The sequence below is a fragment of the Trachypithecus francoisi genome, unplaced genomic scaffold, assembly GCF_009764315.1.
Source record: "Trachypithecus francoisi isolate TF-2019V2 unplaced genomic scaffold, Tfra_2.0 Lachesis_group20, whole genome shotgun sequence".
NCBI classification, from domain to species: Eukaryota; Metazoa; Chordata; class Mammalia; order Primates; family Cercopithecidae; genus Trachypithecus; species Trachypithecus francoisi.
In genome coordinates, this window is record NW_022681466.1 from 13,898,074 (window position 1) to 13,963,125 (window position 65,052).

A 65,052-nucleotide genomic window follows, 5' to 3' on the forward strand; every position below is an offset into this window, starting at 1 on the left:
AGGCCGTGCCTGGAACCCAGTGTTGAGAATCCCAGGAGTGGACACATGCAGGTGCCTGGGACTGACAGGTCCTCAGAGGACGTCGGGCTGGGCTCCATCCGTCCAGGTGGCCTCCAACGTCCCACAGCGTGATTAAAAACACAGAGCTGTGTCTCACCCCAGAAATAGGAGTCGGCGGGAAACCAGAGGTGCTGCCCCCTCGCACTTCAGCCAGACCTGGCCACGGGAGCCAAACTTCCTCCCAGGGGCTGGGAGCCAGGCCGGGGCTGGGGCTAGGGCCTGATGGGGAGGAGCTGTCTCCGTCCCCAGGCTCTTCTCCCCGGTCCTCCCTCCGCCTTGCCCTGGCCTCTAGTGTGCAGCCATCTGCATGCCAGGCCGCACAGCTGGGGACCAGGAGCCTTCTCCCTGGCACGCCGCTAAGAGGCAGTCCTGGGGGGGTGTGGATTCAGGGGTGGAGGGAGAGGCCCAACGAGAGGCAGGAGCCAGTGTACCCACCTCACCACTCTTTAGTAGAGACGGGGTTTCGCCATGTTAGCCAGGCTGGTCTTGAACTCCTGACCTCAAGTGATCCTCCCGCCTCGGCCTCCCACAGTGCTGAGATTACAGGTGTGAGCCACTGCGCCCAGCCTGGCCATCAGTTTAATGCCAGGGCAAAGGGGGAGGAGGAGACCTAGCCTCAGCCCAGGAGAAGGCCCACGGGAGCCGGCACAGCGACGCCAAGAGCCTCCTTGGTGAGGACACTGGGACCCAGGCCCTCGGGATGCTGGCCGCTGACAGGGCCACGCCTGGCGTGTGGGGCCGTGGTGCCCATGGTGATTCGTGAGCCAGGAGCACTGGGGGTACACGCAGGGCTGTGAGAACGGCTGATGTTCACCTCCACCTGAATCCAGCAGAGCCCCACCCACCCCAAAGCACACCATTGCTGCCTCCAGAGCCGCCGCTCACGACCCTTCTCTAAAGCTGCCGCGACTCGCTGATGCCGAGACCCCGAACGGAAGCTGCTGGTCCCACGTTTGTCCCCATTTACAGCTGATGCTTTAGCCAGTCTTTGATGGGCCGGGGGTTGCTCAGCTGGGACGAGGCCACACAGGTGGATGAGTCCTGTCCGTTCACAGATGGGGACTCGTGCCCCCTCCTGCTGAGTCCCTCTCCGAGGGAGGGGCTGGCCTCCAGCTCAGGCTCCCAGGCCTACAGCCCAAGCACACACGATGCTGGAGAAGTGAAGAGCTGGTTCCCTCCATTTACTCATGGAGGAAAAGATGAACACATCAGCAAATCAAAATCAGAGAATTCCTAAGGCACTCTGTGCAATGGGAACGGGTGGACGTGGGGTGGGCGCACGACGGGCGTGGCCCAGGAGTGCCGCCCGTGGCGTGGCTGCCTCCACACGGGCCCTCCTGAAGTTATCTTGGTCCGGCTGCCGGCTACGGGAACGCTGGGTCCTGGATGCCGTGGTCGGGGTTGCAGCTGAAGGCGATGGTGATGGCATAGCGGGTGCCCCAGTGGACCTTCTCCACTCGGTGCAGGTTCTCGGACCCCGAGGTGAAGAAGGAGACGCGGCCTGGGAGAGGAGAAGACAGAGAAGTGACCACAGGGCCACACCCACACCCACGGCCTTCAGCGGGTCTGCGGTCAGCCCCAAAGAGCAACCAACCAACACGACCCACCAGGCAGGCTGGAGAAATCGCCCCTCTGGGAGCTGCTTCTGCAGGAAGCAGGAGGCGCTGGAGAAACACACCCAGCAATGCTCAGGGCACCTGTGGCGGAGGAGCGGCCCCCACGGGGCCAGCAGGGACGCTCTGTGGTGGGCAGGACAGAGGAAGGAGCAGAAGATGAGGCCACCACTGGCTCCGGGCGCCCCAGGCCATTTGGTCTCCTCAGCTCTCATGGGCCTTCCAGGTCTGACACTTCAGGATCTTATTTCTACTCACAGGTTGAGAACAAAAGCCAAGCCCTGGGGGTGTTCTAACAAAGAATCAGGAAAGACAAGTCAAGATAAAACATCCAACTTGCGAACACCTCTCTGGCTCCCTTCAAGGGGTGATAGAGAAGACGCCTGAACCGGCAGCTTCCACAGCAGCAACCAGGGCCCAGGGCCCCGACAGGTGCTGGAGGCGAGATGCCAGTTCATCTTCCTTAATACCGGAGGGGCACTGCCTACCCCACGGTAGAGTTTTTGCCATAAGCGTTCACCGCTGGTGAATGCTTTTTCCCCCCCAAAAAAAGAAGAAGAACTGCGGACACACTGATCTGTGTGACCTCACTCGAGGTTACAGAAGAGACAATTATATAATTATTTTTTCTTTGAGATGGAGTCTCGCTTTGTCGCCCAGGCTGGAGTGCAGTGGCCAGATCTCAGCTCACTGCAAGCTCCGCCTCCCGGGTTTACGCCATTCTCCTGCCTCAGCCTCCCGAGTAGCTGGGACTACAGGCGCCGCCACCTCGCCCGGCTGTTTTTTTGTATTTTTAGTAGAGACGGGGTTTCACCGTGTTAGCCAGGATGGTCTCCATCTCCCAACCCCATGATCCGCCCGTCTCGGCCTCCCAAAGTGCTGGGATTACAGGCGTGAGCCACCGCGCCTGGCTGACAATTATATAATTATTACCTAAATATCCCTCCATATACATAGGTGTATATGTGTACAACATCAAATCACAGGTAAACACATAGATATACACAATTAGACAGAGGCACATGCAGGAGGCAGGTTGTTTTAATTATCTGGAAGAAGATGGTGATACAAAATGTTCAACTCAAGTATTTATCATGCTTAAAATGACTAAGAACAAAAAATGCTAAAAAGTTGTGTAATTTCGAGTCCCAGGAGGCTTCAGCTGCTTGACTTCTCAAGAAAACGTCTGTCTTGCGCCTGTGAGCTTTTCATTTTCCACAAAACTGCCGTGACTGGGACTTCTGGGGTGAGGGCAGACAGGCTGGGCTCCTGCTTACAGAGGCTGGACGTCCAAACCCTTCCCCTAATGCAGAGATGACTCAGAACAACTGACATGAAGGCAGAGCGAGGCCAGGATGCAGTCAGGCCAAACGCCCCCAGTCCACGCCAGGGGAAACTGCGCCCAGGGCTGTGGCACACATGGCCTGAAGCCGGCTGCAGGGAGTGGGCTTGGCCAGCCGCTGGCTGCAGCAGGAACTGTTCAGCCTGTGGCCGGGGAGCAGCTGAGGGAGGCAGGATGGCAGGAAGTGGCCGGGCAGCTCAGGCCACCTGCCACAGGTAGTCGTGGAAGAGAGAGTCCCTCAAACTGAGCTTGCAAACTAAAGTCCTAAGCTAACCTGAGAAAGGCAAGTACAAATAACAGGAATCTCAAAATAAACAAGCTGGAGATCTCAAAAAAGATAAAAGAAAGAAGTCCTGACTGTCACATGGTCCCTGGTCTGACTGAGCAGCCAGGCAGGAGGAACACGCATGCTGAGAGGCCATGCCATAGGTGAGGGCAGTGCCCTGGGGACGGGTGAGGCAGCGGTGGGTGGATGGCGCTGGCAAAGTCCAGAGGGCTCCCAGGCCTGTGCGAGTTTCAGCTGCATCTGGGGTCAGGGCCGTGGGCTCTACCTGAGGAGGCCCCTAACAGTGGCTCCCCCTCCCCCACACCCTCCCACCCCAGGACCTGGGCTTGCGTCACCCACAAGTTCAAGGAGCAGACAACTGTCCGCTCGGCAAATGCTCCCTGGCACTGCTGTGTCTGCACCGGGCTGGGCATGGCTGGGGCTCTGGGACTCTGGGACTGCAAGGTCCAGCGTGATGGGCTCTGAAGCCAGCACCGCAGAGACACCCGGTGAGGTTTCCAGCCACCAGCAAGGAGGGCACTTGGTCACCGACACTGGGCTGGGGCCTTGTCTAATCTTAGATCCCGAATCCTTTTGAGAAGGGTACAGAGGTGAACGCACTCCAGAAGGGAGGGAGGGGGACCCTGAGCGCTAAGGTGACACACACCAGGGAGGGAGGGGACGGCGCCCGCCAAAGTGATGGGCACCAGAGAGGGAGAGGGACAGCGCCCGTCAAGGGGACACACACCAGGGAGGGAGGGCACGGCACCTGTCAAGGTGATGGGCACCAGGGCATGGAGGGGAGCTCTGCCCCTGACTGACGGTGACCTCAGACACGTGGCCCTGTAGACACGGTCCTCCTGGGTGCTGGGACTGGCGCTGGACCTGGGAATCACTCAGCACCGGCCTGACACACAGCAGGTGCTCTGTGAATGCAGGCTCACTCCCAGGGACATGCCCCTCACATCTGTGGTGCTTGCCTGAGCCAGGGGCCCCACGCCCAGGCCCCGCCCACGCCTCCTACCGGCTCTCGGCTCCACCGTCTTGTTGGCGCCCTTCTCCATGAACACAAACCGCCCTCCGCCAAAGTCCTCCAGGTAGTCGGAGAGGTACAGCAGCGAGGTGTAGTCGAAGGAGCCATAGGTCACCTGAGGGCAGAGTCGGGAGGAGGGGGCAGAATGGGCTCTCAGCATGCGGCCAGGGCAGGTGCTGCTTCTCTCTCTTATTTTTTATTTATTTATTTTTTGAGACACAGTCTCGTTCAATTGCCCAGGCTGGAGTGCAGTGGCGCGATCTCGGCTCACTGCAACCTCCACCTCCCAGGTTCAAGCAATTCTCCTGCCTCAGCTTCCCGAGTAGCTGGGACTACAGGCGCCCACCACCACACCCAGCTAATTTTGTATTTTTAGTAGAGACAGGGTTTCACCTTGTTGGTCAGGCTGGTCTCGAATTCTTGACCTCAGGTGATCCACCTGCCTTGGCCTCCCAAAGTGCTGGGATTACGGGCATGAGCCACTGCACACGACCTCATTTTTTTTTTTTTTTTTTTTTTTTTAAATAGACAGGGTCTCACTTCTTTTACAGACAGCATCACTCAGGCTATAGTGCAGTCACAGCACTGTCATCGCTTACCATAACCCTGAACTCCTGGCTTTAAACAATCCTCCTGCCCCAGCATCCTGGGTAGCCAGGACCACAGGCGCACGCCACTACACCCAGTTAATTTTTTCAACTCACCTACCTTGGCCTCCTGGGTGCTGGGATTAGAGGCATGAGCCACTATGCCTGGCTAATTTTTGTATTTTTTGTAGAAGTTAGGGGTCTCACTATAATGCCCAGGCTGGTCTCAAACTCTGGACCCCAAGTGGTCCTCCCGCCTCAGCCTCCCGGGTGCTGGGATTACAGGCGTGAGTCACCAACATCTGTGCTTCTTATTTTCCAGAAGGTAAATTCACAACACGTGTCGGCCCCATTAATGAGGCCATTCGTTCCTTTGCAACTTTAAAACCCCTCTGTGGAGTTTCTAGCCTCATGCATTCTTGCCCAGGATTTCCCGTAAGCTCAAATGTTGGAGCAGCCGTGTTCCAGCAAAGGCTGCAGGCAGCAGGCCAGCCAGCAGGGTGCACACGCTGGGCTGGTCCCCTGGTGCCGGCCTCGCTGTCCACATGCGGGAACCGGAGGCAGTGGTGGACAGGCTTTTCTCCTTTCTTCAGAAGTGGAGCAATCCCAAACTTTTAAAAACTTGTAATAAAATGCAGAACCTAAGATTTACCAGCTTAACTGTTTCTTCACTGTTTTGAAGCACAGTTCAGTGACGTTAAGCACATTCCCAGCGCTACACAGCCACCGCACCATCCTCTCCAGAACGTCTCATCCTCCCAGGCCGAAGCTCTGTCCCCAGGAAGCACTGACTCCCCACGCCCCCAGGCCTGCCCTCTCCATTCTGCTTTCTGTCTCTGTGAACTTGGCAACTCTAGGGTCCCCACAGACGTGGGATCAGGCAGGATCTGTCCCTCCGTGACTGGCTCACTTCACTCAGGGGTCGCAGCACTCAGCTTCGGTTCCAGAACCCAGCTGGGGCCATGCCCTGGGGATGAAGGGTGCTGAGGACCACACCCTGAGGGTGAAAGGGGCAGCCGCCAGGAGACCGGCTGCAAAGGGGAGGGCGCGTCTCACCCAGCTCAGCTGTCGTGAGCACATCCAGAGTGTGGCGGGAAAGAGACACTCTGGGGAGGGAAGGGGGATGCGGCTGCCCCAGCACGGAACGGGGCTCCCACGGTGCGGGTGCTGAGCTGGGCACACCACACACAACAGAGCCTCGTGTGCAGTGGAGACAGCCCAGGCTGGAAGGCAGACTCCGGACCCTCCCCCGGGCAAGGTGGCCTCCTCTGAGTCCTCCTGGGAAGGAGAGCAGGATGGCGCTGAGGCCTGATCCCCAGTCCGACCTGCCAGTATCCACCTCACATAATCCGCTGCAAGGATGCCCAGTCTCAGGTGGTACCCTGGGGAGGTGGGTCAAGCTCCCTCTCCCCGCCCACCCAGCTGCCAGGAGGCCCCTTGGGCTCAGCTCCCGTGGACTTTGCCCCTCCAGGCCTCATGGCTGCCCCCCGGAGTCTCCCCTTAAAAGCTTCCCAAACACAAGTCCGTGCCAGGCTCTGATTCTAGGGAGACCAGAGTAAGACAGACGTCGTGAGCAAAGCCACGTGCAGACCGCACCTGCCATCTATAAGAAGGAAACCACACCAGGGGCCATCTGACAGACACAGCTGCCTTATGGTATGCAATCGGAAGGAAGAACAACTGCCAAAACTGTTTGAAATGTGATTCTTTACAACGCACAGAATGTGGTATTCTTATGCATTCATTTTTATACACATACAGAAATTCAAAAAGGAGCTCTAAGATCTCAGGACTGTGGTTACCTGTAGGTGAGGGGGTTACTGGTTCGCCTTTATATATATTTTACTTTTAAATCTTGTAGGCTGCATCACTTATTCAAATATTCAAATTTTGACACATGATTTATTCAAAACTAAATTTAAAATAAAGTACACTGGCCAGAAGTCATAGCAAAATAGCTCTTCACAGAACCACAGAAATCACCCAGGTTTCTAAACAGTTCTGTTTCACTGAAGTAAAATCTCTGCTAATTAGAAAAACGCTAATCTTCAGACGCTACTTTGGTTTCCTGAGACAGAATTCAGTCGCCGGCCATGGAAGGAGCCGGGAGTGACAGGACCAGGGCGAATCTGCTGTCTGTGCTGGTGGAAGGCCAGTGAGTGCCGCACAGTTGTGAAAAAGGAAGTGGTTAAAGTGATTAGAGCAAAGCAGTGGTGCCGGCTGCTCCCAACACTGCAGCCCGAGAGGGAGAGAGGAGGATTGAAGGCAATCCCAGGCCTTCGGGTTCCTTCACTGTTCTTGTTCCCTTGGGTTTACCTTTTTTTTTCTGAGACGGAGTCTCCCTCTGCCACCTGGACAGGAGTGCTGTGGCGCGATCTCAGCTCACTGTAGCCTCCACCTCCTGGGTTCAAACAATTCACCTGCCTCAGCCTCCTGGGTAGCTGGGACTACAGGCACCCACCAATACGTCCGGCTAATTTTTTGTACTTTACTTAGTGGAGACGGGGTTTCACCATGTTAGCCAGGATGGTCTCGATCTCCTGACCTCGTGATCCGCCCACTTCGGCCTCCCAAAGTGTTGGGATTACAGGCGTTAGCCACCATCCCTGGCCCTGGGTTTACCATTTTAATGCCAAGTAGCAGAGTGCCAAGATGGCAGATGCTGACTGCAGATTATAACTGCAATCTCTCTCTCCTGATTACAACTGAAACTGCACAGAGTGCATTTTGGGAGGCCGAGGTGGGCGGGTCATCTGAGGTCAGGAGTTCGAGATCAGCCTGGCCAACATGGTGAAAAACCATCTCTATTAAAAATACAAAAATTAGCCGGGTATGGTGGTGTGCCTGTAATCCCAGTTACTCGGGAGGCTGAGGCAGGAGAATGGCTTGAACCCGGGAGGCAGAGGTTGCCATGAGCTGAGATCGTGCCACGGCACTTCAACCTGGGTGGCAGAGGGAGACTCTGTCTCAAAAAAGAAGAAAAAAGAAGAAAGAAAAAAAAAAAAGAAAAAAAAGGCTGCACTTGAAGAAGAATTTAGTAACAAATGTCACATGGCACAGAAAGCTGGCCGTCTATCTTACTGTCACAGCGGGCACAGCGGGGGAGTGAGAGTTTGATCTTCCCAGCCACGTGCTTTCTGGCTTTAACCTTGCATTTGAGCTTCAGCTCCGGGGCTGACACAGTGCCACTCAACCACTTCCATCCAGGCTGACTGTATAAAGGGAACTCACAGCTTCTACACCATAAAAATCAACCTTAAAGAATGTAATACCATTCTTTTTATTAGCTGTAATACCATTCTTTTTATTAGCTATTATACCATTCTTTTTATTAGCTGTGCTTTACTTTTATCTTCTAAAATCTTTTATTAAGGGCCAGGTGCGGTGGCTCACACCTGTAATCCCAGCACTTTGAGAGGCTGAGGCAGGTGGATTGCTTGAGGTCAGGAGTTTGAGGCCAGCCTGGCCAACATGTCGAAACCCCGTCTCTAATAAAAATACAAAAATTAGCTGGGCGTGGTGGTACACGCCCTGTAATCCCAGCTACTTGGGAGGCTGAGGCAGGAGAACTGCTTGAACCCAGGAGGCGGAGGTTGCAGTGAGCCAAGATCGAGCCACTGCACTCCAGCCTGGATGACAGTACGAGACTGTCTCAAAGAAAAAAAAAAAAAAGAAAGAAAAGAAAAGTCCGGGCACGGTGGCTCACGCTTGTAATCCCAGCACTTTGGGAGGCCAAGGAGGGAAGATCACCTGAGGTCAGGAGTTTAAGACCAGCCTGACCAACAATGAAACCCCGCCTCTACTAAAAATACAAAAATTAGCCGAGCGTGGTGGTGCGCACCTGTAATAATCTCAGCTACTTGGGAGGCTAAGACAGGAGAATCACTTGAACCCAGGAGGCAGAGGTTGCAGTGAGCCAAAATCGCACCATTGTACTCCAGCCTGGGCAACAAGAGCAAAACTCCATCAATAGGGGAGGGGAGGGGAGGGGAGGGGAGGGGAGGGGAGGGGAGGGGAGAGAGGGGAGGGGAGGGGAGGGAGAGGGGAGGGGAGGGGAGGGGAGGGGAGGGGAGGGGAGGGGAGGGGAGGAATGGGATGGGCAATGGCTCTCGCCTATAATCCCAGCACCTTGGGAGGCTGAGGCGGGAGGATTGCTTCAGCCCATGAGGTCAAAGCCAGCCTGGGCAGCATAGTGAGACCCTGTGTCTACAAAAAATTAGAAAAATGAGCCAGGCATCAGGGCACGCACCTATGGTCCCAGCTATAGTCTTAGTCCCAGGCTGAGGCAGCAGGAGGGCTTGAGCCTGGGAGGTCAAAGTTGCAGTGAGCCATGACTGCACACCTGCACTCCAGCCTGGGTGACAGAGTGAAGCCCTAACTCAAAAGAAATAAAAGAAAGAAAGGTAGAAAGTGGTAGAAGGAAGCTCCCAGAGACAACACAGAGACCTGGGCCATGGAGAGCATGAGTGGCTGAGTGGAGGCCATCTGCTGGAATAGGCTGAGCATAAGTCTGTGAATAATAACAATGGGGTAACCACAGGCCGTGTGGGCCGGGTTCTCCACTTCTTGTCATCATCAAATGAGAAATTTTATTTCTCCAACTCCATCAGTGAGATTGCGGGTGTGCCCTGAACCCTCAGAGAGGAAGACATCTAAATGCTTACACCCACCGGGCATGGTGACTCACACCTGTAATCCTAGCACTTTGGGGGCCCAAGGAAGGAGGATTGCCTGAGCTCAGGATTTCAAGACCAGCCTCGCTAACATGGCGTAAACCCGTCTCTACTAAAAATACAAAAATTAGCCGGGTCTGGTGGGGCGTGCCTGTAATCCCAGCGACTTGCGAGGCTGAGGCAGGAGAATCCCCTGAACCCAGGAGGCCGAGGTTGCAGTGAGCCGAGATTGCGCCACTGCACTCCAGCCTGGGCGACAGCGCAAGACTCTGTCTCAACCAATCAATCCTAACACTGTGCACACAGCCGGCGGATGCTGCAAAAGGCAGCCCTGTGGTAGACCCCGGATGCAGGAGAACGGGCCTCACCTCGTCCACGTGCGTGCTCACCCTGCCCACGTGCGCGCTCGCCCTGCCCACGCACACCACCCTGTCCGTGGGCTCGCTCACCTTGTCCACGTGCGCGTGCCAGTACTCGTCATGCGCCGTCCGCGCCTCCGTGCTGTTTATGCGGGAGAAGAAGGTGGGCTTGGTCAGATGCAGCGAGGACGCGCTAATGCCAAAAGCCTCGGCGATGGTGAGCTGGACCTTCTGCCGCACCTCCCTGCAGAGGACATGACAGCCGTCAGCGCAGCCCCAGGCAGGAGGGGACGCCCGTGGGTCCCAACCCGTGGGCGGCAGGAAGAGGAACCAGCCCGCGCGCGCTCTGGACCCACGGGGCGGGGGCTCCCAAGCACACCGGGAACAGATACCGGCTCTGCCTGAGAAGGACGCAGCCCACAGCCCAGGCGCAGAACAGCCAGAGGCAGGCGCAAGACCACAGCAGCAGGACTGTGGGAAAGGAGAAGGGCGCCTGTGGGACCCACGCTGGGGAGGCTGGTGTAGAGTCAGGCCCCAGATGCCAGAGCCCCCGGGCTGCATTTGCAGGGCCTGGAGCCCAGCCTTCTATTCAGCAAGGCAGAGGCTGCTGTCCCCCGACGTGGGTGTGTGGAGTGCGTGGACATGGCGTGGGGAGTGGGCGGGGAGCCTGCTAAATGTGGATGGGGTGTCTGTACTGGGGACAAGGGGACTCTCGCTCCGAAGACGCCACGTGCCAGGCCAGAGTGGCTCTGAAATGGATATCTGGGTGGGCATGGGCCCATGCGGGGCACGAGGGGGCACTCGTGTGTCCTGGGATGGTTGCGTGACACTTGGCTCCTCTGTCCTCATCTCAACCTGGGCTCCTCCAGCAGAATTTTTTTTTTTTTTTTTTTGAGATGAGGCTTGTTCTGTCACCCAGGCTGGAGTGAAGTGGTGCAATCTTGGCTCACTGCAACCTCCACCTCTGGGGTTCAAGCAGTTGTCCTGCCTCAGTCTCCCAGGAAGCTGAGATTACAGGCACCCGCCACCACACCCAACCAATTTTTGTACTTTTAGTAGAGATGGGGTTTCACCATGTTGGCCACGCTAGTCTCGAACTCCTGACCTCAGGTGATCCTCCCGCCTCACCTCCCAAAGTGCTGGGATTACAGGCACGAGCCACCGCCCCCAGCCTCATCTGGCAGAATTTTTAAAACTGGTCTGATTTTACGCAGCATAAAATAAGAGGTCCTGACTAGGATGCAGCCGCAGGATTCCAGATCTGTTTCACTGACCTAGGTGCATCCTGGCCACGCTGGGCCTGCCCCGGCCTTCGCTCCATGATACCTCACCTCTGCGGGCCTGGCCCTGGCCCCTGGGCCTCTCTGTGGGGCCACCCCAGACTGGTCAGGTCCATCACACCCCTCAGCCCCAGGCCACCCTGCCTGCAAACCCCCACACACCTCACTCCTCCTTACCGGTATAACTGGAAGTCCTCCTCTGAGAAGATGTTCTGTATTTTATCCCCAAAGTATCTGTGAAAAAAGGAGTATTCACAAAGGTCACACTTCATTAATCTGTTGTTCATCTCCTTTCAGTTCAGCCATTCCTCAGGTCCCTGAAAATCAACTCATAGCAATTCCGTTTCCACAATGATAACTGCTATAAAGAAGGCGCCAGGTGCGATGGCTCCTGCCTGTAATCCCAGCACTTTGGGAGGCCAAGGCAGGTGGATCACCTGAGGTCAGGAATTCGAGACCATACTGGCCAACATGGCGCAACCCCATCTCTACTACAAATACAAAAAGTAGCTGGGCATGGTGGTATGCACCTGTAATCCCAGCTACTCAGGAGGCTGAGATGGGAAAATTGCTTGAACCCAGGAGGCCAAGGATGCAGTGAGTCGAGATTGTGCCACTGCACTCCGGCCTAGGCGACAGTGCGAGACTCCATCTCAAAATTATAATAATAATAATAATGAAAACAAAGAAGGAGCCAGCTGGGAGTGGGACCTGGGGCTAATGCGTGAGGCTGACACGGATCCAGGCGGGGAGCGTCTCTTTGCTCTCCCGGGCCCTCATGGAGCATCAGAGGCCCCATCGGATTCTTGGAGCTACTCCTGGGAGCCTCCCACCTCTGCTGCCTCTTGCTCCCATCCCTTCTGTCCCTCGGCCCACAAAAAACACCAGATTCCCCTAAAGCTTCATGAACAAGCCCCCTGCCCACAGGCTGTAGAGGGCCCACACCTCCCAGCTCCTGCGTCCCAGTGAGCCACGAGGGACCCAGCCAACATCACAGCCACTGAGGCCCTGAGGCTGCACCAAGCCAGATCCTCCCTCACGTGGACACGTGGACACACCTCATGTGTCCCCATGTCCGCGTGTCCACGTATCCACATGTCACGGCTAGGAGGCACGGAGCCGCTCACTCAGCTTTCAGAGCCAGCACTGAGGTCATGCTGCAGCGCTCACCTGTACAGGTTCACAAAGTGCTTCCCGACAGACAGGGCCCCTGAGTGCAAGTCCAGAATGGATGCCTGGAAAAGACATTGTGGAGTAAAGCGTGCGGCCGCAGCAATGGCCAACGGCTGTTAAAATCCACAGATGGTAAATGCGAGTTACCAAGGTCTGTCCTGCACACACCTCAGGTTTTGTTTGTTTGTTTGTTTGTTTGTTTTTGTAAAAAGGATCTTACTCTGTTGCCTAGGATACGGTGCAGTGGCAAAATCTCAGCTCATTGCAGCCTCAATATCCCAGGCTCCAGGCCAAGCAATCCTCCCACCCTCTGCCTCCCAAGTAACTGGAACTAAAGGCGCTCGCCACCACACCCGGCTAATTTTTCTTTTTTCAGTAGAGATAGGGTCTCACTATATTACCCAGACTGGTCTCAAACTCCTGGGCTCAAGTGATCCTCCCACCACAGTGTCCCAAAGTACTGGGATTACAGGCATGAGCCACTGCACCCAGTCTCAACCCAGGACTTTCTTAAAATCCTTCCAGACCTGCCAGGTGCAGCGGCTCACACCTGTAATCTCAGCACTTTGGGAGGCTAAGTCAGGTGGATTGCTAGAGGCTAGGAGTTCAAAACCAGCCTGGCTAACATGGTGAAACCCCATCTCGACTAAAAACACAAAATTAACCAGGCGTGGTGGTGGGCTGTAATCCCAGCTGTAACTGGGAAAGCCACAGAGACAGCCTCCCAAGTAGCTGTAATCCCAGCTACTTGGGAGGCTGAGGCAGGAGAATCGCTTGAATCTGGGAGGCAGAGGTTGCAGCAAGCCAAGATCGCACCATTGCACTCCAGCCTGGGCTACAACAGCGAAACTCCATCTCAAAAAAAACAAAAATATTCTGGGACCAAACACTTTTGTTCCCTGTGACCTAAAGAATAAAAACCAGGGGACGGGCATGGTGGCATGTGTGGGCTGTTTTCAGTCTGGCGCCGTCTCTGTGCAGCTCCATGCCAGTCACAATCACGTGTCCCTGTAGGCAAGTGTTGACTTCTCTCGAGTAAACGCCTCACAGCGGTGCTCCCACCTTGGCCCCCTGGGTGGCTGGCACCACAGCACGGACCATGCCAGGCCTGAGTCATCACTTCGTAAGGCACTGAAGTGTTTCTTGCCTGACCATCCACCTCTTAGTCCTTCCCCACATCCTCGGAGGAAGAGGCTTCCAGCCCACGTCAGTCACCCCACATATGACCCCAGAGGAGCCCCACTGCTGCCCCTTCCTCATCGTCATGGCCACTGGTCCTGTGGCACCAACCTAGCGTGGGCCTGTTGAACGGTAACTGAACCCAACGCAGCGGCCCAGCCAGCTCTGTGCAGGACAACTTCCCATGTGAACGACAAACCCACCGACTCGCAGAACTGTAACAGATAGCCCCCGAACCGAACCAAACCAAACTGAAATAAAACAAGGAACTCAGGCAGGGTATGGCGGCTCACGCCTGTAATCCCAGCACTCTGGGGGACCAAGGCAGGTGGGTCACCTGAGGTCTGGAGTTCGAGACCAGCCTAACATGGTGAAACCTTGTCTCTACTTAAAATGCAAAAATTAGCTGGGTATCGTGGCACATGCCTGTAATCCCAGCTACTCAGGAGGCTGAGGCAGGAGAATCACTGGAACCCAGGAGTCGGAGGTTGCAGTGAGCGGAGATTGCCCCACTGCACTCCAGCCTGGGCGACAGAGCGAGACTCCGTCTCAAAAAAAAGAACTTAATTTTCAGAACCCAAGAGAAAAGAGTTTGCAGAAAAAAGTCACACAGACCATCACAGAAATACTTTGAAATTCTTAGAGTCTATAAATTAATTTCTTAGAAGTTTCACAGATGCAGACTCAGGTCTATTCAGTGATTACAATTCGAAGTGATCACCCAATACACAGAGAGAAACAGATCTTCAGACAATTCCACACACCAAGCAAGAAAATAACCCTGAGGAAACCGCATGGGAATTTGTGCTAACACCAGCTGCGCTGGGGACTGACTCCCAGTCACTGCCCGTCAGGAGGGTGAGGCCACGGCGGGTGGTGACTCCGTGATCCCTGTGGCTGCGGTAACACAAACCAGGGCTTTAAAACAACACGAGTTTATTCTCTCACAGTTCTGGAGCCCAGAAGTCCAAAATCGAGGTGTGGGCAGGGTCCTGCTCCCTCCCAGGGCTCCAGGGGAGGTCCCGCCCGCCTCTTCCCATAGCCACACCACTCCCATCTCTGCCTCCGTCTTCACAGGACCTTTTCCTCCTCCCTCTCAAATCTCCCCTGCCTCTGTCTCCTATGGGCACTTGCCATTGGATTTAGGCCCCTAAATCCGGGCTGATCTCATCTTGAGAGCCTTAAGTTAATTACATCTGCAAAGGTCCCTTTTACAAATCAGATCATGTCCACGGGCTCCAGGTGAACACCTTCTCCGAGGCCATCAGCCGACACCCTGCAGCGTCACACAGGGGACAACAGACCCACAGGGCGTCCATGGAGGCATCCAGTCAGAGGTTGCAGGATGCGTTGCAGCATGTCTGTCCCACGGAGGCTCTGCTGTTTCCCGGCAGCTCCACGGGCTCTCCTGCATCCAGCGCACACGGCCATCTCCTCGCTGGGCTCCCACCCCTCTCCCTTGCCGGCTCCCTGCTTCCGACCCCCTCTATTCCCCCAACATGAACTGGAGCCAGGCAGGCTGTGACATGCCATGAAGAGATGGCCACGCACATCTAAGGACACACTCTCCCCAATGAGGGTCCGCTGCACAGATTTCAGTCAGGCGCGGCTGCTGTGGCGGGTGCTGAGGAACACCACGGCAGGCCCCAACCACATTTGGGAGCATGCAGGGAACCCCGCACGTCTGTGCCTTCCCCTTCCCATCCAAGTGAGAGCAAAGTTAAAGGGTGAAATAAAGGGGGCAGGAACTACATTCAACTCACGCCTCCGTCAGATCCTCCCAGGGAGAGCCCCTTCTCGGCTATGCTGTAGGGAGAAAATAATTCACAATTTAGTTACTGGAATTGTCTATAATGTATCATCTAGGCAAAACGTCAATCAGCACAATTAATGCAATGTTAGTGGGTCCTGCGTGTTTCATGTTTATGATGTAAACAAATGTTTAGACCAAACGACTCAACTTTCAAAGTTCAGTGCATAAGCGACAATACTGCCATTGCTGTCCTGCCAATATTTGACTCAGCTTAGAAACGACTGGGCTTCAGCACTTGGGGAGGCCCAGGTGGGTAGATCACGAGGTCAGGAGTTCGAGACCAGCCTGGCCAACACGGTGAAACCCCGTCTCAACTAAAAATACAAAAATTAGCTGGTTGTGATGGCAGGTACCTATAATCCCAGCTACTCTGGAGGCTGAGCCAGGAGAATCGCTTGAACCCGGGAGGCAGAGGTTACAGTGAGCCACGATCATGCCACTGCACTCCAGCCTGGACAACAAAGCAAGACTCAGTCAAGAAAGAGAGGAGAGAGAGAGAGAGAGAGAGAGAGAGAGAGACAGAGAGAGAGATGGAGGGAGGGAGGAGGGAGGGAGGGAGGGAGGGAAGACATGAATGGCTGGGCTTAATTGCTCATCTTCAATATCAGAAGCCACCTGGGCCAAGCTAAGGAGCCTTGGGAGCATCTAGGGGAGGGCCCGCTGCTCCCCATCTCTCCTGGGACCTCAGGCAGGCGGGGGAAGCTTTGAGATTCACCAGCTCAGGAGATAGGGGCCCTGCCCATGGTGGGAGAAAGATACGTATGCACCAGCTGTGCTGGACCAGAGAGGACCGCCCCGAGCTGCCACAGGTGCTGGGAGCCGCCTGTGGACACCAAGCGGGGACACGCCGGTGCCTCAGTGAGACGCAGTAACCCCCCGTGGAGCTAGGCAGCATCCTCAGGGCAGCCTCCCTGGGGAGAATCTCAGGGCAGGACACGTGGCCCAGGGCTGCACACGCTGAGCATCTCAACAAGTGGTTGGAAAATCCAAACTCCACTCAGGCTGGAGTGCAGTGGTGCACTCTAGGTTCACTGCAGCCCCGACCTCTCGACCTCCCAACCTCCTGGGTTCAAGTGATTCTCCCACCTCTGCCTCCTGAGCTGGGGGTACAGGCGTGCACCACCGCACCTGGCTCATTTTTTATTTTGTAGAGATGGGGTCTCACTGTGTTTCCCAGTCTGGTCTTGAACTCCTGGCCTCAAGCGATCCTCCTGCCTGGGCTCCCAATGTGCTGGGATTGAGGATGAGCCACTGCTCCAGGCCATTCCAACTATTTTTAATGTCGATAAATTATTAATGATCGCAAGAAAAAATTCTGCTTGGTGCTGGTATTCAAAAAAGAGTTTTGCAAAACTGGGATGTTAGAGAGAGATCTCGACAGATCTTAAAACTTTCTTTTAAGATCTCAGTAAGAAAAGTCCAGCACCAGTGGCCTGAGTGGCGTCCTGTGCTGCCACAAGTCACAGCCAGGTGGGCTGAAGGGCTCCTTGGAGGCAGTCTCAGGGCAGACACTGAGTGGTCATTGGGCAGTGTCCTGGAGGCTCCATGGGGAGCATGGGGCACTCAGCAGCAGCCCCCAGAGGCGGCCACGACCCCTGCAGAGGAGCCCGGGCCTCCAGGTACTCTCTCAGCTACTGTTTCGCTGAGGGCCATGGTCTCCTCTTCTGAAATCGGAAAATATGAGCTTGGCCCTTGAAAGCACATAATTCTTTTTTTTTTGAGACAGAGTTTCACTCTGTTACCCAGGCTGGAGTGCAATGGCACGATCTCGGCTCACTGCAACCTCCAACTCCCAGGTTCAAGCGATTCTCCTGTCTCAGCCTCCTGAGTAGCTGGGATTACAAATGCATGCCATCACGCCTGGCTAATTTTTTGTATTTTAGTAGAGACGGGGTTTGGCCATGAGCCCAGGCTGGTCTCAAACTCCTGAGCTCAGGCAATCCACCCGCCTTGGTCTCCCCAAGTGCTAGGATTACAGGCATGAGCCACTGCGCCCAGCCCAGAAATTCTTATAAAATTATAATATAATCTTTTTTTTTTTTTTTTTGAGATGGAGTCTTGCTCTGTCGCCCAGGGTGGAGTGCAGTGGTGCGATCTCGGCTCACTGCAACCTCTGTATCCTGGGTTCCAGCAATTCTCCTGCCTCAGCCTCCCAGGTAGCTGGGACTACAGGTGCTCGCCACCACGCCCAGCTAATTTTTTGTATTTTAGTAGAGACAGGATTTCACCGTGTTGCCCAGGCTGGTCTCGAACTCCTGAACTTAGGCAATCCGCCCGCCTCCGTCTCCCAAAGTGCCAGGATTACAGGCATGAGCCACCGAGCCCAGCAATAAAATCTTTAAAACCACTTTATTACTAATAATGCTCTGCTTCCCACCCTGGCCCCACTCCGCATGTGTTTGTTTAAATCCCACCGTGCTCAAGGACGGGCGGTTACCTGCGAATCTGTTCCGCTTCCTCCCTGGTGATGACGACATCGGTGACACCTCTGCCGCATTTCCTGGGGGTGCAGCCTGGGAGGGGACAGCCAGGGTGAGACGCAGTTTCCAAGGCCACCGGTGCATGCCCTTCCAGGGGATCGGGGCCAGAGCTGGCTAATACGCCTGGTCAAATGTGAATTTCAGACACACAACTGCAGCTCTCCAGAGTGCATGCGCTTTGTGCAGTGCGTCTGGAGTTCATGTCTCACTGGGCGTCCTTGGCTTCCAGTGGCTCCAACTGGAGATTTAATCCAGAAGCACCAGTTGCTGCCCCAAACCTTGGGAAAGCCACAGAAGCCCCAGACATGGAGTCGACAGCATTCCTGAACCATCACTGACTGCAGGTCCAGACACCCACAGGCACCGTCAGAAAACCCTCCTGAGACCACCAGAGCGGAAAACCCTCCTGAGACCACCAGAGCAGAGCTTGTGGGTCTGGTCCCAGTCCTTCCCCAGGGCATAGGGAACTGTTCCCCACATCCCCGTCTCTCCCCGTACCTCAGTGACCTGCGGAGGCTGAGAGGGAAGAGGAAGCAGCAGCTCAAATGGGGGTCAGGGTGGTCGGAGGCAGGGACAGGGACAGGGTCGTTGGGACAGGAGCAAGATGGTTGGGGCAGAAGCAGGGTTGCCGGGGCAGGGGCAGAGACAGGGTCATTTGGGGCAGGGGCAGGGTCGTTGGGGCAGGATCAGAGTGGACAGGAAAGAGTCAGGGTCATTGGTGCAGGGGCAGGGTGGATGGGGCAGGGTGGTCAGGCAGGGTTAGGGTGTTTGGGGCGGGTGGTCGGGGCAGGGGCAGGGTCGTTGGGACAGGGACAGGGTGGTTGAGGCAGCATCGCCCAGATGCACAAGGTACAGCAGAGTGTCAGAGAGGGGCCCAGCCATCCGCTCCTGTGGTTTGGTACGAAGTGCAGCTGGCTTTGTGCGCTGGGCGGGCCGCAGGCCATGCCTGACTATGAGACGGCAGCCCACAAGCACTAGGACATGGGCCAACCGGGACTCCACAATTTGCTTTTCCTCCCTCTCCCTACGTCCTGCCTAGAAAGCCAACCCACGGCCGGGCGCTGTGGCTCAAGCCTGTAATCCCAGCACTTTGGGAGGCCGAGACGGGCGGATCATGAGGTCAGGAGATTGAGACCATCCTGGCTAACACGGTGAAACCCCGTCTCTACTTAAAAAAAATACAAAAAACTAGCCAGGCGACGAGGCGGGCGCCTGTAGTCCCAGCTACTCGGGAGGCTGAGGCAGGAGAATGGCGTAAACCCGGGAGGCGGAGCTTGCAGTGAGCTGAGATCCGGCCACTGCACTCCAGCCTGGGTGGCAGAGCAAGACTCCGTCTCAAACAAAAAAAAAAAAAAGAAAGAAAGCCAACCCTAAGCCCGGACGTGAAGCCTCCCCCTCGGGACCATGGGAATAAAAGCCTCGAACTCAGTGCTGAGCGCCAGCATCAGGGGCTTGGACCCAGGCATCACATGGCACCGTGATGACCTTGTTCCAGGAGATAAACAAAGCTCCACTTGGCTGAATATCAGGGAAGGGGGGCTGTAGTTACATGTGGTTAAATGATCTATTGGACATAGGCGTTTTATTTCAAAAACAGAAAGTCATTTTATGCTTTTTTATAAGGTTTCCCCCACTAAACATGAGGACACAGGAAAGCGGAAAGCAAACGGCAAATGCAATGAGAGCCACACAGGCCTGTGGCGCAGCCTCTGTACTAGCAACGAGAATCACTAGAGGGAAGAGAGGGTCCCCTGTGACACAGGAGCGACTCGACAGGAAGGAGAAGGGACAGCAAACAGCAGACAACATTGCCCCATGACACATATGGCAGCCAAAGCAGAGATACTGCTGGGTCCACACTCTGGAGATTCTGATGCACCTTTCCATAACTGGTGGGTGAAGGGGACAGAAACTGGTGACGAGAATTTGTGCACATGAGCGTGGGTCAGGAGAAATACTCACAAAGTTGTAAAAAATGACCAAAAAGCTCATGCATTTAGAAATTTTTTAAATTTCCAAGTACCTCATGAGTTAAAAAACAATAATAATGAAAATTAGAGGCCGGGGCAGTGGCTCATGCCTGTAACCCCAGCGCCTTGGGAGGCCGAGGTGGGTGGATCACCTGAGGTCAGGAGTTCGAGATCTGCCTGGGCAACATGGGTGAAACCCCGTTTCTATTAAAGTTACAAAAATTAGCCAGACATGGTGGCAGGCGCCTGTAGTCCCAGCTACTCAGGGGGCTGAGGCAGGAGAATAACTTGAATCCAAGAGGCTTAGCGGAGGTTGCAGTGAGCCAAGACCACGCCACTGCACTCCAGCCTGGGCAACAGAGGGAGTGACACTCCGTCCACAAAAAAAAAAAAAAAAAGAAAGAAAAAGAAAATACATCAAACCATTTGTTTTATTGTAAAATACATACAACACAGAATTTACCATTTTAACCAAGCTTTTTTTTTTTTTTTTGAGACAGAGTCTCACTCTGTCGCCCAGTGCAGTGGCCCGATCTCAGCTCACTGCAAGCTCCGCCTCCCGGGTTCACGCCATTCTCCTGCCTCAGCCTCCTGAGTAGCTGGGACTATAGGCACCTGCCACCACGCCTGGCTAATGTTTTGTATTTTTAGTAGAGACGGGATTTCACCGTGTTAGCCAGGATGGTCTCGATCTCCTGACCTCGTGATCCGCCCGTCTCGGCCTCCCAAAGTGCTGGGATTACAGGCTTGAGCCACCGCGCCCGGCCACCAAGCTTTTTAAAAAGTGTGCAGTGTGGTGGCATCAGGCACAATTGACCTCCAGAACTTTTCCGCCTCCAGGTGAAATCCCAAACCCATTAAACATGGACTTCCCATCCCCCCTCCCTCATTCCAACATTTTTCTTTTTTGGCAGGGGTCAGGATCTCGCTCTGACACTCAGGCTGGAGTGCAGTGGTGCACTCTAGGTTCACTGCAGCCCCGACCTCTCGACCTCCCAACCTCCTGGGTTCAAGTGATTCTCCCACCTCTGCCTCCTGAGCTGGGGGTACAGGCGTGCACCACCGCACCTGGCTCATTTTTTATTTTGTAGAGATGGGGTCTCACTGTGTTTCCCAGTCTGGTCTTGAACTCCTGGCCTCAAGCGATCCTCCTGCCTGGGCCTCCCAATGTGCTGGGATTGAGGATGAGCCACTGCTCCAGGCCATTCCAACTATTTTTAATGTCGATAAATTATTAATGATCGCAAGAAAAAATTCTGCTTGGTGCTGGTATTCAAAAAAGAGTTTTGCAAAACTGGGATGTTAGAGAGAGAACTGCTAAGAAAGAGAGAGCACTCACAACAACCCACAACAGAAACACCTTCATTTTCCTGACCCCGAGGCGGTCCCGTCCCTCCCTGCGGCACAGCTGGGACCACGTTCACGTGCGTCACAACGGCGCCCCTTTGTGGAAGAACTTGGCAATCTTTTCTTGGTTAAAGTGCAAAGCATTGAATTGAATTTTTTAAAACCTGAATTCTGCCTCAAAAACCCAGTCGCGCATCTTGGATTTTTAAAACTAAGATTTTTAAAATATCCAGATGGCATGGAATGCTCAAGAAAACAGAAGTGACAGGAGGCCTACAGGCAGCGGGGTCTGCAGTGGCCGGCCAGGTCAGCCCTGCTCCAGGGCCATGCGCTCTCCAGGGTGCTGAACCCCGGCCCTGCCAACCGCAGCGCTGCTCCAGGCTCTGGGCTGCCCTGGAACCACCACCACCCCATATCAGGCCCAGGCAGAACAGGAGCGGGGGAGAGGAGCTGGGGCCCAGGACAACAGAAGGGTTGCCGGTCGCTCCTTGTTACATTTTCCCCAACATTCTCCGACTGTACCACATTCTCCAGTCAAAAAACCTTTCTGGTTTTGACTTTCTCATCCCTATCTTTCTAAGGCAAACCATCTCCTCCGCTGGACTGCACAGCTTACTAAAACGTTGACCGTGGCCGGGCAGTGATGGGCAGGGCCTGAAACACCTGCACTCCCAGCCAGCTGTGGACTAGCCAGCCCGCAGGAGGGGAGAGGTCGTCTGCTACCCCCAAGCATATCACATCCAACCCAATTCCCACCTCTTCGTCTCAGCCAATGTCCTTTAACCACATTGAGTCTTATTTTAATGCGTTACTTTCCTGAACTACCGCAGAGCCTGTGGCACTGTACCTTCAAACCTACGGTGACTGTCGTAGTCCTCAGAGCAGGGTACCTCGATGAATCTCCCCACCACGACCTCGCCACGGTGGGCCAGGACTTCTGCGACCCCGTCTTCGGCCCCTAAGCTGCTCCAGAGCAGAAGTGCGGTGAGCACAAGGCCGGCCCCCAGGCCCGCAGTCCTTAGCCACGGCCTCTGCCAAAGCCTCTGCACCTCCCGTGGGGCTCGGTCCTTCTTGGTGCTGAGAACAGAAAACAGGCCATGTCACCCAAATGCAGAGTGAGGCCAGAGAAAATGCTCCCCAATCATCAAAGTGCATACACCATGACCCGGCCTTCACTCACACCTCACCCCTGAAATGAGGGCTTCCTGCCTGGGGCCAGCACTGTCCACTCAGGAGACATGGACTCTTCCCTCCCTTTCCCTTCAGGGGTCTCCAATACACACTAGCTGCCTCCTGAGCCAGGAAGTTTGAGAAACACTGCAATAGAGACCCATGGGTTTTAAGCAGAAGAAAAAAAAAAAAAAGGCCAGACATGCTCCTTATAAAGGACACTTGAGGTGGGCGCAGTGGCTCCTCACGCCTGTAATCCCAGCACTTTGGGAGGCCAAGGTGGGCAGATCACCTGAGGTCAGGAGTTCAAGACCAGCCTGACCAACATGGTGAAACCCTGTCTCTACTAAATACAAAAAAAAAAAAAAAAATTAACCAGGCATGGTGGAACATGCCTGTAGTCCCAGCGACTCGGGAGGCTGAAGCAGGAGAATCATTTGAACCCGGGAGGCAGAGGTTGCAGTGACCCAAGATTGTTCCATTGCACTCCAGCCTGGACAATGAGAGCAAAACTCCATCTAAATAAATAAATAAATGCCACTTTAATGTGAGACGTTTCACAACAAAATAAGGATGTTTAAAAGGGTTTGCTTAGCAAAATGGGACAGGATGGGGTGCCCTGTGGTGCAGCTGTTCTAGGACAGGCTGGTAGTGATGGGGGCCTCCACGCAAGGGTGAACCCTAAGGACGGGGGCCACTGCAGGAAGGCTGTTTCCAGAGTGGGGCAGAGGTGAGCCCCCTACAGCTCAGGTATTCCATCAGGGCTGCACTCACTCCCCTCCTGTAAAATAAGCTTCACGTCTGCTCCAAGGAGCAGGTGTTGGGTCTGTCCCACCGCTGAGAAGAGAAGGGCTTTGGACATACGTATTTCCAAAACTTGAATAAAGGCTAACTTAAAGTATATTAGGACAATATTTCTTTTATTTATTTATTTTTATTTATTCATTTTTTTGAGACAGAGTTTCACTCTTGTTGCCCAGGCTGGAGTGCAATGGCACCATCTCGGCTCACTGCAACCTCTGCCTCCCAGGCTCAAGCAATCCTCCTGCCTCAGCCTCCTAAGTAGCTGGGATTACAGGTGTGCACTACCACGCACAGCTTTTTTTTTGGTATTTTTAGTAGTAGAGACAGGGTTTCACCATGTTGGTCAGGCTGATCTCGAACTCCTGACCTCAAGTAATCTGACTGCCTCAGCCTCCCAAGGTGCTGCAATTACAGGCAAGAGCCACCACGGCCAGCCTCAAAAGTCTATATTTCTATATTAACCATTCAGTGCTGACAAAAACTGTTACTCAGTATTTCAGAAAATGTACAAGTGAACTGGAAATTTTTTTTTTTTTTGAGAGGGAGTCTGGCTCTGTCACCTGGGCTGGAGTGCAGTGGCCGGATCTCAGCTCACTGCAAGCTCCGCCTCCCGGGTTTACGCCATTCTCCTGCCTCAGCCTCCCGAGTAGCTGGGACTACAGGCGCCCGCCACCTCGCCTGGCTAGTTTTTTGTATATATATATTTTTAGTAGAAACGGGGTTTCACCATGTTACCAGGATGGTCTCATCTCCTGAGCCCGTGATCCGCCCGTCTTGGCCTCCCAAAGTGCTGGGACTACAGGCTTGAGCCACCGCGCCCGGCCGTGAACTGGAAATTTTTTAAATGTTTTAAATAACTTCTCATATTATTATTGAAGAAAATAGGTAGGTGTATTTTATACTTGAAATATTCTTTTGGAGAGATTTGGTTTTTGGGAAAAGGTAGAATACTTATAAATCATTGCTAGGTCATTCATTTATGCTTAATAAAATTATAGCTGCATGCTAGTCTGATAGTAGTGGGTTCCCAGAACTTAATAACCTTAGTGTCACCAACGTTGGTACATAACCTCCCACTGCTAAACTTGACTGGCTTTAAAAAAAAAATTATAGCTGTGGCCAGGTGCAGTGGCTCATGCCTGTAATCCCAGCACTTTGGGAGGCCGAGGTGGATTGCTTGAGGTTGGGAATTCGAGACCAGCCTGGCCAACATGGTGAAACCCCGTCTCTACTAAAAATACAAAAATTAGCCGGGTGTGGTGGCAGGCGCCTGAAATCCCAGCTACTTGGGAGGCTGAGGCAGGAGAATCTCTTGAATCCGGGAGATGGAGGTTGCAGTGAGCCACGATTGTGCCTCTGCACTCCAGCTTGGGCAACAGAGCCAGACTCTTTCTCAAAAAAAAAAAAAGAAAAAGAAAAAGAAAAAAAAATTATAGCTGTGAACTAGCATAAGGCATTTAGTATTAAGGAAGGAGACCACTACTCCTCCTGCTGCCCTCCTCCCCCAACCTTGCCTAGTTCACAAGACAGGAGGAAAGAGAGAAAGAAACAAAAGTAAGATAAATAGCCAGACAACCTTGGCACCACCACCTGGTCCTAGGAGTTAAACAAAGTAATAATAATAACATCAACCCCTGGCCTAAACTACTTGTGTTACCTGTAAATTCCAGACACAGTAAGAAAAAAGCATAGTAAAACTTTCTGTTCTGTTAGCTGATGCATGTAGCCCCCAGTCACGTTTCCCACGCTTGCTCGATTTATCACGACCCTTTCACGTGGACCCCTTAAAGCTGTAAGCCTTTAAAAAGGCCAAGTATTTCTTTTTCGGGGAGCTCGGCTCTTAAGACGCAAGTCTGCCAACGCTCCCGGCCGAATAAAAAACCTCTTCCTTCTTTAATCCGGTGTCTGAGGAGTTTTGTCTACAGCTGGTCCTGCTACAATATCCTATCTAGAAGACTCCAAAAGCAGCTGAGATGAAGAGGGGATAAAAATCTCAAGAACAAACTATGAGGTTTAAGAGTTATTGTAGCTATCCAAACCTGAGGTGTCCTCCTGATATTCCTTAACTGACGGCTTCAGTGTGCAACTCGTCAATAGAGGGGAATTGGGCACTCTCGAAAATAGCAAAATATTAATATTAAGCAAGCAAGAAGCTGTATTCTGCACGCTAGAAGATCCTTCACTAATACCTGCAAACCAATGATCACATGTAACATTTTAAAATACTAAAACTAAGCCATTCCTCCATGGCACCCGATCCTCTAGAAGTCCACGGGGAAAGCAGTCTTCGTGGTTTAAAAGTGAAGGCGGAGGCACGCTCCTGGCTCAGGCGGACTTTCCAGGCTGCTGGGTGGGTTACTCCACGCGACAGCGACAGCCAAACGGCAAGTTCCAGGAGCAGCAGCAGCAGCAGCTCATCAGGCTGCAAGCAAAGCCCCCTTCTCTTTCTCATGCCCCTCTGGGGTCAGTGGGCTTCCACTGTGGGCCACCGCGGCTTCCGCCCGCACCTGCCCTGCTCCCAGCATGGGATGCGGTAGGCCCCGCCCCTCCGCGGCAGACCACGCCCCCATCTACCCCACCCCCACCCACCCGTCGGGCCAGGCCCCGCCCTGTCAGACCCCGTCCCGCCCACTCCACGGCCCAGTCAGCCGCTGCAGCGCGCGCCCTTCCCCTCCTCGCCGCTACCTGCTCCGGTTCCGGCGCTCGGCCGCTCCGTTGCCCTCGGGCGCCTTGGTTGCGGCCCTCCGCTGAGGCGCCATCGGGCCAGGCCGCCGCAGAGTCGAGCCGGACGCGGGCGCCAGGCCTGGGGACGGACGCCGTGACAGGGAGCGCGAGGCGGGCGCGGCGCAGGGACGCGGAGCGACGCGCTCGGCCATCGGCCCCTGGGCTGGCGGCCAGGCCCGAGCAATCGGCGGCCGATCTGGGCGGGGCTCAGAGCGGAGGCGGCGGCCGCGGGGGCGAGGTCCGCCTGGTTGCACCCCCGGACCTCGCGGGACCGCGGCGGCGCAGGTGAGGTGCGGGTGCGGCTCTGGCTCCGCGCGCTCGGCCGGGCGGCTGCCGGCTGGAAGCGTTTCCCCCCGTGCCTGTACCTGGAGAGGGACGGCCGGGCTCCCGAGCGGCGCCTCCCAGGTGGCTGTCCCGCAGTGACCGAGCCTGTGGGTGAATATTGTGGGTAACTGGTCGTATGCAAAACTGAAAATGCGTAGTGTCCGTGTGCACCACTGGCCTGCCCTGCTGTGTTACAGAGTCCTTAGGGTCAGAAGCCTCCGAACCCTTGCACGGAACCAGGGGTTGGATTATTGAACTGAATCTGTCTCACATGCAAAGCTTTCCTTTCCTCTTCTCACTCAATCCTTTGTGCTTTCATAGTAGATAGGAAAAATTAATTAATTAATTAATTAAGTTTTACCCTTCACCAGCTGCTTCGTTATCCTTTGGATGCCGCTTTTATTCAATATAATACTACGGTCAGCTCTGATGCACTTGGGGGCTTTTAAAAAATTATTAGCTTACCTTAAATCCTAGACAGTTTTCTCCGACCTGGAGTCAGTTTTGCAGTTTCTTCCTCTTTATAATCAAGCTGATCTGAGCTTTAGAAATACAAATTAGTTTTAATATTACCTAAAATTAGGATAAATTTCCTACAGAAGCACCATATTGTGTGGCTTAATAAGAAAATGTTTAGAGGCTTCTGCCCGACTTTTCACTAGCATAGTACATCTAGTTTAATAAGGTCTTTAAAACGAAGTTGTTTTGCAGTTACTTGTGTTATTATAGATCATAACCATCTTATAAACAAACTGGGTGGCTTGGCCAGGCACGGTGGTTCACGCCTGTAATCCCAGCACTTTGGGAGGCTGAGGCAGGTGGATCATGAGGTCAGCAGTTTGAGACCAGCCTGGCCAACATGGTGAAACCCCGTCTCTACTAAAAATACAAAAATTAGCCAGGCATGGTGGCCAGCACCTGTAACCCCAGCTACTCCACAGGCTGAGTGCTCTTTTGTTTTAGCAGCAAATCACACATAGCAGAGGTTTCTATATCTTAACATGGAGGAAGACTTCTGGTTCATTTTCATGTTAGCAAAATGAATTTCCTCCGAGTTAATCAAAACTGGCTAGTATCAGAACTGAAACTGAAAGTATAAGGGGAAAGGCAAAGGGAGACGCTTCTGCCCCTGTTGATAACTCTTGATTTTCTCCACTAGGAAGAAGTCCCTGAGGAGACTTCCCCATAGGAGTTCACAGAAAATATTGAAATGTCAGGTTCCACGCCATTTAAGATGAGATTAGTTCATTTAGACCTTAAAGGAGCTCCACCAAAGGTCTCATACCTCTCAGAGGTAAGGACTCCCTTTTATCTCTAGAGCATCACTTTTTGCCTTGTCTTCATTCTTTAAAGTTTTGAGCAGTGTTCTGTGGAAATGGGTGCCTAGAACACAACCCCAAGGTTCTTGGTGGAGGAAGATGGTGGCAGCAACGTTGATTTTGAACTTCCCCCATAGCCTCTCACAAAAACAGAACAACCAGGATGGCAAAAAAAAACAAGAGAGAGGACAAAAGAAACTCACAGCTTCTTTCTTGTGGGTGGAAGTGTGTCTTTCCAAAAAGATATGTTCAAGTCTTAACCCCTGGGGCCTGTGAATGAGACTTTATTTGGAAATAGGATCTTTGCAGATGTAATCAAAATAAGATGAAGTTGTACTAGAATATGGTGAACCCTAATCCAGTGATTGGCATCCTTATGAGGAGCGGGAAATTTAGAACCTGAGACACACGGAGGGAAGGCAGTGTGAAGACCCAGGAGGACACCCCACGGTGCCGGCAGCCAAGAAGGTCATGATGCGCCGTGAACCCCGAGATGCCAAGGATAGCTGGTGATCACCAGAAGCTATCGAGAAGCAAGGAAGGGTCCTTCTCTGCAGCCTTCAGGGAGAGCTGGCTGTGCTGACACCTCGATTTTGGACTTAGGGTCTTCAGAACTGTGATAGAATAAGTTTCTGTTTTCAAAAACCACCCAGTTGGTTTTTGGTTTTGTTTTGAGAGGGAGTCTCGCTCTGTTGCCCAGGCTGGAGTACAATGGTGCAGCCTCGGCTTACTGCAACCTCCACCTCCTGGGTTCAAGCAATTCTCCTGCCTCAGCCTCTGGAGTAGCTGGGGTTACAGGTGCCCGCCACCATGCCTGGCTAATTTTTGTATTTTTAGTAGAGACGGGGTTTCACCATGTCGGCCAGGCTGGTCTCTAACTGCTGACCTCATGATCCACCTGCCTCAACTTCCCAAAGTGCTGGGGTTATAGGCGTGAGCCACCGTGCCCGGCCAAGCCACCCAGTTTATGGTCATTTATTACAGCAGCCCTAGAAAATGAAGACACTCTTCAACAAAACGAGGTATCAGGGTGTCCCCAGGGATCCCAAACTACAAGTGGTTGGGCCAAACCATAGACAGAATAACACCTGTATGGGGTTAGCAGCCAAGCAGGAGGTAACAGAGGAAAGAGGGAAACGCCGACAGTGCTAAGACCAGAGGACCCAGAAAATAGCCTCAAAAGTAAATAAAGGTCTTGTTTGGACTAACGGAGGCAAGATGGCGCAGTTCCAGGTTCTTCACCGTCAACTTTCCCGCGCCCGGGAAACACGGGTGGACTGGCAGGCGCAACCCGACCTCCTACGGAGAAAAACCGGAACCCGCCTAGCCACGCCTACCAACCCGCCTATGTCCCGCCCACTGCCCTCCCACTCCGGGGCCCAGGACATAATAGCCGCTCCCGGCGGGCGCGCGGTGCGAACTTCCTTGGCCCCTGCTCGTGTGCGAATATAGGAACCTCACCCGAGAACGCTGGAGCAACTTCGTCGGCCTCCACCGCCGGAGACCGGTGAACCTCGCCCCTCCTTCACATTGGCAAGTTAATAAAGTTTTTTTTGCCTTGCCTACTTGCCTTTTCTCTGGCATTTGCTCTGGGGGTCGCATTAAAGCAAATCAGGTCTCCCATAGGGAGAAGCGGGGCAGAGTTTTAATGGCTCCTGTCTGAGATTGAGTGCAAAGAGACTTAAAGGAGGGTGCAGGGGAGGCCGAGGCTGCAAGACTCTCAGAAATACCTAACGAAACTTTCAGGAGGGTGTAGGGGAGGCCCGAGGCTGCAAAGTTCTCAGAAATACGTAATGAAACTTCCTTCCAGAGGAACAGCGCCCCCTGCTAAGGACAAAACGGGGAAAGAATCCGGCCGGGCGCGGTGGCTCAAGCCTGTAATCCCAGCACTTTGGGAGGCTGAGAAGGGTGGATCACGAGGTCAGGAGATCGAGACCATCCTGGCTAACACGGTGAAAACCCATCTCTACTAAAAATACAAAAACTAGCCGGGCGAGGTGGCGGGCGCCTGTAGTCCCAGCTACTCGGGAGGCTGAGGCAGGAGAATGGCGGGAACCTGGGAGGCGGAGCTTGCAGTGAGCTGAGATCCGGCCACTGCACTCCAGCCTGGGCGACAGAGCGAGACTCCGTCTCAAAAAAAAAAAAAAAAAGAATCCACATTGAACTGGGCAGCAGGAACAGCGAAGGGAAAGGGGAATGCTCAGGTCCTGGGGAAAGGCTCCAGAAGAGGTGGAAGTCAAAAAGTGCTGCAGAAGTAGCTACACAGAGCCTGCAGTTTCTAATACCGCATGGCAGCAGTCGAGGAGGGGGCCTTGAGGCTGGCCTGTCAGCATTGCAAACACAAGAGCCTGTTCTTAAAAATGAGCAACAGGCTGGCCATGATGGCTCACGTCTAATCCAGGCACTTTGGGAGGCCAAGACAGACAGATCACCTGAGGTCAGGAGCTTGTGACCAGCCTGGGAAACATGGAGAAACCCCATCTCTACTAAGAATACAAAAATTAGCGAGGCATGGTGACACATGTCTGTAGTCCCAGCTACTTGGGAGTCTGAGGCAGTAGAATTGCTTGAACTCAGGAGGCAGAGGTTGCAGTGAGCCGAGATTGCACCACTGCACTCCAACCGAGGTGACAGAGCGAGACACCATCTCAAAAAAGGAAAAAAAAAAAAGAAAAAGCAGGAAAGAGTATTAACATCATACAAAGATAGGTAAGAAAAAGGAAGGCCGGGCACGGTGGTTCACGCCCCTAATCCCAGCACTTTGGGAGGCCAAGGAGGGTGGATCACAAGGTCGGGAGATCAAGACCATCCTGGCTAACACAGTGAAACCGTGTTGCTACTAAAAATACAAAAAATTAGCCCCATGTGGTGGTGGGCGCCTGTAGTCCCAGCTACTCGGGAGGCTGAGGCAGGAGAATTGCTTGAACCTGGGAGGTGGAGGTTGCAGTGAGCCGAGATTGTGCCACTGTGCTCTAGCCTGGGTGACAAGAGTGAGACTCCATCTCGACAAAAAAAGAAAAAAGATGATCTGAATAGCATTGCAACACTGAAGGTGCTCCAGACACACAGGCCCACTCAGCAGGAAACACTGTTCCATAATATTTCATAATGAGATAAAAGATACTCAGAAGATGACAGAAGCTGTGAAAGAACAGCATAAATCAGAAATAGAAAAGCCCAGGCCAGCCTCAGTGGCTCACGCCTGTCATCCCAGCACTTTGGGAGGCCAAGGCAAGTGGATCACTTGAGGTCAGGAGTTTGAGACCAGCCTGGCCAACATGTGAAGCCCCGTCTCTACTAAAAATACAAAAATTAGCCAGGCGTGGTGGCGGGCGCCTGTTATCCCACCTACTTGGGAGGCTGAGGCACGAGAATCGCCTGAACCTAGGTGGTAGAGGCTGCAGTGAGCCGAGGTTGCACCACTGCACTCCAGCCTGGGCGATAGAGCAAGACTCAGTCTAAAAAAAAAAAGAGACAAGCCCAGAAATGTGGTAACTAGACAAAAGGAGGGTGTAAAAAATTGCCTGTGGAGCTCAGAAATGAATTCTAAAGAAAAAACATTTTTTTAATGAAGACGAAACTGTAAGAAGTGTAAAAGTGAGTAGATACCATGGAAAGTGCAGTATTTGGAAACAGATGACAGAAAAGAAAAAAGCAAACACGGAGAGATGAAAAGGCATTCTGACAATTGAATATGGCAAAGAAGACTGAACTTAGAGCTGATGAAAAGCCATTCTGACTTGGGCTGGGTGCAGTGGCTCACGCCTGTAATCCCAGCACTTTGGGAGGCTGAGGCAGGTGGCTCATGAGGTCAGGCGTTCAAGACCAGCCTGGACAACATGGTGAAACCCCGTCTCTACTAAAAATACAAAAATTAGCCAGGCGTGGTGGCAGATGCCTGTAATCCCAGCTACTCGGGAGGCTGAGGCAGGAGAATCACTTGAACCCGGGAAGCGGAGGTTGCAGTGAGCCGAGATCGCGCCATCGCACTCCATCCTAGGGGACAAGAGCAAAACTCCATCTCAAAAAAAAAAAAGAAAAGGCATTCTGACCATTGAATATGGCAAAGAAGATCCAAGTTACACACAGCTGGAGTCCCTGTTTCCGTTATCTGTTGCTGCATGACAGATCTCCCAAACTTAAGGTCCCCATTCATCACTCCTTGTGTTTCTGTGGGTTGGCTGCATGGTTCTGCTTTTCTTTCTTTTTTTTTTTTTTTTTTTTTGAGACGGAGTCTCGCTCTGTCGCCCGGACTGGAGTGCAGTGGCCGGATCTCAGCTCACTGCAAGCTCCGCCTCCTGGGTTTACGCCATTCTCCTGCCTCAGCCTCCCGAGTAGCTGGGACTACAGGCGCCCGCCACCTCGCCCGGCTAGTTTTTTTTTGTATTTTTAGTAGAGACGGGGTTTCACCGTGTTAGCCAGGATGGTCTTGATCTCCTGACCTCGTGATCCGCCCGTCTCAGCCTCCCAAAGTGCTGGGATTACAGGCTTGAGCCACCGTGCCCGGCCGGTTCTGCTTTTCTGACCGAGGCTCCTCAGGTGGTCACAGCCCCGTAACATCTAGAAACATCTGATGGTCTATGTGGCCTTCTGTGTCCAGCAGTTCATCCCGACTGTCAGCTGGGGCTCCTTGGTTCACCTGCACATGTGTCATCCAGGAGGCCTAGCGTGCACCTGTAGTCCCAGCTTCTTGGAAGGCTGAGGCTGGAGGATCACTTGAGCCCGGGAGTTGGAGGCTGCAGCGAGCCATGATCATGCCAGCACACTCCAGCCTGGGTGACAGAATGAGACCCCGTATGTTAAAAAAAGAGGCTGGGTACAGTAGCTCACACCTGTAATCCCAGCATTTTGGAAGGCTGAGGCAGGCAGATCACCTGAGGTCAGGAGTTCGAGACCAGCCTGACCAACATGGTGAAACCCTGTTTCTACTAAAAATACAAACATTAGCTGGGCGTCGGGGCAGGCGCCTGTAGTCCCAGCTACTCGGGAGGCTGAGGCAGGAGAATCACTTGAACCCGGGAGGCGGAGGTTGCAATGAGCCGAGATCACGCCATTGCACTCCAGCCTGGGTGACAGAGCAAGACTCCATCTCAAAAAAAAAAAAGAGAAGGAAGTGGGGAGAAGAACGAGGGGGAAGGGACCCCATGAGTATAGCCCAGGAACAGATGAGTTCTGCACCTCTCTCTCACCTCCCCCGGGTGCTGACCCCAACCCTTCAGAGCCCTGCTCCCCCTGCCCCAGCTCCTCCTGCCCCATCCCCCATGCCTTGCCATTCTCCAGCCTGGCTTCCCTGTCCCCTGTGCCTTGCCAGTGCCTCTCAGCCTGGCTGCCCTGCTGGGCCCCTGTATGTGAAGAGCTGCTGCTCAGTGGCTCCCTGCTGGCCGGAGCCATCCCTCCCAAGCTGAGCCACCAGCGCTAACCTGCTGAGTAGCAGCCCTGTTTCGTAGCATATCTCCCCTGCTGTGCAAAACAGTCACTGCAACGGGGAGTTTCATTTGGCATAACATAAAGTACACATTCCGGATTTAAGGTTCCTAGGAAAAATAGGAACAGCAACTCCCACAGTCTCCACAGGCTGAAAGGGAAAGCGTCTCCCCTCTGTGGACATGCCATGTCATTCATGCTCCAGCAGCCACTTCTTCCTAACCTCTCCCTGTTTACCCCCCAGATTTTTCCTCTGTTCCGTGCACTAGGTGCAAACGGCCTCCTCATTGAGTATGAAGACATGTTTCCCTACGACGGCTCTCTGAGGCTGCTGAGGGCCAAGTACGCCTACAGGTAACACTGCCTACAGGTACCAACGCCCGTGGCAGGGACGGGCGCGGTGGGAAAGTGGGGCAGGGGAGGTTTCGCAGGGCGGGAGGAGCAGCAACCTGGAGGTGCGGGTGGAACAGTCAGGAAATGAACAGTGGTGGGTACATTACTTTTTTGTCTTTTTAAATTCATCTCTTTAATTGTAAAAAATAATCATAAAATGAAAACAAAGTTTCATTTCAGTCACTGGAGAGAATTTGGAAACATTTAAAGGGTAAGTAAGCATCAGCAGCGTCCCCTACACGGAAAAGCTGTATTTCCTGTCTCTGTCCTGCAGGCGTTTCCTCTGTTGACGGGAAGGCCTGGAGAAGACTGGGCTAGAGAAGGCTAGAGAAGGCCTCCGCATGGGGAGAGACTGCTCTTCAGGCCACAGTTGAGCCTTGAGTTAGAGAAGTGAAGAATTAAAGGGGAGAAAAATCAATAAAATCAGGTGTGGTGGAGATGGGAGGCCCTTGCTCAGCGTTAAAATCACAGGTCTCTGTGAAAATCAGTGACAGCCCCAAAGATAAATGTGCAACGGACACTAACTGGCCGATCCCAAAGGAAGAAACAAAAAAGGCCAATAAGCGTATAAGAAAATGTTAAGGCCAGGCGCGGTGGCTCATGCCTGTAATCCCAGCACTTTGGGAGGCCAAGGTGGTCAGATCACTTGAGCTCAGGAGTTCGAGACCAGCCTGGCCCACATGGTGAAACCCCATCTCTACATAAAATACAAAAATTAGGCCAGGCGCGTTGGCTCACGCCTGTAATCCCAGCACTTTGGGAGGCCGAGGTGGATGGATCACTTGAGCTCAGGAGTTCGAGACCAGCCTGGGCAACACGGTGAAACCATCTCTACATAAAATACAGACATGAGCCATGGATAATGGCATGGACCTGTAGTCCAAGCTACTCGGGAGGCTGAGATAGGAGGATGACTTGAGCCTGGTGTTAGGTTTTTAAAGGGAAGGCAAGGGTTAAAGAAAGAGAGGGTGGCTCTACAGCAACACACGTATGTTGCAGAAACCTACAGAGGTGGGGACCAGCTTGATGCCAGAGCGCACCGCCGCTTACAGGCTGGGCACTTCCAGGCCTGGACAGGAGGGCTGGGCAGTAGGGCTTGCTGCCCGGAAGATGTTGAGAGACGTTCCCGTGGTGAGGCAGGTGGGTCCTTGTTCCCGGCAGAATCTGATCAGGATGTTCCTTCACTTGGGTCTTTGCCCAACAAGGTGTGGTCAGGATGTTCCCAGGCCGTGTGGTCAGGTGGTCGGGATGTTCCCAGGCCGTGTGGTCAGGTGGTTGGGATATTCCTTCAACCCAGCAAGGTGTGGTCGGGATGTTCCCGGCTGTGTGGTCGGGATGTTCCCGGGCCGTGTGGTCAGGTGGTTGGGATATTCCTTCAACCCAGCAAGGTGTGGTCGGGATGTTCCCGGCTGTGTGGTTGGGATGTTCCCGGGTGTGTGGTTAGGTGGTCAGGATGTTCCTGGGCCGTGTAGTCAGGATGTTCCCGGCCCTGTGGTCAGGTGGTCGGGATGATCCCAGCTATGTGGACAGGTGGTCAGGATGTTCCCGGGCCATGTGGTCAGGTGGTCGGGATGTTCCTTCAGCCCAGCAAGGTGTGGTCGGGATGTTCCTGGGCCGTATGGTCAGGTGGTCGGGATGTTCCCGGCCATGTGGTCAGGTGGTCGGGATGTTCCTGGGCCATGTGGTCAGGATGTTCCCGGCTGTGTGGTCAGGTGGTCAGGACATTCCCGGCCGTGTGGTCAGGTGGTCAGGACGTTCCCGGGCCGTGTGGTCAGGTGGTCAGGACGTTCCCAGGCCATGTGGTCAGGTGGTCGGGATGTTCCTTCAGCCCAGCAAGGTGTGGTCGGGATGTTCCTTCAGCCCAGCAAGGTGTGGTCGGGATGTTCCTGGGCCGTATGGTCAGGTGGTCGGGATGTTCTTGGGCCATGTGGTCAGGATGTTCCTGGGCCATGTGGTCAGGATGTTCCCGGCCGTGTGGTCAGGTGGTCAGGACATTCCCGGCCATGTGGTCAGGTGGTCAGGACGTTCCCGGGCCGTGTGGTCAGGTGGTCAGGACGTTCCCGGGGCGTGTGGTCAGGTGGACAGGATGTTCCCAGGCCGTGTGGTCAGGTGGTCAGGACATTCCCGGCCATGTGGTCAGGTGGTCAGGACGTTCCCGGGCCGTGTGGTCAGGTGGTCAGGACGTTCCCGGGCCGTGTGGTCAGGTGGACAGGATGTTCCCGGGCCGTGTGGTCAGGTGGTTGGGATGTTCCTGGGCCATGTGGTCAGGATGTTGGGCAGGATCTTGGGCAGACCGAAGCCCTGTGGAATGTTTCACTTCAGCCTGGGTCTGGAAAATGGTAGGGGGCTTACAAAATGGTCCAGTTTGGATTAACACCTGGGAGCCAGAGGCTGCAGTGAGCTGATATTGCACCACTGCACTCCAGCCTGGGCAATGGAGCCAGAGTTTGTCTCAAATAAAAAGGAAAAAAAAAAGGAAAGAAAGAAAATGTTAAACCCTCATAGTACTCAAATCAAAGAAACTAAATCAACAATGCAACACCATCCTGGCTACCAAACTGGTAAGGCTTCTAAAAAAATTGTAAGACTCGGGCCGGGCGCGGTGGCTTATGCCTGTAATCCCAGCACTTTGGGAGGCTGAGCAGGTGGATCGAGACCAGCCTGACCAACATGGCGAAATCCTGTCTCTACCAAAAAAATACAAAAATTAGCCAGGCGTGGCCAGGTGCAGTGGCTCACGCCTATAATCCCAGCACTTTGGCAGGCCAAGGCAGGTGGACCATGAGGTCAGGAGATCGAGATCATCCTGGCCAACAGGTGAAATCCCGTCTCTACTAAAAATATAAAAAGTTAGCTGGGCGTGGTGGCAGGCGCCTGTAGTCCCATCTACTGGGGAGGCTGAGGCAGGAGAATGCCCGGAACCCAGGAGGCGGAGCTTGCAGTGAGCCGAGATCACGCCTGGGCGACACAGCTAGACTCCATCTCAAAAAAAAAAAAAAAAAATTAGCTGGGTGTGGTGGTGCACACCTGTAATCCCAGCTACTCAGGAGGCTGAGGAAGGAGAATCGCAGGAACTCAGGAGGCAGAGGTTGCAGTGAGCCAAGATCACGCCACTGCATTCCAGCTTGGGTGACAGAGCAAGACTCCATCTCAAAAAAATAAGAATAATAATAAATACAATAAATAAATAATTGTAAGACTCTGTGTTGATGAGAATGAGAAAGAGGAAAACTACCTGCTGGTGAACGTAATGTGACGTCTGTTCTGGGAGGACTTCGGCTCCATGTATCAAAACAACCCACACCCCATGCAGCCCACATGTGGTTAGACCAGAAGAGAGGAACAGTGAGCCAGGGTGTTGGCCTGCGATGAGATGATCAGGGGTTTGCATTTTCTTCATACTCTTCTAGTTTTCTTCCTACAGTGAAGACGTTCTGTCTTTTGATGTGAAAAAGTAAAGTACCAGCGTTCCTTTGAAGCTTGAAACAGGAATATTTAAAGACTTTACATAACTCATAAATCGATAGAATGGATTAGCCTAAAATGGTTCAAACGCATATAAAAAGTAGAAATAGCTTTTTTTTTTTTTTTAGATAAATTCATAAATGACAGCTCATTTGTGAAAAACAAAGAGGTTGACCCGGAGCAGTCAGCCCTTCCCAGGATGTGACCCTCCGGCAGAGGACGTGTGCCCCAGGGATGATTTCAGATTGAGGCCCTGTGGTGGGCCTGCCCTCGGGCAGCTGCTGACCTGGCTCTGGGTAGACTGTGGCTCCTTCTGTAGCACTTTTTTTTTTTAGACAGAGTCTTGCTCTGTCTCCCGGGCTGGAGTGCAGTGGTGCAATCTCGGCTCACTGCAAATTCTGCCTCCTGGGTTCAAGCGATTCTCCTGCCTCGGCCTCCCAAGTAGCTGGGATTATAGGTGCCTGCCACCAGGCCCAGCTAATTTTTGTATTTGTAGTAGATACGGGGTTTCACCATGTTGGCCAGGCTGGTCTTGAACTCCTGACCTCAAGTGATCTGCCCACCTCGGCCTCCCAAAGTGCTGGGATTAACGGCGTGAGCCACTGCGCCCAGCCTTGAGTAGTTTCTTGTAAAATGTGATGACTTCATTTTCTTGTTGAGGGTTGAAAAGCAAACTGTTACTTGAGGACGTGCTAGAACATCATCTTCCCAAATTTTAGAGCAGGTACCTTTCCAGAAACCAGGATATCTATCAAGCTTTGTGGAGTGAGGGCCTCACCGTTTCCCAGAGAGCCCCCTAGGGTCTGATGAGGAAGGGCTCGGGGCGTGTGGACATCACGTGCTGCCCACGTGAGCCTCTCTGCATGAATTTTGTCTCTCCAGCCCCTCTGAAATCAAAGAGATCCTGCATCTGGCTGGACTCAATGAGCTGGAGGTGATTCCCTTGGTGCAGACATTTGGACACATGGAGGTGAGTGGCAGGATGGAAGTTACTTGTTACCTAGTGCCAGGCGTGGAGTCCAGGGGCTGCAGGCTGGGCCAGGCTTGTGCCCAGGGGTAGGTGTAGCGGGCCTGTGGTTGGGGTGCAGGCAGCGCAGCTCAGCACAACACAGAGAGGACTTTGGTCTAGGAAGGAGCTGCAGGTTGGGGCAGGCTATCTGCCTGAGGAATGGAAGGAAAGAGCCAGAAAGGGGGTCCTGGAGGCTGGGAGGTGGTTTCCTTTTTTTTTTTTTTTTTTTTTTTTGAGACGGAGTCTCGCGCTGTCACCCAGGCTGGAGTGCTGTGGCCGGATCTCAGCTCACTGCAAGCTCCGCCTCCTGGGTTCACGCCATTCTCCTGCCTCAGCCTCCCGAGTAGCTGGGACTACAGGCGCCGCCACCTCGCCCGGCTAGTTTTTTGTAGTTTTTAGTAGAGACGGGGTTTCACCGTGTTAGTCAGGATGGTCTCGATCTCCTGACCTCGTGATCCGCCCGTCTCGGCCTCCCAAAGTGCTGGGATTACAGGCTTGAGCCACCGCGCCCGGCCGGTGGTTTCCTTTTTAACTTGTATTCATCAGAATATTACTATGTGAGGTAAAACACAGTATTAAAGAAAGAAAAGGTGCTTTTCAGGCCAGGTGCGGTGGCTTACACCAGTAATCCAGCACTTTGGGAGGCTGAGGCTGGCGGGTCAGGAGTTTGAGACCAGCCTGGCCAACATGGCGAAACCCTGTCTCTACTAAAAATACAAAAATTAGCTGGGTATGGTGGCGGGCACCTGTAGTCCCAGCTACTCGGGAGGCTAAGGCAGGAGAATCGCTTGAATGTGGGAGGTGGAGGTTGCAGTGAGCCAAGACCATGCCACTGCACTCCAGCCTGGGTGACAAGAGCAAGACTCCATCTCAAAATATATATATATACACACACACACACACATGTTCTTATATATATATACACACATATACACACATGTATGTACACACATATATACATACATATATACACATTCTTTTTTATATATATACATACTCTTATATATATACACACACACACACACTCTTTTTCACATCTGTATCAAACAGGAAGCGATGCAACATTAACCACCACAGTTTGATTTAATGGCTCTTAGGTTCCATTTATTTCTCTAACAGATACACCATTTTGGTTTCTATTTCCACACACCGCGGGGGGGAAGGCTGTTTTCACTTACACACGCCGGTGTTCTGGCCATGCCACCGAAGTTCCTTCCCACAGCTTGGTCCTCCGGCCTTTCTAGTTGGTTCTCCCCGTCACACTCTGCCCTAGGACCTGGCGTGCGCTCTTAGCCTCCTGCCACCTCTCTACAGAACGTCTCTCCCAAGGCCACCAGGGTCCTCCAGGTCACTAAGTCCAGGGATGGTTTTAGTCCTTTCCGGCTGGACCCCTCGGTAGCTTCTGGCATCCCCAGCGGCTCTCCTGAGCCCCACACTTTCCGGCTTCCCCCTGCCTCTGACTGTGCCTCCTCGGTGTCTATTTGCATTTGCCTCTCTGTAGCTGGCGGTCCCCAAGGCTCCTCTCGGCCCCTGTCCCACGCGCTCTAAACGGTGCCATCTCTGCTCCTGCTTTCTCTTCATCTTCATCTTCCTCTTCCACTTCTGTCTACACCTCAGCAACTCCAGACCTCCTGGGTTACAGACCCTCATCCCCAGCTGCCTGCTGGTCACTTCCACTGAGGGGCCTCCTCCAGCCTCTGGTGTGCACACCAGAAGCAGACCAGCCACGGTCAGCACCACCACCCGCCCGCGCCCTGACCCATGTTGGTCCTGCTGCTGCTGCTCCTCCTCCTCCTCTGTCATGCAAGCACCACCCCTGTCTAAACCACCACTGACTCGCCATGAAACTCTCTTAACGGTTCTCCCAGGGCCACTCTGCCCCTCCGTGCCGCTCTCCCCACCGCAGCAAGTCACAGCACAGCTCTGACTACTCACACCTGCCATCTCCTTAAAAGACACTGTTGTCAGGGCAGAACTGATTGCCACAAACCAGGTGGCTTAAGACAACAGAAATGTTCTCTCAGTTCTGAAGACCAGACATCCAAAATCAGCATGTCAAAGGGTTGGTTTCTTACTGAGGAAGACCCTCCATGTGTACATTTGCTATTAGTATACCCTTGTGTGCTAGTTTTTGAGACAGAGTCTCGCTCTGTTTCCCAGGCTGGAGTGCAGTGGTGCAATCTTGGCTCACTACAACCTCCGCCTCCCAAGTTCAAGTGATTCCCCTGCCTCAGCCTCCTGAGTACCTGAGATTACAGGCACGCCCCACCACGCCCGGCTAACTTTTTGTCTTTTTATTAGAGATGGAGTTTCAAGTTGTTGGCCAGGCTGGTCTCGAACTCCTGGCCTCAGGTGATCTGCCTGCCTTGGCCTCTCAAAGTACTGGGATTACAGGCATGAGCCACGGTGCCCGGCCTAGTATACCTCCTTGGTATACTAGAAATAACTGCTTGTGTGTATTACTCATTTTTTTCAACTTGAGTTTTTAAGGTTCTTTATATGTCCTAGATGCAAGTCCTCTGATGGAATTTGCAGGTATTTTCTCCCAGTGTGGAGCTTACATGCTTTTGGTGTCATTTCTGAAAACTTGTTGTGATCACCAGATCACAGAGATTTTTCTTGTATTTTCTTCTAAAGTTTAACTTGTGTGCATTTTTCATTTAGATCTATGATCCATGTTGAGTGTGGTATTTTTATTCTTTCTCAGAACCCTTGAACATTCAAGTTGTCTTGAGTCACAGTCTCACTCTGTCACCCAGGCTGGAGTGTGTGGCACAATCACAGCTCACTGCAGCCCTGAACTTCTGGGCTCAAGCAATCCTCCCACCTCAGCCTCCTGAGTAGCAGGGACCACAGGTGTGCGCCACCACACCTGGCCAGTTTTTTTATTCTGTGGAGATACCAGGTCCCACTGTGTTGCCCAGATTGGTCTTGAACCCCTGGCCTCAAACAGTTCCCCCACTTCAGCCTCTTGGAGTGCCAGGATTACAGGTGTGAGCCATTGCACCTGGCCCCATTTTGAGTTAATTTTTTTGTTTATTTTTCTTTTTGTGAAGAGTGAGGTCTCACTATGTTGCTGGGCTGGTCTCAGACTTCTGAGCTCAAGTGATCTTCCCGCCTCTGCCTCCCTAAGTGCAATTTTTTTTTTTCTTTTTCTCGAGACAGAGTTTCACTCTGTCGCCCAGGCTGGAGTGCAACAGCGTGATCTCGGCTAACTACAACCTCCACATTTCGAACTCAAGCAATTCTCCTGCCTCACTTCCCAAGTAGCTGGGATGACAGTGCCTGCCACCACACCTGGCTAATCTTTGTCTTCTTCATAGAGATGGGGTTTCCCCATGTTGGCCAGGCTGGTCTTGAACTCCTGACCTCAAGTGATCTGCCCGCCTCGGCCTCCCAAAGTGCTGGGATTACAGGTGTGAGCCACCACACCCAGCCTCCTTTCATTCTTAGAATATATTCATAGTAGTTTTCTTGAAATATTTGATAAATTCTATATGTGGGCCCACTGAGAGTCAGAGTCTGTGAACTGGATTCTACTTTCCAGTTTATTTGCACATCTCAGAATTTTTGGTTGAGAACTGAACATTTCAATGAATACATTATAGCAAAGCTGAATGTTTACTCCTTTCCCCGGTGGCTGGTGATGGTCGTTTTGTTGTTTTCTAGCAAGTGGTCTGCATTTAACCTGCAGGACCTGCCCCGGGCCGTGTGTGCTCACTGATGTCTGTGCTGAGATTTTTTGGTTCTTTTTTTTTTTTTTTTGAGACGGAGTCTCGCTCTGTCGCCCAGGCTGGAGTGCAGTGGCCGGATCTCAGCTCACTGCAAGCTCCGCCTCCCGGGTTCACACCATTCTCCTGCCTCAGCCTCCTGAGTAGCTGGGACTACAGGCGCCCGCCACCACGCCCGGCTAGTTTTTTTTGTACTTTTTAGTAGAGACGGGGTTTCACCATGTTAGCCAGGATGGTCTCGATCTCCTGACCTCGTGATCTGCCCGTCTCGGCCTCCCAAAGTGCTGGGATTACAGGCTTGAGCCACCGCGCCCGGCCTGGTTCTTATTTTTACGTTTTATCCTGGCTTCCTAGGGTCACCCCTCTTTCTTCATAGCTGGTCGTCAGCCGAGGGTTTGGGCAGAGGTTGTGCTCCCACACCTTGAGCCCACAGGCCTCCTCCCCTTGCCACAGGGCTATGTGTGGGCGGTGGGGGGTGCACCCCCAGGTTTGCGCAGTTCCCACCTGGCCCTCACAGGTACCTGCACGTGTGTGTGGCTGCTGTCAGCCAGGCCTGAGGACAGTGTGCAGCACCATCTGGCTTTGTGTTTCCAGGGTCACCCATTAAATCTCCAGCCAGTCCTGGCTCTCCCCAGCAGGGACTGACCCCTGGCAAGCGGAAGACTGGGTCTTTTCTCCAGTTGCTATTTCTACTGACAGTGCCCTCAAAAGGGGTGGGTTTTTACCCAACCTCAATTAAGTCTGCCCCTTTGGCAGCAAAGCTGTGGTTTCCACACTGAGGGGGAAGGGGGCAGTGAGCAACCATAGGCCGAGGCCACAGAGTCTCTGTTCCTACGCAAAGTTATAGTGGTATTTCCTACATACACGTTTTTCTCTTTTTTCTTTTCAGAGACAGGGTCTCTGTCACCCAGGCTGGAGTGCAGTGGCGTGATCATGGCTTACTACATCCTCAACTTCCTAGGCTCCAGTGATCTTCCTGCCTCAGCCTCCCAAGTAGCTCGAACCACAGGCAGGTGCCACCACACCCGGCCACTTTTTTTTTTCTTAAACTGATTTTCTTTTTAAAAAATTTATGGTTGGGCACAGTGGCTCATGCCTGTAATCCCAACACTTTGGGAGGCCAAGGTGGGTGGATCACAAGGTCAGGAGATCGAGACCATCCTGGCTAACATGGTGAAACCCTGTCTTTACTAAAAAAAAAAATACAAAAATTAGCTGGGTGTGGTGGCAGATACCTGTAGTCCCAGCTACTTGGGAGGCTGAGGCAGGAGAATGGTGTGAACCCAGGAGGCGGAGCTTGCAGTGACCCGAGATCGCACCACTGCACTCCAGCCTGGGCGACAGAGCCAGACTCCATGGGGTTTCACCATGTTGTCCAGGCTGGTCTCAACGCCTGAGTTCAAACATTCTGCCCACCTCAGCCTCCCAAGGTGCTGGGATTACGGGACTGAGCCTCTGTGCCTGGCCTAATGTTTTTGTATTATCCGTAGATTTGAAACAGAAGCCCCAGGTGGGCAGAAGGAGATGAGCCCCGTCCTCCGCCCCCAACGTGAGCTCCTGTCTCTCCACAGTTTGTGCTGAAGCATGCGGCCTTCGCCCACCTGCGGGAGGTGGGCCCCTTCCCCTGCACCCTGAACCCCCACGAGGCAGAGTCCCTGGCACTTGTGGGCGCCATGATCGACCAGGTTCTGGAGCTGCACCCAGGCGCCCGATGGCTGCACGTCGGGTGTGACGAGGTGGGTGCCGTCACCCCAGCTCTGCGCAGGACACTCTCCCCTATCATGGCTTGTCCTTTTAAATAGGAAAATCGTCCAGGCACTGAGGCCTAGAGCCAGGCTTGTTCCCCTCAGGGAGCCCCGTCCAGCATCTTCTCTGGGTGGATGGACGGCCTGGCACGGGACAGCCTGCAGAGCCCAAGGGAGGTGCCCTCATGTCAGATGAGACCACCCCGGGCAGCTGGGTTGGCAGAGGCCTGTGGGTGGTGAGCAGGTTCACACCCCAGGACCAGCAGTCAGCGCGAGTCAGGGTGCAACTCGAGGGACACCCTTTTGTTGCTGAGAGGAAGGAAGTTCTGCATTTGGACCCTAAAGCACCCACTGGAAAAGGTGGTCCCCAGGCGGTGCCGGAGATGTGCCCCTTCCAGCCCAGTGAGTCCCCACCCTCGTCCCTCCCTCCACTCACTGGACTCCAGCTCAGTCAGGGCCTGAGCAGGATGTGGAGCTGAAAGGACCAGGGTTGGTGCCCACGGGGCTGGGAGGTTCTGCAGGGCTGTGGCTCATGGGGAACCCAAGCTAAACATTTTAGCTCCAGAAGTTTCCTTTTTTTTTTTTTGAAGGAAATCAGAGTGTGTAAAATGCACATAAGTTTTACCATTCTAACCATTTTAAAATACAGGCTGGGTGTGGTGACTCACGCCTGTAATCCCAGCACTTTGGGTGACCAAGGTGGGTGGATCACTTGAGGTCAGGTGTTTGAGACCAGTTTGGCCAATGTGGTGAAACCTCATCTCTACTAAAAATACAAAAATCAGCTGGGTGTGATGGCGGGCGCCTGTAATCCCAGCTACTCAGGAGGCTGAGGCACTAGAATTGCTTGAACCCGGGAGGTGGAGGTTGCAGTGAGCTGAGATCATGCCACTGCACTCCAGACTGGGCGACAGAGCGAGACTCCAGCTCTAAATAAATAAATAAACAGGCCGGGCGTGGTGGCTCACACCTGTAATCCCAGCACTTTGGGAGGCTGAGGCAGGTGGATCACGTGAGGTCAGGAGTTCAAGATCAGCCTCACTAACGTGGTGAAACTACATGTCTACTAAAAATACAAAATTAGGACAGGCATGGTGGCATGCACCTGTAATCCCAGCACTTTGGGAGGCCAAGGCAGGTGGATCACAAGGTCAGGAGATCAAGACCATCCTGGCTAACACGGTGAAACCCCGTCTCTACTAAAAATACAAAAAATTAGCCAGGCGTGGTGGGGGGCGCCTGTAGTCCCAGCTACTCGGGAGGCTGAGGCAGGAGAATGGTGTAAACCTGGGAGGCGGAGCCTGCAGTGAGCGGAGATCAAGCCACTGCACTCCAGCCTGGGCGACAGAACGAGACTCCATCAAAAAAAAATTTAAAAAATAAAAATATAAAATTAGCCAGGTGAGGTGGTGGGTGCCTGTAATCCCAGCTACTCGGGAGGCTGAGGCAGGAGAATCGCTTGAACCCAGGAGGCGGAGCTTGCAGTGAGCCAAGATGGAGGTTGTGCCACTGCACTCCAGCCTGGGTGACAGAACAAGACCCTGTCTCCAAAATAATAAGTATAAACGTCAGCACCTCTTCCACACATTCATGGTGTGGATGATCACCCCAGACTGAAGCTTCGCACCCACCCCCAGCCCCCGGCGACCACGGTCTGCTTCCCATCTCGGTGGATCTGTGCGCCTGGGCATTCCACGGGCACCAAGTCACACAGTGTATGACCTGTGTTCCTCTGGGCCGTTGGCCGCCAGAGATTGGCTCTCTGTGGAGGCCGAGCCGTGTTCATGGTGGGGGACGCTGCCCTATGCTGGTCCGTCATGGGGGATGGACCCTTGTGGTCTCCGCTTTGGCGGCTGTGAGAAGAGCTGCTGTGAACATTCACAGGAAACGTGGAGTAGAACTTCAGGGCTCAGTGAGGAAGACAGGGACATGCTGGGGGTGGTAAGCAAAGGCCCCGAGCCCCTCCCTGGCCTCCTCCCCACAGGCAGTGGCCCCTCTCTGTCAGGATACGGTGTGAACCCTGGACCCTCCCACCGGTGTGCAGGGCTGCCAAGGCAACCCCATCCCGCTCCCCCCTTGCAGGTCTATTACCTTGGAGAGGGGGAGGCCTCGCGCCGGTGGCTGCAGCAAGAGCAGAACAGCACAGGGAAGTTGTGCCTGTCACACATGCGGGCGGTGGCCAGCCGCGTGCAGGCCCGGCGCCCCAGCATGACACCCCTGGTGTGGGACGACATGCTCCGAGACCTGCCTGAGGACCAGCTCGCAGGTCGGCCAACGGGGCTGAGGGAGGGGTGGGCCACTGACCTGCCCAAGACCCACGGCTTCAAAGAAAGAAGGTGCTGTAGGAAGTGGGCCCCAGGGTGAGCCCCAGCCCCGCACAGACCTGCCACCACCACCTCCTGCATCCCCGACACCGGGTCTGAGTCGTTTCCCTAGAAGCCGTGGAGGTTTGGGCAGGAGAGCACAGGCCTGCCCAGTGGCCTAGAGGGCTTGGGAGTGACCCGCCCTCGTGGCAGCCTCTTCCAAGGCCAGCCCTGCTGGAACTGGGGGCCGAGGTTCCCGCTGGCAGCTCCTCTAGACCCTGGGCCCTGCTCACTCTGCCTGAGGCTTTGGGATGAACTGCTGAGCACCTTTCTGGGCCAAGAGGTGGTACTCAGACACCTGGCCCTGTTCCGCACAGAGCCCTGAGGTTCAGTGAGCCCCATGGCAGAGCTGGGAGCCAGGATGTCCTAGGGCCGTGCTGGCCTGGCAGCTCCCACCCATGCATGGCCATGCAGACGACTTAGAGTGACCTCCATTCAGCCACGTGCTCCAGCTGTGCCTGTGGCTCATGGCCTGGTAGAGCAGCAGTGGGAGCAGGGTCGCTGCAGTGGGCGCTGGCTTGGGAAGGCGCTGTGTGTGGCTGTGGCATTCATTGTCCAAACCCAGCATAGTGCCAAGTCTGTTTTAAAAAGATATCTGTGCTCACACTTTCAGGCAAATCGAGAACAGGTGGGTCCGAGGGGCTGAGGGTGTGGTCCGGGTATCTCACCAACCTCACGTCCGCTCTGTCTGCTCCATCTGCAGCATCCGGGGTGTCGCAGCTGGTGGAGCCGGTGCTCTGGGACTACGCGGCCGACCTGGATGTGCACAGCAAGGGTCAGTGCCAAGTTGGGGGTGTGTTGTCGTGGCCACATGACTGGGAAGGCCATCCCTGGCCCTGTGACCCTGCAGCCCAACTGTCCAGCCTAAGGCCTGCATGGGTAGAGGCCAGGGCACAGCTCCAGCAGACCCCAGCCCATGGCGCCTCGGGATGGCCGCCCTGCACCGGTGCCTCACCTCCCCATTCTACCAGTGTTTTCCACCAGTGTTTTCCAGTGAGCAGGTGAACCAGGGGCCACGTAAGCTCTGGAGTCTCCCCGATTGGGACCCAGGCTGGCCGCGTACACTCTGGAGTCTCCCACGCTGGGACCCAGGCCTGGCTGTCACAGGCGGCTCCCATGTCGGCTCTGGGTATAGCCCCGGGAGACATGTCCGGGGCCATGTCGGCCACCTCCCCGGGAGCCACTCACCTGTTTGCTTTCTCACTCAGTCCTCCTCATGCAGAAGTACTGGCGGTGTGGCTTTCCGCGGCTGTGGGCAGCCAGTGCCTTCAAGGGCGCCACGGGGCCCAGCCAGGCCGTGCCCCCCATCAAGCACCACCTCAGGAACCACGTGCAGTGGCTGCAGGTGGCAGGCAGCAGGCCCACGGACTCACTGCAGGGCATCATCCTGACCGGCTGGCAGAGGTAAGCCCTGGCCAGTCAGAGGGTCCAGGGCAGCTCTGGTGGTCACCACATCGGCCTGTCCAGCGTCTGCTGAGGGCCTTCCCAGGTCGGTCAAAGGGGAAGCAGCCCAGGCCTCTGAGAAGAGCTGCAGGAGACAGCCATTTGGGGTTGGGCCCTGCACGCCAGAGCGGCCACAGCGGGATGCTGCTCATGTGTTCAGGGTCACAAACACGTGGTCCCCAGCCCCCATGCCGCCCGTGTGCACTGCACCTGAGGCTGTGTGTGTATGTCTTGCTTGTGGCACAAGGAGGGGTTTTGGTTCTTTCAGGATTTCACTCAGTTGCTAGAAATGCCATCTCTTTTTTTTTTTTTTTTTTTTTTTTGAGACGGAGTCTCGCTCTGTCGCCCAGGCTGGAGTGCAGTGGCCGGATCTCAGCTCACTGCAAGCTCCGCCTCCCGGCTTTACGCCATTCTCTCGCCTCAGCCTCCCGAGTAGCTGGGACTACATGCGCCCGCCATCTCGCCTGGCTAATTTTTTGTATTTTTTTAGTAGAGACGGGGTTTCACAGTGTTAGCCAGGATGGTCTCGATCTCCTGACCTCGTGATCCGCCCGTCTCGGCCTCCCAAAGTGCTGGGATTACAGGCTTGAGCCACCGCGCCCGGCTAGAAATGCCATCTCAATTCAGACCCCACGAGAAGGTTCTCGGGTCTTGCACAGGAAAGAATTCAAGGCTGAGCGCAGTGAGGGGAGGTCACCAAAAGGTGCCCAGTGACAGAGGTAGGGCCCTTGGAAGGCCAGCACAAGCGTGCCCGGCTCTGTTTTCTGTTTTTCTCATATCAGGGTCTTGTCTGTGTAAACACTAAGCTGTGCTATCTGTGGGTGGGCCAACAGTGTGACAGAATGTGTCACTCCATGGGCTGAGCACGGTGGCTCATGCCTGGCCAACAGTGTGACAGAATATGTCACTCCATGGGCTGAGCACGGTGGCTCACGCCTGTAATCCCAGCACTCTGGGAGGCTGAGGCAGGTGGATCACCGGAGGTCCGGAGTTCGTGACCAGCCTGGCCAACATGGTGAAACCCCATCTCTACTAAAGATACAAAAATTACCCAGGTGTGGCAGCATGTGCCTATGATCCCAGCTACTCAAGAGGCTGAGGCAGGAGAATCACTTGAACCCAGGAGGCGGAGGTTGCAGTGAGCCAAGATCACGCCGCTGTACTCCAGCCTGGGCGACAGAGCAAAAGTCTGTCTCAAAAAAAAAAAAAAAAAAAAAAGAATGTATTACTCTATGGATTTAGAGAAAACTGTCCTGGACATTTCAGTGTGTAGCCTATGGAAGCCCAACTGTGGTGACCTAGAAGGCACATGCTGTCGTGGGTGTGGGGATGCCAGGGCTGTCCGCTGTTGTAGGAGTGGCCCCTGCAGGTGTCCAAGCGCTTCCTCAGCTGTAAACATCCCGTGACTGTGGGTCCTGCCTGGCAAGAATGGGCCTTGTTAGTCTCATGAAGGAGCTGGGCCTCCGTGGCGTCACCCTCCGTGGTGTCACCCTGGTGCTCCCAGGTCCCTGCTCCCCTGACGACACCATGTGAAAAGCAGAGCTACAGATAAACCCCTGGTCGCCGGCCAAGTCCTGACCTTGGGTCTCATCTCAAGTTAGAGGGTGGGGGGCAGATGGCGCAGGTGCCGTGGGCTAGGCAAGCGGCTGGAGGCAGGACCCCGCCAAGGGCCCCGTGCCCTGACCCACAAGGCTCAGATTCGGATGGAGTTAAGAATTTCATGGTGGGGACCGCAGAGCCTGGTGGGCCAGCCTGCTACGGGGCAGCTCACAGCTGCCATGCATGTCCAGAGCTGGCGGCGGCTCTTTAGAAGCTTCCAGATAGTTCCCACTGTCTTGTTGGGATACAGCTCTGTCTGCATAAACCAGGACCGTCCGTAGAGCAGGGCGAGGCTCCTCCTCCCCAGAGGGCGGCACATCCTTCAGGCGAGCCTGGGGCTGTGGCGTGAGGCATCGCCCAGCCTTCGCCTGTGCTCACACCTCACAGCTGAAGAAACTGAGGCACAGGCAGGTGGAGGCACCCTACCCGGCAGTGGGGAGCTCCGACTCCCACCCCAGGCCAGGCTGAGGTCCCCCAGCCCTCGCTTGGGACAGATGCTGCCGGTGACCTGCTGCCTGCCAGGCCTGACCTTGCACTCTCCTCATGGGGTCTTGGGGAAAAGCTGCCACCCCCACCAGCCAGACAGGAGGCAGCCGAGGGAGAGGGTGAGGCAGGAGAGGCCCTAGGAGCGGGGTGTCAAGGGCAGCCCCCAGGAGCAGGAGCCCTTTTCTCAGAGGCCAGAGGTGCTGGGGGAAGGGACAATGACCGGCCACTCACCCAAGGCCCACCCAGAGTTCCCGTGGCTCTGGAAAGATCACAGCAAGGAATCCCCACGCTCTTCACTCGTCCGGTTTCTAGAATGGAGTTGATGTGAGAGCCCTGCCACACAGAACCCGTCTTGGAAACCCTGGGCCCCGTGGGTTGAGGGGATCAGGCTGCCCCCACGGCCCTGGAACAAGAGCAGGGATGTCCCGAGTCAGGGCACCTGTGTCAGGCTGGTGGGGGTGGGCTGTGGAGCTGAGCGCCCCTCTCCTGGACCCAGGTACGACCACTTCTCTGTGCTATGCGAGCTGCTCCCTGCAGGAGTCCCGTCCCTGGCCGCCTGTCTACAGTTGCTTCTACGCGGTATGTCTGGTCTGGCCACCCCAAGCCCCGCCGGCCCCTCCCAGAAAGACCCAGAGAGCAGGAGGCCAAGCACCCAGAGCTCCAACCACCCTGCTGGACCGCGGTGGTTCTCACAGCAGGAGGATGGTCTCACCGCCCCAGCTCAGCCACCTGCCTGCCCTGAAGTCCACCCAGGCCGGGCCTGCACCCAGGTCTCCAAGCCTAAGCCTAAAGCAGGCTGGAGAGTGACGCGGGACGCACCCCTCAGACACAGTGAATCCGCAGAAATGCACGCAGGTCGGATGTGGGGAGCAGCACCACCTTTGCTGCACACACATCCTGCACACCTGGCCGAGCAGGTGTGGGGCGCAGGTGCCCGGCCCTGGAAGGCCCTGCACCCTGGACCCAGTACTTAGACTTCGAGGTTGCCTGAGGGAGCAGGAGGACCTATGGGCAAGGGCAGGCCCTGGGAGCCCCTGGGGGTCAGCAGGGGGCTTGGCCAGATGAGCCGTGTGCATGGAAACTCACAGGCCACACAGGAAATTAGTGACCGCGTGGTGCTGACACAAAGAAAAATGGCCGAGACGTGCTGAGAGCAGGACCCCCAGGCGTGGCGGCCCAGGGACGGGGGTGCGACCAGTGAGGACGCAGAATGAGACCAGATTGACTTAGCTGCTGAGTCTAAACTGCTTAGAAAAGGGCAGAAACGATAAAAAGACACCCACATGCCCCACAGGAAAGAGCTGCGTTGATATGGACGATATTTGCAGCGTCCCTTGCCCACAGCCCCACCCGCCACCCCTGGGACTGGGGCACTGCCCTCCAACCGTCAGCCTCGTGCAGCCAGTACATCCATGAACAGCTCGGAGATTTGTCCGTGCTGGTGCTGGTGCCCACAGGCCTCATGGGTTTGTTTTGGGTGCTCTAGAATATTCCATTGATTGTGTGAACCACAGTGGGAAACGCTGCGTGAGCCCTGGACACCTGTGCGGGTGGGCTGTGCCCAGCAGGAAGAACCCCTTGCTGCCGGCAACACAGTCTTTTTTTTTTTTTTTTTTTTTTTTTGAGACGGAGTCTCGCTCTGTCGCCCAGGCTGGAGTGCAGTGGCCGGATCTCAGCTCACTACAAGCTCCGCCTCCCGGGTTCACGCCATTCTCCTGCCTCAGCCTCCCGAGTAGCTGGGACTACAGGCGCCCGCCACCTCGCCCGGCTAGTTTTTTTGTATTTTTTAGTAGAGACGGGGTTTCACCGTGTTAGCCAGGATGGTCTCGATCTCCTGACCTCGTGATCCGCCCGTCTCGGCCTCCCAAAGTGCTGGGATTACAGGCTTGAGCCACCGCGCCCGGCCAACACAGTCTTATTTCTGTTTTCTGATTTTTAAAATAACGAATGTATTTCACATGTTTAAAGGGAAGCAGCAAGCCCATCTGCCCCCAGGTCCCTGTGGGGCCGGCACACGCAGGGCTGGGTCTGGCCAGTGGCTCTCCATGCTGCCCGCCCACTGCCCCAGCACCTAGGCCTGCAGGTCCCAGTGTAGCCCCTGCCCTCCTCCAGAGGTCCCTCCAGCTGCCCCACTCTGTGATTTCAGGAGGATTTGATGGAGATGCTAAAGCGAAAGTGGAGAACCTTCTTGGGATTTCCAACCTGGAGATGATGGACCCTGTTAGGCAAGCACCCTGCGGCCCTCCCCGTCCCATTTCCCCCCTCCCCTTCCTTCTCTCCCCTTCCCCCGCCTGTGGAGACAGCTGTTCTCAGCAGGGCTTTCTGCAGGGAGGGGGCCGGCTCCTTCCCTGGCAGCAACATCCTTGCCCTTGTCACACAAGTCAGCCTCCATCTGCGCAGCTCTGTGGACGCGCTGCTGGAGGGCAACACGTGAGTGTGGGAGGCAGGTGTGGGTGGGAGGCAGGTGCAGGTGAGGGGCAGGTGTGGGTGAGCAGGCAGGGACGGGGCAGGTTCACAAGCCCCACCCCACTCCCCGGCACAGGAGGAGGCAGCCTCATCCTTCACAAAGACTTTCTGGGGGACATAAGACTTAGAAATGTCTACCCCACTCTTAAACATTTTCTGTATTACTGTAAAGCTGCCCCACGGCTGCCTTGGTAGCCCACGGCACACCCATATGTGGATTTGCCCCAGGTACATCACCGGCTGGTTCAGCCCCTACCACCGCCGGCGGAAGCTCATCCACCCGGTCATGGTTCAGCACATCCAGCCCACAGCACTCAGGTGAGACCCTGGGCTCTTACAGGCTGTGCAGCCGTGGGTTCCCTGAGGACTGCTGCTGCTGTTGACATGTCCCTCAACTAGAGAGAGCATGAAGGGTGAGCCCCTAGTTGTAAAGGGCCCTCTGGTCTCAGATGTGCAGCTGTCACTGACTTGTTCCTCCAGACACACCGATGAGATAGGGTCAGTAGCCCCATTTTACAGATAGGTAAGCTGAGGCACAGGGCAGTACTGACCATGGGGTTGAGGGCAAGTCCCGAGTGTGCAGACTGCGCGTTCACGGCGCCCTCACCCGCAGCCTCCTGGCACAGTGGAGCACCCTCGTGCAGGAGCTGGAGGCCGCCCTGCAGCTGGCTTTCTACCCGGATGCCGTGGAAGAGTGGCTGGAGGAGAACGTGCACCCCAGCCTGCAGCGGCTGCAAGCTCTACTGCAGGACCTCAGCGAGGTGGCCACCCCCCCACCCCCACCCACCAGCCCTGGCAGGGACGCTGCTCAGGACCCCTGAGGGGACAGCTCGTGCCAGGGGGCTCTTGCTGTGGGCTGGGGGCCTCTGCGCTGCCAACTGTCAGCCAGGGCAACAGGGGCCCACGTGAGTGCTGCACCCTGTGGCCCAGCAGTGTCTGGCCCACACACAGTTCCTGAGGGCCCTGGGCAACCCCTGGGGGAGAGACTAGAAAACACAGAAGGAAGCAGCACAGGGAGACCCGCTTTGTGACACTGACTCTTTGGAAATAAAGAGTGGAGGCTGCGGGTGACATGCGAAGGGTTATTTATGGTTATTATGACCATGTCCTGCAGAGAGGGGCTGGCAGCCACTACTGAGAAGGATCCCACCTCTCTCGTCGGCTTTCACCGAGGCCACAGCCAGACCTGGGGCAAAGGCGTTCCCGGTCCTACCCAGCCATTCCTGGGCCTGCCGCCTCGGGGCTCACAGGACCCAGGAGTCCCCGGTTCACAGGCCGGGGCATCAGGCCAGGCGCTCTCGGTGCACACTGCACCTGGGAGGACCTGGGTGCACTCGGGAGACCAAGAGCCCCAGCGGGTCAGGATGGTTGGCATTCAGCTCCTACGAGGTGGGGGAGAGAGGCTGGAACTCAATTTCTGCAGAAAATCTCCTAATTTTTCTTGTTAGTTTTTTTGCAAAGACAGGATCTTGCAGTGTTGCCCAGGCTGGTCTTGGACTTCTGGCTTCAAGCAATCCTCCCACCTTGGCCTCCCCGCCTCCCAAAGTGCTGGGATTACTGGCATGAGCCATTGCGCCCGGCTGGAGCTCCCGGTTTTTAAGCGCTGCACAATACTAGGAGACTTGACCTTTTTTCTGGTCTCGCAGCTTCTGCTGAGGCTGAGGGTGAGAAACAGAGAGACCCTTCTGTGACGACCACAGGGGCAGAGTGGTCTATGTGCCGAGATCCTGGCATCATCAAGGGAGGTGGGTCCTGGGGGAGGGGCAGCTTCCACAGTGTGGCTTCAGCGTGCACAGCCAGGTAGGCCCCGGATGTTTGCCCCTCGCTGCCCTTGGGGAAGCACCTGACCTCTGGGATGTCCACCCAGGGAGAGGACACTGTGTCGGGGACAACACGCAGCATCAGCACCCACAGGGGCCCGGTCTCTCCACTCGCCCGAGGTCTGGCTGTGCCCCCAGCAGGAGTCCAGGGCTGGCGAGACCTCCAGCTGCAGGAAGGCAGGCCCAGGCCTCATGATGGAGAAAGTCTGGGTGTCCTGGTCCGGCCTGCTGTTTCGTGCAGTGTGAAAGCAGCAGCGTGAGCAGGCAAGAGGCCGACTCGGCTGCAGGCACCGACTGAAGCCAAGGCCACGGGGTTCTGTGGGCTGTGCATGGGCTCAGGCACACCAGGAATGTGCCACGGGTCCTGTGGGTGGTGCACAGGCTCAGGCATACCGGGGCTGTCAGCTCTGGCTCCCAGGGTCGCCGGCCTCACTGTCACTGCTCTGAGACAGCTCTGTGGGGCTTTCAAGGCAGTGCAGCTCCAGGAAGCTGGTGATGAGCTTGGCGATGGCTTCCACATCACTGGGCGAGGCCGGCAATGGGAGGAAGGTCAGGTCACCTCGGCACAGGGTGCCATGAGACCCCACAGCAGACTCCTCCTCGACCACCCACCTCCAGCAGCCCCTGGGGCTCCCAAACTGGACCCAGAACTTCCTGGCCTGCTCCTACCCTCCCAGCCACGAGGGCTGCCCCTGAGCCTGCACACGCTTCACGTGGGCCCCTCTGTGTCCCGTCCACAAACTCATCTCCTCTCCCAGCTGCCCCGTAGCTCTGGGCGGTCAGGAATGGGAGTCACCTGACACAGCTGCAGCTCCAGCCAGATCAAAGTCCCACAGCCTTACCTGCGGTGGCCCATGACTGCACTCTGCGTGAGGGGGTGGGAGAAGCCCGTCGCCAGCCGGAGCACCACCATGTAGCCCTTCCCGAAGTACCGGACCTTCTCCTCCTCCACGCTCACGTCGCGGACATCGTGCAGCAGGACCACCACTGTGGGGAGACGGTCAGTGGCCGAGCCGTCCCCGCCCACACGTGCTGCCTGGCAGTCACACCAGGGCCACTGGCGCATCGAGAGCGACAGCCGCACTTGGTGGGCAGCAAAAGCATTTGCTGTTTCCTGCCTGAGGCTGGGTCCTGGAGGACTGCTGTGGCCCTGACAGCAGTGTAGGGTCCTCCGGGTGGTGACGTGAAGGACGTCAGTGAAGGACGTGCCCGCGGTGCAGGCTGGCAGGCCACGTGCACAGCCTGCTGGTTCTCCTGGGACTGCCGACCATGGGGACCCGCTCAGTGCGAGGCCACCATCTTTACGCTGTACTGTTTCCCCAAGGTTGGCTGCAGAGCCAGGGCCACCCTGCAATTTCCTGTGGCAACTCAGGGAAGCCACCTCTTTGGGTACCAGGGCGGCCCCAACCATTGTCAGAAAATGGCACAGCTGCCTCTCACAGCCCAGGCCAGGCCTGCAACTCCTCTCCCCAAAGCCACGGTGACCTGGGGCCAATGCCCTGGCCAGGTCCCTGCAGAGATCTAGGAAGCAGCCTGTCAGAAGCACAGCATTGTGGCACTAAACCCAAGACTGCCCAGCAACTCTGGTCGCCAGAATCTGTCCCCTCTCTGGGGCTATGCATGGACAGCTGGACCCTGGGGCCTCTCTCTGTCTGTGCAGCAGCATCTACAGGAAACTGGTACTGACCACAGCTGGGCCACTGCCCAGGCTCAAGGGTGAGGGATTCCTCGGACCTTCCAGCCCCTACTGCAGGCCCAGTAGAACCCACAGGAAAGCTGGAGCAGGGCCAAGGCCCGCAAGAAGCCAGGTGGCCCCACTCCGCAATGCCCATGGGCTGCCATGGCTCTCCCTGCCCCACCCTGTGACCTGCCGCTGAGGCCAGACTGTACCTGGGGACAAGTGGCTGCCAGGCAGGCGGGAGAACACAGCTAAACAGAGGCTGCCCAAGCACGTTGGGCCAGACCCCTGCTCTGCCAGACCCTTGCTCCTCCAGACCTCTGCTCCTCCCACCCTCTCCAGGGGCCAAACCTCTAAAGAACCCAGGAGGCTCTAAGACCCCGCCGAGCAGGTGAGCAGGTGGGGCGTATCTGTGGGATCCTGCGTCCAGCGGGCAGGACACAACCCTGGTCACCAAGCAGGTGAGCTTGGACCAAAGGCGTTTCCAGGTCCCCCGCCGCCAGGTCCCATGGGTCACCCAGATGCCCACAGTGCCCCGCGTCCCCAGGCTCCCCACAACTCACCCTGGTCGTGGCCTGCTCTGAAAAGAGTCAGCAGCTTCTTGTAGAGGCTGAACGTCTTCAAAACAACCTTCCCTGTGCTCTTGTCAAAGATGGCTTCCTGGAAACCGACAGGCACTGACCACCATGAACCTCCAGGAACAGGGATCCCAAGGCCGCTGGGCATCACCCCCACCCTCACCAGGGTAGACACTCAAGAAGAGGGGCTGGGGCCCCTCCCAGTCAGAACCCAAAGCCCTGAAGCTGCAGGTGCTGCTCTGTCAGAGCTGGACATCTGCAGCCAACCTGACTCCTGTTGGGAACTGGGGAGCTGGGCAGGTGCAGGAGCTGAGCAGGTGCAGCGGGTGCTTGCTCCACTGCAGGCAAAACAAGCGCAGGGAGGCAGTGGAACCAGCAAATGAGGGCATGGAGGTCAGAGGGCAGCAAGGACTCAAGAGGGGTCCTTGAGGTGGGAGGTCCAGAAGGCTGAAAGGACTCAAGAGGGGCTCCGAGGTGGGAGGGCCAACCACGGGGAAAGCTGACTCGCATCCCATCGTGGCAACTCCAGGAAGAAAGCACTTTGGTGAAGACAGTCACAGGGAGCCTCTAAGAGAAAAATGCCCTCGGGAGATTCCTTGGCCAAGAATGGTCCCAGGTGAGTGCAGGGGCCATGTCCTGATGAACGGAGACCTCTAAGCAGGGACCAACGCTGCAGGACCGGGAGGCGCTGGGCCACCCATGGCCCTTCCTCCTCCTTTCATTCCCATTGCAAGAAAACCCAGGAGCTGAACAGCCCTGCACTCTGTCCTGCACCCGAGCCAGCTTACCTCCCAGTCCTCCAGGTTCTGCACGGCCACAAACAGGCAGCCTGTGACGTAGAAGAGCTTCCAGCCCAGGCTATCTGGAGATGGACATAGGGCGCCAGCCCGTGAGCTCCAGGGATGTGCCCACAGGAGGCCCCGCCTAGCGCAGCCTCCCCCACGCTTGCAAGGACCGCCTGGGCAGCTTCCTGTGCTGCTGACCCTGCCCTGGCCACTCAGGACCCACATGCGGCACACCCCACCCAGCTCTGACCCCCGAAGTCCACGTGAGAGAGGCAGGTGGGGTGCACAGGGCCTCTGTCTGGGCAGGCCCAGTGTGGGCAGGGTGGGAAGTAGGCCTCACCCCACAGCTGGATCTTAGACAGATACTCAAGAGCATCTTTCCGGGAATATCTGATGACCCAAAAATGCAGAAGACTTAAGAAGAAGTGAAATGCAGGCTGGGTGCTGGGCGGGATGGGCGTGCGGAAGAACAGCAGTGCGTGGGGGGGCGCAGTGCCCACCAGCAATCAAGGGGCAGAGATGCCGATCCTAAAGGCTGCCCCACGGACGGTCACAAAGGATGGTTTTTCCTTCTTTTCTCTGTTTTCCAAACAGCTGAGACAGTCACGGGGGGGCGGGGCAGGGGGTGCTTTACCTCCACTGTAGTAGGCAGCAGCCAGGCCAATCGACAAGATTCCTATGAAGAGAAAGTGACTGCCTGCCTATTGATCCCGGTAAGACCCCACCTCCTCCCCGGTGCAGCAGGACCACGAGCCACAGCCCCTGATGAGCAGGCCCTTCGCACTATAGGAACAGCTGTGGTCAGGGGTTACAGACCACCAGGTTCAGAGTAGGGGAAACAGCCAGGAAGTTGGCTCGATAATGCAGTATAGCTGGGCGTCGTATCACACGCTTGTAATCCCAGCTACCTGGGAAGCCAAGGAAGGAGGATCACTTGAGCCCAGGAGTTTGAGACTAGCCTGGGCAACATAACGAGACTTCATCACTAAAGAAAACAAAAACAAAACACAGTATACACTATTCACAGTATTTACTGGACACATCCACCGTGTGAGGCTCCAGAACTGACATAGGTGTTACTCCAGCAGCACGTGGTGAGGCCTGAAGACTGTGCACAAAGAATTACAACACAGCGTGCCACGCAAAACACACAGGCGGCTGTGGCGTGTCACAAAAAAGGTGGGCCCCAGAGACACAGCTGCTGAGGTACAGCCAGCACCACTCCTCACACGGTATCAACACAAGTGCAGCTGTCCCCAAGGGTACAGGACCCAACTGGTGAGTAGGGACGGAGGACAGGAGGCTAAGCGGACTGTGAGTCCTATGAAGAGGTCTGAGGATCACGGAAGAAAAGAAATGGGAACCCACGATCACCCATCACACGGTTCAAAACAAGTACAAAGGAAAATACGGTGACCTCAGAAAAGCTCATAGAGTATTAAATACTCTGGATGTTAGTGGTTAAAAGGGGACAAAATAGACATGCATTATCTGTGAAACCAAGTACACAGGATAAAATTTGAATGGATACAAAGAAACAAAATAGCTGTTCGATTTCAGGGTAATAGAAAAAAACAGAAAATACTTTGTTTCATTTTCATCCTTTTTGAAAGTCATGCTTCCAATTCTGAGGTTCTGGGGAGGGACACCGAGAGCCTTACCAACCAGCAGGGACCAGGACCGGATGCCTGGAGCCCTCTTCAGATGGAGGCGGGAGCTGGTGCGGGTCTCCACCTGCAGGTACATCCCGAGACGGCAGCACCACTCTACAGGAGGAGGGGCCTGGGGACAGACAGAGGCAGCTGAGCCCTTGGGCCTGCACACAGGCAGGCGCCCACGCCATCAGGCCCAGGCTGGAGGCCAAGAGCAGATCCCCCAACTAAGTCACCTGCAGCCCCAGACACCATCAGCCAATCTGACCTGTTCTCTGCGGTGGGGAACATCACTGGATCCCCCAGAGACCCCGTTTCCTGTGTAAGGAAGACCCTCTTCCATTCACAGTGACACCGACTGCACGGGGGCTGTTTCCCCCTCAGACTCACGAGCTACAGCTGCATCACCACCTGCCCATCCTATCTGGAAACCTAATGTCTTGAGGAGGCCGCTAGCCCCCAGCAGCCTTTGAGCTTCTAGCACCTATGAGCACCCCCTCTCCCCTGTGCTGGCCTCCACCAAGAAAGGGAACTGAAAGTCCCCTCATGGCTTCAGGCCGTACTGGCACAGACCAACAGTCTCAGCTCTCTCTCTGCCTTCCTCCACCTGCTGAAAGTTCAGACTGCACAGTGGAGCGTCCTAAAATGGCCAGAACCGACGAGTCACCAAAGGGGCTAATCTTCCACACAGGGTTCTGCACGGACTGCAACAGCCCTGCCACTTCACAGTTTGCTCTGAACACTGGCCCCAGGGACCCCCGTTCTGGTAGTTTTTCAGGGCTTTCCCTGTGAAGTCAAATTTCTGACATTAAATAGGGGGTTCAGGCTGGGCACGGTGGCTCATGCCTACAATCTCTGCACTTTGGGAGGGCGAGGCGTGCGGATTGCTTGAATCGAGGAGTTCAAGACCAGCCAGGACAACGTGGTGAAACTCTGTGTCCACAGGAAATATTTAAAACTTAGCCCGGTGTGTGGTGCACGCCTGTGGTCCTAGCTATTCAGGAGGCTGAGCTGGGAGGACCACCTGAGGCCAGGAGGTGGAGGCCACAGTGAGCCGAGATCGTGCCACTGCACTCCAGCCAGGGTGACAGAGTGAGACTGTGTCTCAAAAAAATAAAAAATAGTGGGTTCAAATCACAAAACCAATCCTAGATGCTGGTATATGACCGGGCTCCCTCCCAGGCCTCAGTTACCGCATTGCTCCCCAAACACCCGGCATTCCACACACAAATGCACACACACAAGCACACTCGCGAACACAAGCACACGCGCGGTGGCAGAGCCGCCCGCGCCGCTGGTCGCGCCGAGCGCTCGTTTCTTTGTCCGGGTCGAGGGGGCTCCCGCCGCCGTGGCCAACCTGCAGCGGAACAGCCGCGAGGCCGCCCGCGACGGGCAGGGCGGGACACGTAGCAGCCGACAAGCGGGTCCAGGACGCAAACCCCGTCCGGAGTGGGCCCAAGGGTGCCGGGATACGCGGCACGGAGCGGGAAAGAAGTGCGGAGCCCATCCAGCCCAGACGCCTACCGAGAGCACAGCGGTCCCCGCGCGGCAGCAGAGAGACGCGAACTGGCGGGGGCGGGGCCGCGCGGACTTCCGGGATTGGAGCGGAGCGGAGCCGACTTTCGGGGGCGGGACCGCGCGGACTTCCGGGGTTGGGGGCGGGGCCGCAAGCATTTCCTGGATGGGGCGGAGCCGAGCGGATTTCCGGGATCGCGGGCGGGTCTGCAGGGACTTCCGGGACCCGGGCTGAGCCACAGGAGGAGTTGGGTGGTTCCTGCTAAAGGAACCAGTTTTCTTGGAAAAGAGAAACATGCGGGGAAACGTATCCAAAAGCAAAGAACTTACCAAAGCCTATGAGCGTCTTCGCAACATAGAAGCGTAACTGAAGCGGTTCTCATTGCCAAAAAAGAAGACGATTTGAGCATGAATAAGAACAGTAATTCCGGCCGGGCGCGGTGGCTCAAGCCTGTAATCCCAGCACTTTGGGAGGCCGAGACGGGCGGATCACGAGGTCAGGAGATCGACCATCCTGGCTAACACGGTGAAACCCCATCTCTACTAAAAAAAAAAAAATACAAAAAAGGTAGCCAGACGAGGTGGCGGGCGCCTGTAGTCCCAGCTACTCGGGAGGCTGAGGCAGGAGAATGGCGTGAACCCGGGAGGCGGAGCTTGCAGTGAGCGGAGATCCGGCCACTGCACTCCAGCCTGGGCGACAGAGCGAGACTCCGTCTCAAAAAAAAAAAAAAAAAAAAGGACAGTAATTCCAATGAATTGAAAATCCTTAGGTGCTCCAGGCTGTAATTCATAATCATGTATTTTTTAACTGTGTTCACTTTTGGAGAATGCTGGCAAGCTCTCCCCAGTTTGTGGCCTGGTTAATAAAAGGAAAGCATCAAGCATTTGTCCTGCCTTTATGAAATTTACAGCAGAGTAACCAAATACTACATGAGAAGAATGTCTCGTTATAGAAGTTTTCCTGCTAATAAATGAGGAAGAAACAGTAGGATTATGAATTAATGGACCTAGGCAATGTCATCAATGACTGCTAATTAACATCGCAAAAAGGTCAGATACTGGAAGTACACAACACCATCTATGAAGTAATCTTGCCAGAAAAAATTTAAGCAGAAAGTGAACAAGCTTCTAGAGTGAATTACTGGAAATTTGGAAGACAAGACTGTACTAAAGGATTCTACAAGGATACAAGTCAGCAATTGCGGGTGTAAAACAAAAATAAAATTCAAACCCTCAACCATCTCAATGGAACCCTCTTGGCCAAGAGCATTCCAAAGTTATCCTGAAAAACTAGTTAAGGCAGTGATGGGAAGGGAGAGACAGACATACCTTACTCCCTCCTCCCTTTTGGAATTCAGGCAGACAGCTGACCAGCATTCACATTAAAACAGATCTTGAGCCGGCCGGATGCGGTGGCTTACGCCTGTAATTCCAGCACTTTGGAAGGCCAAGGCGGGCGGATCACAAGGTCAGGAGAACGACACCATCCTGGCTAACACGGTGAAACCCCGTCTCTACTAAAAAAAAAAACCAAAAAATTTAGCCGGGCGAGGTGGCAGGCACCTGTAGTCCCAGCTACTTGGGAAGCTGAGGCAGGAGAATGGTGTGAACCCAAGAGGCGGAGCTTGCAGAGCCAAGATGGTGCCACTGCACTCTAGCTTGGGCAACAGAGGGAGACTCTGTCTCAAAACAAAAAAAAACAAACAACAACAACAACAACAAAAACAAATCTTGAGGCTGACAAAGTAGACTCTGTAGCAATGACACCAAATTCCAGCCTGACTCTGGTATAGGATTACATGACAGATAGGAGGCCCTGGAAGAAATCGAAGTACTTGACCCCACATTAAATTTCTTCAACGTATTTTGAAATAGCCCTGCAAAGCTGTTCCTTGTGAGGAAAATCTACATTCTGTAGAGAATCCCTGTTCCTTTCCAGGTCTTTTTCCTGCTTCAGGAGAGAACTCTGATAAGAAGCACTTACAATCTATTCTCTCTGAAGCCTGCTACCTGGAGGCTTCCTCTGCTTAGTGGAAATCTTGGTCTCCACAAGCCCCTATCTTAACCTAGAAACTCCCTTCTGTTGATTCTAGGTCTTTAGATGGAACTTAACCTTTTCAATCAATTGCCAGTCAGAAAGTCTTTGAATCTACCTATGACCTGGAAGTCCCCCCACTTCAAGTTGCACCACCTTTCTGAACCGAACCAATGTACATCCACATGTATTGACTAATGTCTTACATCTTCTGAAAATGTATAAAGCCAAGCTGTAACCTAACCATGTACATTTTCTTTTTTTTTTTTTTTCCTGAGACAGCGTCTTGCTCTGTCACCCAGGCTGGAGTGCGGTGGCCGGATCTCAGCTCACTGCAAGCTCCGCCTCCCGGGTTTACACCATTCTCCTGCCTCAGCCTCCCGAGTAGCTGGGACTACAGGCGCCCGCCACCTCGCCCGGCTAGTTTTTTGTATTTTTAGTAGAGACGGGGTTTCACCGTGTTAGCCAGGATGGTCTCGATCTCCTGACCTCATGATCCACCTGTCTCAGCCTCCCAAAGTGCTGGGATTACAGGCTTGAGCCACCGCGCCCGGCCAACATTTTCTTAGGATCTCCTAAGGGCTATGTCGCTGGCCATTGGTCACTCATATTTGGCTCAGAATCTCTTAAAATATTTTACAATTTGCCTCTTTTGTCAGCATGGGAAATCCTACAGGCAAATGACCTGACTTTTTAATAATGTATACAAGCAGAAGGAGAGAAGGATATGGATAGAACCTACAAATTTAAAAAATGACAACAACTTGAAAATCAGGAACTCTGCAACTTTTTTTTTTTTTTTTTTTTCTGGGACAAAGTCTCACTCTGTTGTCCAGGCTGGAGTGCAGTGACACCATCTCAGCTCACTGCAGCCTCCTCCTCCCGGGTTCAAGTAATTCTCCTGCCGCAGCCTCCCAAGTAGCTGGGACTATAGGCACGCATCACCACGTCCAGCTAATTTTTTTATTTTTAGTAGAGACAGGCTTTTGCCATGCTGGCCATGCTGGTCTCGAATGTCTGACTTCAGATGATCCGCCTGCCTTGGCCACCCAAAGTGCTGGGATTACAGGCATGAGCCATTGTGCCCAGCTTGAACTCTGCCACTTCTAAGTAGGCCTCAAGTTATGTCAAAATCAAGTTTTTATTTTTAAAGAGAGATTTTTCAATGTCTTCCGTAAGTTCATAGAAAAAGAGACTTAAGAAACATATGGGCCGGGCGCGGTGGCTCAAGCCTGTAATCCCAGCACTTTGGGAGGCCGAGACGGGCGGATCACGAGGTCAGGAGATCGAGACCATCCTGGCTAATACGGTGAAACCCCGTCTCTACTAAGAAAAATACAAAAAACTAGCCGGGCGACAAGGCGGGCGCCTGTAGTCCCAGCTACTCGGGAGGCTGAGACAGGAGAATGGCGTGAACCCGGGAGGCGGAGCTTGCAGTGAGCTGAGAGCCGGCCACTGCACTCCAGCCTGGGCGGCAGAGCAAGACTCCGTCTCAAAAAAAAAAAAAGAAACATATGAATCAATTGTAATATAGACTAATAGAACATACTAAACCTTATGTAGATCCTGATTTAAACAAACTGTAAAAAAAAATTATGAGAAAATGGGGAAAACTGGACATGGGCTATTTGAATAAAAAAAAATTAGGTGATTGTAATTTGTTCTTTTTTTTTTTTTACTTTTTTTTTTGAGACAGAGTCTTGCCCTGTTGCCCAGGCTGGAGTGCAGTGGTGCGATCTCAGCTCACTGCAACCTCTGCCTCCCAGGTTTAAGCGATTCTGCCTCAGTCTCCTGAGTAGCTGGGACTACAGGTGCACGCCACCACACCCAGCTAATTTTTTGTATTTTATTAGAGATGGGTTTTCACCATGTTGTCCAGGCTGGTCACGAACTCCTAAGCTCAGGCAATCCTCCCACCTTGGCCTCCCAAAGTGCTGGGTTTACAGGCATGAGCCACCACACCAGGCCATAATTTGTTCTTTCAACCATATTACAGTTATGTTTTTATTTTTATTATTTATTTAATTATTTATTTATTTATTTATTTATATTTTAGAGATGGAGTTTTGCTCTTGTTGCCCAGGCTGGAGTGCAATGACATGGTCTTGGCTCACTGCAACCTCTGCCTCCCAGATTCAACTGATTCTCCTGCGTCAGCCTCCCAAGTAGCTGGGATTACAGGCACCCACCACCGCACGCAGCTAATTTTTGTATTTTTAGTAGAGATGGGGTTTCACCATGTTGGCCAGGCTGGTCTCAAACTCCTGACCTCAGGTGATCCACCCACCTCAGCCTCCCAAAGTGCTGGAATTACGGGCATGAGCCACCACACCTGGCTAGTTATGTTTTTAAAACATTAACGAAAAAACTATACAAATGACAACCTAAAATTATCCTTTTGTTTAAGCTGAAGTTGAGGGGAGATGTTTTCTGAGAGATGTTGACATGAATTTGAGTAATCTAGAGGGTTAAGACTTCCTGAATTTCATTGATGCATTTGTAAAAATCTATACAAACTGAAAACTATAAATAAGAATTTTTTTTTTTTTTGAGATGAAGTCTCACTCTGTCACCCAGGGTGGAGTCCAGTGGCGCGATCTTGGCTCACTGCAACCTCCACCTCCTGGGTTCAAGCAATTCTCCTGCCTCAGCCTCCAAGTAGCTGCGATTACAGGCACACACTACCATGCCTGGCTAATTTTTTTTTTTTTTTTTTGAGATGGAGTCTAGTAGAGACAAGGTTTCACCATGTTAGCCAGGATGGTCTCGATCTCTTGACCTTGTGATCCGCCCGTCTCGGCCTCCCAAAGTGCTGGGCTTACAGGCGTGAGCCACTGTGCCCAGTCAATTTTTGTATTTTTAGTAGAGACAGGGTTTCACCATGTTGGCCAGACTGGTGTCAAACTCCTGACCTCAACTGACGTGCCTGTCTTGGTCTCCCAAAGTGCTGGGATTACAGGCATGACCCACTGTGCCCGGCCTCAACGTTGAAGTGTCAACTTGAAACTACCTTTGCAGAGATTAAGGCAGTGAGAGAGGCTGGGTGCAGTGGCTCACACCTGTAATCCCAGCACTTTGGGAGGCTGAGGTGGATCACTCGGGCCCAGGAATTCAAGAACAGCCTGGGCAACATGGGGAGACCCTGTATCTACAAAAAGCTTAAAACTCAGCCATGCATGGTGGTGCGAGCTGTAGTCCCAGCTACCCGGCAGGGCTGAGATGGAAGCATTACTTGAGCCAAAGAGGTTGAGGCTGCAGTGAGCTGTGATCACACCACTGCTCTCCAGCCTGAGTGACAGAGTGAGACCCTGTCTCAAAAAAAAAAAGATAGAAATTTCACATAGTTAATT

At 54.4% G+C, this 65,052-nt stretch overlaps 4 protein-coding genes across 23 annotated transcripts; 2 read left to right on the top strand and 2 right to left on the bottom strand.

The window, feature by feature from the left end:
- Window positions 1-621: 621 nt before the first annotated feature.
- On the bottom strand, window positions 622-26,170 carry OGFOD3 (2-oxoglutarate and iron dependent oxygenase domain containing 3). 2 transcript variants are annotated; one of them, XM_033181703.1, is made up of 10 exons: window positions 25,834-25,966; window positions 22,362-22,491; window positions 22,022-22,251; window positions 17,815-17,890; window positions 15,328-15,370; window positions 12,383-12,447; window positions 11,390-11,446; window positions 10,023-10,176; window positions 4,305-4,428; window positions 622-1,561 (listed from the first exon to the last, which is right to left on the bottom strand). In XM_033181703.1, the coding sequence occupies exons 2-10, from the start codon at window positions 22,412-22,414 to the stop codon at window positions 1,425-1,427; spliced, it is 939 nt and encodes a 312-aa protein (XP_033037594.1). In that variant the 5' UTR covers window positions 22,415-22,491; window positions 25,834-25,966; the 3' UTR covers window positions 622-1,424. The 2 variants fall into 2 exon arrangements, with proteins under 2 accessions (XP_033037594.1, XP_033037593.1); XM_033181702.1 differs by lacking the exon at window positions 22,362-22,491 and having other exon boundaries at window positions 25,834-26,170.
- Window positions 25,834-52,710, top strand: HEXD (hexosaminidase D). Of its 8 annotated transcripts, none has more exons than XM_033181695.1 (13): window positions 25,834-26,157; window positions 27,356-27,490; window positions 33,184-33,293; window positions 37,680-37,767; window positions 43,109-43,273; window positions 45,365-45,548; window positions 46,349-46,420; window positions 46,854-47,049; window positions 49,670-49,752; window positions 51,320-51,398; window positions 51,502-51,603; window positions 51,868-51,957; window positions 52,253-52,710. In XM_033181695.1, exons 2-13 carry the CDS (start codon window positions 27,407-27,409, stop codon window positions 52,458-52,460), a joined length of 1,461 nt encoding a protein of 486 aa, XP_033037586.1. In that variant the 5' UTR covers window positions 25,834-26,157; window positions 27,356-27,406; the 3' UTR covers window positions 52,461-52,710. The 8 variants fall into 8 exon arrangements, with proteins under 8 accessions (XP_033037586.1, XP_033037592.1, XP_033037587.1 ...); XM_033181701.1 differs by having other exon boundaries at window positions 26,020-26,157; window positions 52,163-52,305; XM_033181696.1 differs by having other exon boundaries at window positions 26,020-26,157; window positions 51,320-51,603; window positions 52,163-52,305.
- LOC117066387 lies at window positions 34,157-36,027 on the top strand. Of its 9 annotated transcripts, XM_033181705.1 has the most exons (5): window positions 34,157-34,595; window positions 34,777-34,886; window positions 34,959-35,139; window positions 35,236-35,306; window positions 35,346-36,027. In XM_033181705.1, the coding sequence occupies exons 1-5, from the start codon at window positions 34,323-34,325 to the stop codon at window positions 35,704-35,706; spliced, it is 996 nt and encodes a 331-aa protein (XP_033037596.1). In that variant the 5' UTR covers window positions 34,157-34,322; the 3' UTR covers window positions 35,707-36,027. The 9 variants fall into 9 exon arrangements, 2 of the variants coding, with proteins under 2 accessions (XP_033037596.1, XP_033037597.1); XR_004430314.1 differs by lacking the exon at window positions 35,236-35,306; XM_033181706.1 differs by lacking the exon at window positions 35,236-35,306 and having other exon boundaries at window positions 34,959-35,107.
- LOC117066388 (cytochrome b-245 chaperone 1) lies at window positions 52,708-59,802 on the bottom strand. Of its 4 annotated transcripts, none has more exons than XM_033181709.1 (7): window positions 59,677-59,802; window positions 58,162-58,282; window positions 57,135-57,176; window positions 56,504-56,577; window positions 55,701-55,797; window positions 54,302-54,446; window positions 52,708-53,981 (listed from the first exon to the last, which is right to left on the bottom strand). In XM_033181709.1, exons 2-7 carry the CDS (start codon window positions 58,244-58,246, stop codon window positions 53,861-53,863), a joined length of 564 nt encoding a protein of 187 aa, XP_033037600.1. In that variant the 5' UTR covers window positions 58,247-58,282; window positions 59,677-59,802; the 3' UTR covers window positions 52,708-53,860. The 4 variants fall into 4 exon arrangements, with proteins under 4 accessions (XP_033037600.1, XP_033037601.1, XP_033037598.1 ...); XM_033181710.1 differs by having other exon boundaries at window positions 59,457-59,747; XM_033181707.1 differs by having other exon boundaries at window positions 59,510-59,679.
- Window positions 59,803-65,052: the final 5,250 nt, after the last annotated feature.

Coding starts and splice junctions, on each gene's coding strand:
- LOC117066388 (XM_033181707.1), bottom strand. CDS start 59,659: ATGGGCTCCGCACTTCTTTCCCGCTCCGTGCCGCGTATCCCGGCACCC. Junction 57,177..58,161: donor GTCCTGGTCCCTGCTGGTTG/GTAAGGCTCTCG, acceptor TTCTCTTCATAG/GAATCTTGTCGATTGGCCTG. Junction 54,447..55,700: donor CAGAGCAGGCCACGACCAGG/GTGAGTTGTGGG, acceptor GTCTCCCCACAG/TGGTGGTCCTGCTGCACGAT.
- HEXD (XM_033181694.1), top strand. CDS start 27,407: ATGTCAGGTTCCACGCCATTTAAGATGAGATTAGTTCATTTAGACCTT. Junction 37,768..45,364: donor AGACATTTGGACACATGGAG/GTGAGTGGCAGG, acceptor CCCCCCTTGCAG/GTCTATTACCTTGGAGAGGG. Junction 51,604..51,867: donor GCGCTGCTGGAGGGCAACAC/GTGAGTGTGGGA, acceptor GATTTGCCCCAG/GTACATCACCGGCTGGTTCA.
- OGFOD3 (XM_033181702.1), bottom strand. CDS start 26,024: ATGGCCGAGCGCGTCGCTCCGCGTCCCTGCGCCGCGCCCGCCTCGCGC. Junction 22,252..25,833: donor GAGCGCCGGAACCGGAGCAG/GTAGCGGCGAGG, acceptor TTCTGTTCTCAG/CACCAAGAAGGACCGAGCCC. Junction 4,429..10,022: donor GGCACGCGCACGTGGACAAG/GTGAGCGAGCCC, acceptor CTCTGCCCTCAG/GTGACCTATGGCTCCTTCGA.
- LOC117066387 (XM_033181705.1), top strand. CDS start 34,323: ATGTTGCAGAAACCTACAGAGGTGGGGACCAGCTTGATGCCAGAGCGC. Junction 34,596..34,776: donor TCGGGATGTTCCCAGGCCGT/GTGGTCAGGTGG, acceptor GTGTGTGGTTAG/GTGGTCAGGATGTTCCTGGG. Junction 34,887..34,958: donor TCAGGATGTTCCCGGGCCAT/GTGGTCAGGTGG, acceptor CCGTATGGTCAG/GTGGTCGGGATGTTCCCGGC.